Here is a 72,089-nt window from a genome sequence, read left to right as displayed (position 1 = left end):
GAAATACACTAACATAGTCCCAATGCAAAACATAAGAATATTCTCAATAAGAGTAACGTCCCATTTCTCCCAGTTTTTCCCTCTCCTCTCCTCCTGTGCCTCATTGCTTTATACTCATGTCTTCATATGTTATATATATATAATATATATCTGTATTCATATATGATGTATTCATATATACATTTCTTTAACTGCTGCAGTCTATTCAATATTACTCATATGTTATACTTTATTAGTTATTTCCTATATAGATGAACACTTAACATGTTTCTAAATTTTTACTATTAAACAGTGCCACCATGAACACTTTATATATTCATGCCTATATATTTTTGTAAATGTTTCTTCAGGCTAGATAACAAAAATAATCTTTTGTGATAAATATTTAGCATAAGAGATTTAAGAAAACATTTTAATTTTCTCTCCGGTGTTTTCATTAATGTCAATTACTTTCCTGCCCAACTTATAATCTTTTATTAGCTAATATTTTAGTTCCATTTTTATAATCCAGAATTTAGATATTATTTTTGTTATTTTATGACATCTTTTAATTTACATACATTTCTCATTTTTCTGTTTTGCATCTCTGACTATCCTTTCAGGACTATTTTTCTTCATCACAGAGTATAATTCTTAGAAGTTTCCTTAGTGCCCATATGTTGATAGTGTGCTTTTTTGGTTTTGTTTGGTTTTATATGACTTTCATTCATGAAAGTTAGATTTACTGGTAAAACAAAACTAGACAGATCATTATTTTCTCTCAGCATTTTGAAGAAATAATGTTTTCTGAGTGTTGTTGCTGTTATGAAGATTAGGTCATCCTAATTTTTATAATTTTTACATGAATCAATATAATTTTATTTTGTTGAGTTAAAATGTTTATTAAGCCATTATATACCTAACATACAGTATATACTATATGCCTATAGATACATTAGCTATGGTTATTTATTCAGACTTCTTATAAATAATACGTAAGGTTTAGATACATAAATTGATATGCTTACTGTAATAAAACTGTAAGGTGCAATATTTATAATGAAGTAAATAAAGGGGTATAAATCTAAGCATATAACACCAGGACTTTTAGGAAATAAATCTTCAATAGACCAATAATTCCTCTAAATTTTAAATATTCCAGGTGGAGGTAAAGTGAAGGCAAAATATTCAAGAATAAAATAGCTTGATCTATTCAGACACTTGGGAAAGTTTTCCATGACTAAAAACATGGACTGAGACATAGTCAGAATACACAAAGAGGAAAGTTCAAAAAATGCTCATATGATGTGTTTAAAATCTTGGATATTTTTGTATACCAACATTTTGGTACATTTTCAAACAAGATATTTTCTGCTTATAAGTATTCAGAATTAAATTTCTATATATAGACTGAGGCCAGAAAACTGGTTCACATTTCTAAGATCACAAGCTCATTCAATAGAAAAATTCAAATTCAATGTCTTATTTTGGGAAAAGTGAGGTAATGATCTCTGAAATGTAGAAGAAATAACTGGGAATATTTTGAGTAGCTTTGTACACTTAAAATAGAAAAAACAAGAATCAGAGTATCTTAGTTTGAGTAAATACTTTCTGGTAAGATATGTATGGAAAATTATATGCATGAGTGTGATAAACTTACCAATTTATAACAACATTGACATCATAACTGTTTATTGCTAGTGTCTAATAGAACAGATGGAATGGTAAAATAAAAGATATATTATGACTTTGAATTTAGGTCAACATTGGTCTAAATTTTACCTTTACTATGTTCCAGATAGGAGCTAAACATTCATTTAAACTCTCTCATTGCTCTTTCCCAATTTATTCATTCATTCAATTATGTATGACTGTCTATGTGCATGCTTTCATCAACATATGTTCATTGATTGACTTTCTGTTCAATAAACTTTGCCAGAAGTTCTGTTAGTCAGTGTTCTCCAGAGAAACAGAGCCAAAAGATGTTGCTGGTATATACCTAGAAATGTATTTAAGTAGAGACATGTATGTAAATATATTCTAGACATAATTATTCTCATCATAATTAAATTGATATAATTATTCTCAAAATAATTCCTAAATATAATGTCTATTTAGAGAGATAAATAGATCTATATAGATATACAGATAGAAACATATTTAGATCTATCTATATAGATTTATATAGATAGATGGTAGAGAGAGAGAGAGACAGAAAGAGACATTTATTTGTAAAAACTGTCTTACATTATTATATATTACAGCATTATTATCATTGGCAATGCTGAATTCTGTGGGATGAGCCAGCAGTGTAGAAATTTTTTTTTGGGGGGGGGGTACCAGGAATCGAACTCAGGTCCTTGCACTTGCACAGCAGGAGGCAAAACCACCGAGCTAAATCCCCGGCCCTGATCTAAATGTTAATCTCACCTAAAAACTACCTTTAGCAACACCATACAACAATGCAGTGAAATCAGGATGGGTGTTTGGCCAAGAAAGGAGAGATATGGCCAACCCAATTATTCACATAAAATTAACCATCACACAGCTAGTTGCAAGATAGTCAGGAGCCAGTATTATGGAATTTATAGTCTAGTGGGAATAATTAGACTTTTCCACATGATTTGTTAAAACAGTGAATCAAACTGTTTCATATAAAATTAATAGCACAGTAATTGTCATAGAGAACACCACCAGCAAATGTCAGTTCCCACCCTCCTGTCTTCCTATCTAACTTGTGCATATCATTAATTTAGGCTGAGTGTCCAGATCAGTGACGCTATTTAGAGGTGTTTCTAAAATGGTAAGAATAATGATGATAATAGTAGCTATTATTCAAAGAACTCACAGTGTAACAATTACTGCTCCAATTGCTTTATATGAACACATTTAATCCTCATAACTACCTGTTATAATAATTTCCATGATAGATTTAGAAACTGAGGCACTGTGAAATTAAGTTACTAGACCAATTCAAAACAGTTAATAAGGAAGAAAGCTGAAAATCCAGGATTCCAGCTACTCTAGTTTATGTAAATAATTCAGAGATATGGAAGTACCCTGCGTGATACTTCTTTAATTTGCTTTCTTCAATGTCTTAGTCATTTCCAGTGTTAAAGTTTCTATAATTTTCAACTGTATTTATTTATTTAATATTCCTACTATTAATTTTTAATTTTTGTTCATTTTTATTTATCAATTTCCTGATCTCTGATGTAAATTTCACAAATGCAAGAAAATATTCAGCTAGTTCATCATTTTATACCCAGTCCCTAATACACTGCCTGGCATGTAGTTGGTACTCATTAAATATTTAAGAATGATTAAATTAAATAAAATTATTAAGGAAAAATAAACCTTATATAATGAATAAAGAAATAAGGCATACTGAAAATTTGAGTTCTACTTTACAAATTTTAATGAACATCACAAATTTGTGGGCATTACAATGAAATTATGCCACCTAGCAACTTTCCTGTTAAGTTTAGTTCTTATAAGTGTAATTAAAGATCAATGAACCAAGCGCTTTGAAGGCAGCCAACTTAATTGCCACAATTGTATGATTTAGATGAATAATGAACATGCTTATGATATTATAATACTAAATATTCATTGTAGTTATCCAAAGTCAATTAGGAGGTAATTGTAAATCAGTAAGCCACAGTAATGAGATGAATCCTCCCTTCTTGAAAGACTGCTAACAGGAAAAAGGCACTTTAATTGTCTTTCTTTCTGACTTTTAATTTAATAATATAAAGACATGCAGAAAATAATTTAATTAGCTTGTATAGTGTATTCAGGTTGCTATAACAAAATACCTTAGACTGGGTGAGTTTCAACAAGAGAAACTCATTTCTCACTTTTCTGGAAGCTGGGAATTCCAAGATCAAGGCACCAGCAGATTTGGTGTCTGGTAGAGGCCTGCCTCCTGGTTCTCAGAAAGCATCATCCACTAATTCTTACATGGAAGACCCAAGGAAACTCTCTGGGTTCTCTTATAAGCCGTCCTGTTCATGAGATCTGAATCCTCATGACCTAATCACACCTCAAAGGTCCCATCTCCTCATTCCATCATGTTAGTGATTAGGTTTCAATATATGATATTTGAGGAGAATCAGGCATTCAGATCATAAGTTCTGTAGCACATTGCCACAATCTGAAAATTGATAATTCCTTGTAGTTACAAAATTTTCTTCCCATGTTTTCTTTTTTACTATCTCTTACTTACTTCTGTATTTGTATTTAATAATTTCTGGTGGTTGGGAAATATTCTTCTAACTTACGTGAATTAAAGAATTACAATAATTGTTAAAATTCTACAAAGCAAAATCTCTGCCCTTTAACAATTCAACAGTGCCTTGCCATAATAGTTCTCAAAAAATTAAATATTAATATTGTCTTAATGAAGTACCATAAGAGTGTTTAACAGGAAATTTTAAATTAGGTAAAAGTACCAAAGGGAAGAATTATTTTATTAGTATAATCTCTGTGAATAAAAATAAGAATATGTGAATTTGATTTCTATTAGATATTTGGCTTCTGAAAAAACACTGATTTAGACTAAAATTTGCTCATTAGCGTTTAGAAGTTCTGAACAAGTTTTTCCTTCAGATAAAATAAAGAAACAGAAAAATGCTCTATTACAGAAACATACTAGCTTCATACTTAGCTAAGCAACTACACTTAGATCACTAGAGTCTCCCATACAATTACAGTTAAGAAAAGCAAATTGCTTTACAAAGAATTTGAAATCTGGCTGAGAGGTGAATTTGCAAAAGCTTCTTTTCTTTGGTGTGGCAAAAATGCATTATTTTTCCCCAGATACACTTCCTAGTTTACTCTCATTAGAATCTATAAAAGACCCTTGGAGACCAGTTCTTAGCCATCTTTGAGATTGTTAGTTTTCAATTAGTTAAAATATCAAACTAACAAGATTTTATTGCAACAAATGTTTGCAAAATTTCAATGGTGAATATCTAGATCCCTTTGCTTTAATAGCATTGAAATCTGTGAGATGGGTGACAAAGGAATCAGAGTCAGAGAGGTGGATGACACGAACCAGTGTTCCAGACAATACAATTAGGATGAAGAAATTTTATTGTCACAATATGCCATTTATGAAAAAGAATAAATGCAAAACATTTTTACATAGAAAAGGTGATTGTACAGATATTACCAGACTTGTTCAAAGTGAATGTGGCTTAGCTACCTTAGCAAAAGATTTAGAATGACGTTATCAACTCTTATGTGTCCAAAGTAAAGCCCTTGATTGACAGGGTCAGATTGTCCTCATCTGTATGCAGTGGCCATTATCATAGGTTACTTGGGTAGCTGGCTATATTCAATGTAATGTAAAATAATGAATGTAAAGTACAAAATACTCTATCTCATACAAAAATAGATGTTTAAGGAAAGAATCATGAATTTGCTTTGTTTTTTGTTAATTAAAACATTTTGGAAAAATTGAGACATAACACATTTTAATAAGAGAATAAAAAATTCAAAAAGCATAAATAAATCTTCAAAAATAAAAGATATCGAATAAAAAAGACAAATAAAAAAATAAAAGAAATAAAAAAATAAAGAAAGAGCACACGTATAAGTCCTCATTTTTTTATGAATTCACTGTGGTCTAAGTTCCCCTTAGCCAGGCCCAGCAGCAGCTGTTGGAGACCTATGCCGACCTCCAGGGCTGGACTAGGCTTGCCACTCTCATCACAGAGCCCTGTCAGATAAGGTCTCTAACTACACTCAAGAACTTCATTTTTTTCCAGGCAGGTTCATACTAAGGGTGAATTTTGTGTTTGTTGCCCCTGACTGTTTTTTGTTTTTTTTTTTTTAACGTGTTTTTTGATTCTCCTTTAGTCGTCAGTTCCCTGGCTCTCATCTTTCTTGATCAACATCTTTCCCTTTTGGTTCCCTTCTTTTCCAGATCTTTTAGCTACCCCGAGGACAAGGCTGTGAGGAGAAAACCCTCTGGCTTGAGATCTGCTCTCCTGCCTGAGCCCAGGGTTGGGGCGCCGGTAAGGAGAAAGGGATGAAGTCTCCAGCTCCTCAGCACTGAGGAAGAATGAGTGTTCCCCATTCCCTCATTTCTCCCCTGCCTCCAGGTTGGGCCATTTCAGATTGGGGCAGTGAATTCCAGCTAGGCTCACACTGAGAGTGTAAAAGTTACAAACAAAATTTCTATTAAATTAAGTTTTGTGTTTCAAAATTAATTAGTTAATTAATTTTCCCCCTCCTTGCAGATTCTGAAATTCGATTCTCAGTATATGTGAGGCAGCTCTATTTCAGAGAGGCTGACACATTTTGCAGTCTCCAAAGGAAATACGTATAAAGCAAAAATAGAATTGCATTTATCTATGATATAACTTATTGGTCTTCAAGTTAAGCATCTGAAGTCTCCTTCACCCATATAAATTTCTTATCAAATTCAGATGTAGTCTCAAATTCAGAATTCAGTTGCAATATCTGTGGACAACTGCTTTTACTGGGATTATGTTGGCTTTGGTTTCCCTGGATGAATGAAGATTTCTGATTATCACTATGTTTAATCTTGTTGGAATCTTGTTGGGATTTGTCTTGGTGCAATTTGTGGGTGGTACTAAGTACAACACCTTAGTCATCTTGGGGCTAAATAACATCTTTATGGCATAATAGTAATTTTTTGGCAAAAAATAAAATTTCTAACCCTCAGCTTTAGAATATTTAAATACAGCATTATAATGATACCAGTCTTTAAGAATTTTTTGTGAATAAAATGATAATTTTCTAAAAAGCGATTTGCAATGGTTGGAATTTAGCATTTAATATTGTTTGAATATCTTTGCCAAATAAATTGTGCTCACATAGGATAATGTTATTTAATTTTTTCCTAAGTCTTTGTAGGATACTATGTTGCAGAACCCACCAAAGTGTTGACATCACTACTTCATGACCTTGAAAATGATTAATGATTTATTTACATTTTAGGGTAATTATGTACTGCCTTGCAGTAGATATGTCTTTCAGCTCTCCTCACATTTTTCAGTCAGGCTTTCCTTCCAGACCTTTGGCCATTTTCCACCTGCCAATGCCTACTGAATCGGAACAGCCCACATGTGCTGTCTCTCACAGCTCATCATGGCTATCCTCAGAATCTCTGAGGTTTACTTGCATTGATAGATATCTGAATGTGATAAAGGAGTCCATATGGGATATGACTTCCTTAACGCTCCCAGAAATGTTATGCAATCTGCAATTATGTGTGCTACACTATACAGTAATACCTCAGTTCACAAAAATGTCTGTTCACCAACAATTCACTTTCCAGAGAGAAGCATTCAGCAACATTTTCTTTCCATTCACTAACTCCACTTCGAGTGAGGAACACGACAAGGGCCACCTCACCCGGAATCGTGGAATGAGTTAAACTCACGAACCAAGGTAACGCTGTAATTATTTATTAAATATCATGACATCTATTGTTGCAATGATGAAACACTAAATCAATTTTAATAGAACAGTAAGAACTTCAAGAGAGGCATGCTGTCACAGCTATCGTTTAGTGTCCTTGTGACTGAAATGAGCTAAAAATGTAACAGCTCCTGAAAACATTGGAAAAAGCTCTAACATTTACTATGGTAACATGATTGTATGTCTGCCACACCCAGGCAATTTTAATAAGGTACTGATAATATATATTTTTTTAAATTGTGGGATGCTAGATGAAAGGTAATATATTGACAGATGTTCTGCTAAAATGAGTTAATAAAATTATAAAACTTTTAGAAAATATTGTTTTGAAAGTTTATGAAACAATTATAACTTTATTGAGGAAATAAAGCAGTATACAAGTAAACAAAGTAACATACCATCTTTTCATCTTTTAGATAGTAATATTTCACTTGATAAATAAATCAGTTTTATACAAGAAGTATAAATCTACTGCAACTGCAATATTAACTGAAATTGAAAGATTGACTTATAATTTCAATTTTCATTTCCATTTTGAGTTTGTCCATTTTTAAAATAATTGTAGTTATTTGAACTTCCTCATCTGTGAATTTTCTCTCTAACATTAGGTTTTAGTTATATTCTTGTTGATATTCAAGAGCTTTTATATTTTAATTTTAATTGTTTTCCTTTAGGCTTTATTACAAATATTTTATCCAATCTATAATTAAGTCATAAAAATAAAGTAATGTTTTATTTTATGCACTGACAAAAATTGAAAAGAATTTCAATACTTTCTGTTGGCAGAATGTAGTGTAATGGTACTCATACATTGTTTGTAGAAATATGAATATCTTCAGTTTATTAGAAAGTAAACTGGAACTATATAATAAAATTATAAATAAATATGTCCTTTAGGTATAAATTCTCTTATAGATTTATTTCATAGAATAAACAGTGGTAGGGTCATAAATACAGTTATGTGTGATGTAGAATGTCAAAGGATGCAGAGACATAAATAGAGGGACATAGCAACTGTCTCAACATGTGAAGTTTAACTATGTTCAGGAGCACATTGTGGTAGACTGCACAATCACAAAAACAATGAATTAGAATTCTGCCAGTCCAGTTGGAATAATGCTCATTTTGAATTAAGTAAAATGATGAATGAATAAAAATATGGATGCCTGTATTATTTTATTTTCACCAAACACAAATAATGATAAGTAAAAATCTTAGAGATGCAAACATAGGTATTCTTGTACAACAGTGTGAGCCTAAAAGAATACATGAAAACCTATAAGCTATTTTGTTGTAATGATTTGTGGAGAACAGAAATACATGAAAAACAAATGAAGTATAAAATAGACACACAAAATAATACAAGCATGTATATATAATTCTATATGTATGATTTTATGAAAATATACTTGATTGTATGTCTAAAAAATGAAAACAAAAAGATTTAAAGGTATCTATTAAAGTGTCTAAGCCCCTTTCAAAAAGGCTGAGGTCTTTATACTAACTCAATAAATACTGAGGTTCTCATACTACTTCTGCTCTATTCTATTTACTTTCCCATATTAAATAATTCAATAAACTAATGTGAATAGTGAAAATAGGGATTGACAAATTATGATCTGCTGACAAAATTCAGACCATCAAATATTTTGTTTATTTATCCTTTCTATCTCATCTTCTTCCTTTCCTTTTTTTTCTTCCTATTTTTCTTCCTTCCTACTTTTCTTTTTACCTTTCTTCCTTTTCCTTCTTTCCTTCATTGATTTTTGGGGAAGTTCACCAGCACACTGCATTTTATATTTTTAACTAGTTATATTTATGATTTATGTATGTATTTACATGGAATTTACATTTTATTTCTTGACTCAAAAGGCCTAATTTAATTGCTATCCATCTCTTTCAGAAAAATATTTCCTAATCCTTGATATAAAGATAAAAATATGTGGTTAGGTATTCCCTAGTAAATGAGCTTTAAGCTAAAATGGTGCAAAAATATATATCATAAATTGTGGTAATCTAAAAATAAATTATGAGTTCTTGTGAGAAAATTGACCTATGAAATTTGGGACATTAATTGATTAGTAGCCATGAAAGAAATGAGTACTGTTTACTATAGTGATCTAAAATGTCCCCCAGTGGTTGTGTCAAAGTGTTGCTTGCCTGCTGATGAGCTTTTAAATTGATTAAATCATGAAGGTTCCAATTTTCTCAGTGGATTTCTCCATTGGTAAGATCACAATTTGAGGGCATTTTTGGCAGGTGATAGAAACCAGGTGAAGACTATGGCAAAGGAATGGATAATGGGGGTATGATTGGTGACTATATATAGTCCCTCTTCTTTTCCTCTCTGCATCTTTCTAGCTCTTTTTGCTTCCTTCCTTCTACAAGGTAACTGCTCTTCTCTCCCATGTCTTTCTGCCATGATGCTGCTGCCTTGAAGCCAGCTGACTGTGGCCTAAAACTAGGAAACTGTGAGCCAAATAAATCTGGGAATTACACTCCATGTCCTGTGCTGAGATTACAGGTGTTTGCTACCATGCCTGGCTGTTAGTCAAGATTTAAAGTCAGTGGATCATGAGATAGGGAATAATGTCTATATGAGTCAATATTAGCAAAGTAAAGTCTACAATAAAAATAACATGTACTTTCCATATTATTCTCAATTAAAAGGTAGCATAAATAGCCATGAAGATTGATAAAACAGCACCAAACTTTTGCTGAAGAGTTTAAAGATGTGTATTTCATTTTTAGCTCCACCATCTCTGAGCCTAATGACATCAGCCAACACATCTGTGGTCTTCAAGCATCTATTTCTTAATGTGCAAAATATCAAAATCAAGTAAGCCATGAGAGATGAATATGATGAACACTTAGCATACTGTCCTGTACATCAAAGTAAACTAAAATAACTTGCTTCTATTCAAGCAACTTGAACTCTATAAGATGTAGTGAAACAAAGGAATGATTAAAATTTATACTGAAGATATGAATGGGCTATCTATGGAAAAAACATAGAGAAGGTTCACCTGACTCAGTCAAGGTAGGTCCAGTGAGGTTTCCATAAAAGGGTATTGTGATCTGAGTATATTAACATAAGTAAGAGGAATAAAGAAGGGGAGAAGAAAGGGAATAAAAGCAAATGTGGGGACTTGAGAGAAGGGATACAGTGCTCAGGGAAAGAAAACATAGTTTTGCCTATAATATATTCACATTGTCATAGTGCTTTTGGAGTTGAAACTGGTAAATAAACACTTTCTACAACTTGAAGTTTTATATTATAACAAACATTTAGATTAATCTTCAAAATAAAAGTAAACCATTGAGTATTTTAGGTAAGAAAGTGTCATAATCAATTATGCAAGTTGAATCTCGTGTGAGAGGGAGCCAATGCCAGAGCACTATGAAGCCAGTGAACAAGTCATAAAAGCAGTTTTTAGGACTGGAGTAGGTAAGAGTAGTAGGTAAGTAGTAGTATTTAAGATATGGTGGAAGCCTAGGGAAAATAGCAGGGTTCTGCAACCAATACCTGTTAGCTCACTTTCAAGAGTTTTTGCAAAATGGTTGTTAAAGACCACTGTTAATAAAAGCTTACAATGTATAAACTTTCAATATATCACATTAAAACAAAGGTAATAAATGCTGAATATCAATTTCTTCTTCATTTTTTTTTATATTTTATTCTTTCCTTTGCTCTTTAAACCATCAGTCCGTAATCCTCAGGTTATACTATGGTATCAGTCCATTGCCTGTTGGGAACCTTAGTGGCAGAAGAGGAGATGAGGAGCAAGTGAGAAAACAAAGTCTCAGCTATAACAGCTACTAACCACTGCTAGCATTACCACTTGAGCTCTGCCTGCTATCACAGGAGGGGCACCATTAGATTCTCAGAATGTTACCAGCCCTAATGTGAACTGCCCATGAAAGGGATTTGGGTTGTGTGTTCCTTATGAGATCTAATGCCTGATGCTCTGAGGTACAGCTGAAGTAGTGATGCTAGTTCTGAAGAACAGCTGAAAATACCGATTGATATCAGCTGAGAGGTTTGACTGCACATGACCAAATAAAGTAGTTAGTTGCGGACTTATATCAAGAACTTATCAATGAGTGGCAAGTAAAAATTATGCTGCATCTGGTACCAGACTTTAAGTCAGAATCCAACACTTATTACTTTAGTCTGAGTATGCCCCATGAATTATTTTATGTACAACTTCAGTGTGTGCTTCTTTCTCACATTGAAAAATGATATCAGTCACAATTTTGGTAAACCCATGTGCTAACCTTAACCAAAATGAATAAAAATCAAGTAACTGGAAAGCTTCTTTGTAAAGGAGGAAAGAACCAATGATAAGGGAGCATAAGACCCTAAAACTTCCAGACATTGTGGCACAGGCCTGTAATATCAGTATTTGTGAAGCTGAGGCAGGAGGACTGTCATGAGCTCAAGGCCAGCTTGACCTATATAGCAAGACTCAAAAAAAGTCTCAAAAAAGCCAGTCTCAAAAAAAAATGTCATGGAAAGAAAATACCAGGAGAACTACAACTAAATGAGTTTCATTGCAACAAGTGACTCATATTGTTCAAGCCTGCTTTGTATAGCATGTGATAACAGACTAATGAAGTAAAAACACTCCAAAACTGCTTCACATATGACAACCAAGCAATTTTCATTAAAAGACAAGTTTGTAGTTTTTCAAAAGAAAAAAATGTGAACACAAAAATGAAGTAATTGTTGAAGTTCACCATTTCAACGAATGTGTCTACACTGAGAGTATTATTCTTTATGGCTGAGTTGCTAGAGCTGAGAAGCCTTTAACAAGTGATGAGGAGTTGATCCTGACGTTTGGTAAAAACATTTTTCCTAACTTTTACGAAAAGCTGCAGTTCAAAGGTGGTACAAGTTCCTTTTTTTGCTACCACCATAACTGCATTAATCAATTAAATAACAGAGTATATATCCAGTTAATATTTAGCAAGGATTCATAAATCATCTTGGTACGTGATCCAGGCTGACAAATCTACCATCATTAACAACAAGGCAATGATCTTTGTTTTTGTGATATATTTTTCAGGAAGGTGTGCACTTTTGTTGCCAGCCAATACCACAGTTATCATGCTTAAATCTTTCAATAATTGCATATTAAGGAAACTAAAGTAGTTATTTTGTGTCCATATATGCACAGATCAAATGGCTGCCATTACTGGACAGCTTTACTATCGGATCAAAGAGGTCATTTCTGAATGTGAGTCTTCCATAGAGAAATGCTGGCTAGCAAAACCTGTCACCTGAATTTTACAACATTTTTCAGGATGTGATAAAAATTATCAAACACATTATAGTACCTGCATGTTCTTAACTTATCCCCCTTTACACAGCTCTGTGTGGAGATGGACACATGTCTTCTCTTATACATAGATAGCTTTCTAAATGAAAATCATTGTCCAAGAATTTAAAGTTGTGAAAGCTACTCTAGAGATTTCTTTTAGAGAAAGTCACCACTGACAGGATATTTCAGTGACACACATTGGGTCCCCAATCTTTCTTATTTGTGTGACATAGTCAACCTGATCAATTGATCCAATCTGTCACTTTAGAGAAGAATAATATCTGTGGTCAAGTTGGCAGATAAGTGGCTGCATTCAGAGCCAAACTTGAATTATGGGAGTAATGAGTGAATATTGGGATTTCTGATGCATTTTAAATATTACCATAGTTTTGAAAGATACTGAGCCAGGGGCTTTTTTTCCTCCAAACTGGTGTATAATCATCTATCCCAGGTTTCAAAAGAGCATGAGAATTACTTCTTAACCAAAAAAGATACTGAAACTTGGAAGGCGTAGATCTATAAGCCCTTTATGAATAAACCAGGTCAATCAATTTTGTTTGTGCTAGAAAAGGATCAACTATTTGAGATTCCTAATAATGGTGACTTTGTTCATATATTTGAGACAACTTCAAATCTCTTTATTTTCTGGATTAAAGTCAATGTGAAATAACCTAAGATTGCCACAAAAACACTAAAATACCTGCTTCCATTTCCAACATCTTATCTTTGTGAAAAGTATGGTTCTCTGCAGTGACAGCAACTGAAATAAAATTATGGAGTAGGCTGGACATAAGCCACATACCTTTATGTGTCACTGTCTCCTATCAACCCCAGATGAGATATCAAGTTGCAGGAAAACAAGCTCGTGGCTCCTAATGATTCTGCATTATGGACAGTTGTATAATTATTTTATTATATATTATAATTTAATAATAATTGAAATTAAGTGGACAATAAACACACTTCACTTCAATAATTCTGAAGCCATCCCATTCCCACTTTTGGAAAATTGTCTTCCATGAAACTTGTTCCTCATGTCAAAAAGGTTGGAAACTATTGCTTTAGACTGCCAGTGTCTATTACGCCTGGCAAGTACCCTCCACCAGCGTGTGGCATCATACATCACTTTTCGATACTTTGGCCAATGATGTCACACTGGCAACCAGTGATTAGCCGTGGAGGCAGTGTTTACACACAGAAATCAGAAAATACTATGAAGTAGAGATTGTTGCATTGCTTTATTATTTTTAATATGTGAGAAAGTGATGAAAAAAGCCAGTGATACAGTTTAACTATAAGTGTGTCATGTCTATATCATTACACTCTAAATAATGCAAATAAATCAGAAATATTTGCCAGTATTAAAAAACAGTTATCCAATTCAGCAAAGCCAAGTTATGTACTAAAGAGTTAAGCTCCTATATATATATATATATATATATATATATATATATATCTCAGTTGCTTCCTTTTTGTCTTACTTATTAATATGAATGAATATATGAGCATCACTTTCAGTAGGAATTACAAATGTTCATGTTTTCTTCAAGTACAATCATAGACTGGCTCTGCATACAAAACCAGAAAAACCATCTAAAGCATCTGTGAGCCTCAGTTGTTTATATAAAAGTTTAAAAAGAGTATTAAATATTTTATGATTTTTTAATAGTATGTGGCATATTCTTTATAAATATTGAAACTCTAATATATTTATGTACATTATATACCAAATTTTCATCAATCTCACTGTTATATATTTATATGCACATTCATAAAAGAAGAATGTTGGCAACAACAGATGGGGAAAAAAGAAAGTACAGCCCCTGTACAGAATAAGATGGCAATGTCATGAACTGAGAGCACAAGCACATTGAGGGGACTAACTACCAAAGGATATTGATTAAGGGACACATTCATTTTAAGATACTCAAAATTAAAACTTTGTCTGAAAAGCTCCATTGATTTTATGATGGGCAAGTCAGAGCTACCTATAGCTCAGTGATTCTTAATTTTAGAATCTGAGTTTCTTGGGGTTGGACAGAGTTGGAAGCTCTAGATATGAATCATGGCAGTGAATGGAACAGTTATATGAGGGCATGGTGTTTTATGACACTTTAACTTCATGTCCTGATAAGCATAATCTTATCTCCTCTCTATTTTGTGGTATATATTCTGACAGAGAATCAGGAAATAATTATAGGTAGGAAGCAAGTGTGAGCCTCTTAAGTTCTTTGTAGTCTTTAGAAAATTAGACTAGATAGCTACAATAAGAATTTAAAAATAGCTCTTTTCATAAATATAGATTTATTGGGAAACAAGGTCTTATTAATGCAGAATGAGAATAATGCTAGACTTCAGGAGTAGAGAGACAATTAAAATGAAAATTTGAATACATTTTCTTGATAGGAAACATCATTATTCTACCTCTGGATGTACTTTGTCAAATTGTTCTGTTCCTTTCATTATAGCACATATATTCTTCTGGGTTCTTTGTCTCTTTTTATCTGGACATGCTTTTACTGCAGTTTTATTTGCATTGTGGATATTACATATCTTAATAAAATGTCCTTGGCTAAACTATTATGAAAGACTATAAGGTGTTTTTGTAAATGATTTGTTTGAAAACCTACATCTGGATTGGTGGAAGCTATATACTTGTAAAGTGTCTTGGATTTCATAATTGTACTTTCTGCATTTTGAATGGAAAATGCAAACTCTAAATGTTGCCTCCTTCCCCCTTAGATGTGTGTGAAAAATATTTGGTGACAATTTTATTTAATTATGTAGGCAGTTTATGAATTTTGCCATTTCTGGCATAGAAGTAGGTTTTAAGAAGAATAAGGAATTCCCTCCTTATGAAGATTCTGGGAAAACAGGTGCATGGCGTGTGAAGCAATAGCCTTGGAAAATAAAATTCAAGTATACTGACTGGTTGAAACTCAAAGATTTGTTCTCTAAGATCAAAGCTTTTTTGCCTCTTACAAGGCATTTCTGTTGTCAGCTGGTTTTAATTTTTATGCACAAAGATTGTAAAGGACGTTATTTCTTGAATGCAGTACAGTTTCTTTACAGATAAATTTCCTAGAACTTTGTCTCCAGGTCATTTCCATTTTACAGTAAATGTTTAGTTTGTGTCGCTTTAGCCTTTTGGCCAAACTTCACAGGAGTTGGCACAGGGAATCACATTAATTGTGCATTTAATCTAATTGTCCTCTCTGGAAGAAGCCCATGTTGGCTATTTCAGGAGCAGACAAAACATAAACCATAATGCACCCATGCAATTGGAGATTACAAGATTAAATTTGCTGAGAAATGAAGAGAGGATTGAGAACTTTGATTAGCCATTAAAAAGGATTGATTCATTTTACTGGCATTTAAAAACCTGCATACACCTACCAGAGCAACTTTGAGTGCCTGCATATAGCTACATTGAAAGCAGAATAAATATGTCATTTTCTCCAGGAATTAAACCTGTAAAAATCAACTATTATTTTTGATATATTTAAATCAATTATTTCAGTCATGAAAGTCTAATACAGTATTTATCTAATCATATTATGATCCTACCCTGCCCATGCCTTGTGTTAGTTAAGAACCTTATGATTCAATGTATGGTTTGTGGACTACATCAGCGTTTCCTGGCAGTTCATTCCAAATTCAAAACTCTGGGTTGCTCCTCAGATGTACAAAATTAGAACTGACATTTAAATGAGATTCCTGCATGATTTGTATACCCAGTGATGTTTGAAAGAGCATATTACACAGGACATACCAAAAATAAGACATAAAAATAATAATTACTGGTTCTCTATATTTTCAAAGCACTGAATAGATGAATATTGCCAAATTCCTCCCGATGTATTCATAGACACTATATACTACTATAGTTTCTATCGTACCTTAGTTAAGTCCCTTTATTTTTAGGATCACCAGGTGTCTCATTATCTAATGAAAATATATATATATTCAACTTGTATTGTCAAAGTCACTGTGTCAGAGAAATGATTATTCTATTTCCTTAGGGTTCTACAACCTGTAATAGTTCCTTTGTCATTCCTTCACTTTTATCATTTTTTTTTTATGGTACCAGGGATTGGACTTGGGACCTTGCACTTGTGAGGCAGGCGCTGGAACCACTGAACTAAATCCCCAGCCCGACTTTTATCATTTTAACACTTTGGGAGATGGTAAGCAAATGTTTTGTGAACTGTTGTTAAGTTTATGTTTGTCTAAACTGTCTTTATGATTAAATTCAAGCTATTCATCTTCAGCCGTAATATTAAGAAAAAGTGATGGTGTACTTACTGCATTCCCTCAGGTGTTTCATGATTTAACTTGTTCCATTATTGGTGATGTTAACTTTGATTACTTAATTAAGATATTATCTGTCAGGCTTCTCCACTATAAAATTAATGTTTCTCTTCCTAATTAATAAGTATTTTCAGTAGATATTCTTGACACCATGAGAGAACTCTCTCTCAGCTTTCAATTTATTTATTTATATTAGAAGAGGCTCATTCATTTGATGAACATTAATATAAGATAGTGTTATTGTTTAATTTCAGTGCTAAGCATTTTCAACGTTTATGCACTGGGACCCCTACAGAAGCTGGATTCTGTATTCTTTTAGAATTTCCCTATCATTCTTTGAGTATGTCCTTACTTTTTGACATAATTTATTACATGCTCATGTTATAAGTGATCTACCCCAATCCTAGATGTAGCTGTTTTTCCAAGAAGTTGTGCTTTTAGGGGTGGAGAATGATATTTATAGCCGCAATATGAGCTTTGAGAATTCTCATCGCTACTGATTATTGCTGCTCCCAGACCAATCATGTTGACGAAAGTAAACAGGACCATTGCTGTATTTACTCTCCCTTTCAGATACCCTCTTCACCCTTCACAGTACTCTTCTTAGATTCCAGGACAACTCCTGTATAAATCCCTCTTCTCTTTCCTTAGATACTCCACTCCACTCCAAATACCTGCCCCTGCCATCTCCTTACAGAGATGCCCCTCTTTTCTCTATTGGGCTGTGTTACCTCATGCTAGACATCTATATCTGCCCAAACCTGCTTCCCTGTTTGAACAACTATTTTATTCATATCTAATGTATACACCATGGGCCTAATACTTTACTCTGTGAGTGGATAGAATGGAAGTATAGGAACAATGTAATTACTAATTTACTTCAACTAAAAGACATTATACTAGGCAATCTGGATAAGTTTGATTTAACAAATTGAAAGGTATTAAAAGAAAACCTGAGGATTTATTGAGAAGAAGAGATTTTGCTTGTACTAGCAGTTTCAGCTCACAACCTAATCCAGTCTCCACTTCTTGACTGTCTGTTCCACATATTTGGACTTTAGAAAACAAGTCACCACAATCACTTACACCTACTGCTTGCAGAAAATCTCTTAGAGTGAAGATGATAGTCAGCATCTACAGAGAATTGCTTCCAAGACTCGATTCAAGTACCAAAATCCACAACTCAAATCTCATTGTATAAGATGGTATAATTCTTGCATATAACCTGCACATATCCTCCTGTATACTTTAAATCATTTCCAAATTAATAATATATAACAAAAGGCAAATGTTAATAGTGGTTATACTATGTAGTTTAGAAAGTGATGATAAAAAAATTATATGTAAATTATCAGTGCAGATACAAGCATCATAGGTCTAAACATACTTTCAGTCTGTGGTTTCTTGATTTTATCAATGCTGACACAGAGAGTAAATGTGTATATGGTCTAGTCATTCTGCTTCTCTATTTCAGCCTGACTCAAACAAGAAAGAAAGGGGAGAGGAAACTCAGAGTAAATATATAATTTTTTTTTAATGGAACTTCATTGATAAATATTTTCTCTTTCTGTAAGTGTCTTAGTCACTTTCCTTATCAATGGGAAAAAATAACCTGAAATCCACAACGTAAAAGAGGAGAAGTTTATTTTGGCTCACATCTTGGAAATTTCTGTTTTTGTATGGTCAGCTGGCTCCAGGCAGAAACAGCATGGCAGAAGGGTACAGTGGAGGCAAGCTGCTTACCTCAGTGTAGCATGGAAGTGGAGAGGAAACAGTAGACCCAGGGAGAGACTTACATCCTTCCAAGTCATGACCCCAGTGACTCACAGTTCAGACCAGGCCCTACTTTCTGACTGGAAGTCAACTCTACTGCCCCCATAATTCAGTCACTTGTCAAAACCGCACCTTTGAGTGCTCTAGGCATGAAGTTGTTTATGGAGGAGACTGGCATTTGAGCTGGTAGACTGAATGCAGAAGTTCTCCTCTCAACATGGGCAGGCAGCATCCAATCAGCTGGGACTCCTCATCAAACAGGTGGATGAAGGGTGGATGATGGGTGGATTCTTGCTGTATCTTCTGGTGCTAGGATATCTTTTTTTGTGTCCTTGGATGTCACAACCCCATTCTCTGGCTTTTAGAGTCAGGAACTTGTACCATCACTGCCCCCCGCAACTTTTTGTGACCTTCTTGACTTATAGTTACACCATTGGCTTCCCTGGTTTTAAGTAAATCTTTTTTACTTGGACTGAGACACAGCATCTCCCTGGGTCTTCAGCTTGCAGACAGGCATCATAGAACTGTCATACTTTATAATTAAATAAGCCAGTTATCCTAATGTATATTTTCTCTTCCCTCCCTCTCTTTCTCCCTCCTTCTTACCCCTCCTCTCTTTTCCCTCTCTCTAGTTAGTTGGATATATATATATTTTTTTCTTCTATTGGTTCTTCTCCTATAGAAGCCTAAATAAAACAGATTACTCAGAGAAAATATGGACTTTTTTCTCTGTTCTTACTCTTGTGAAATGCATTATTTATTCTTATTTTCTATACTGAAGATTTAACCCTAACCTACATTAGGAGACCTTTCTTTACTTTGAGGCAGTGCTATGATTATAGGCATGCACCACCAGGCTAGGGTTTCTTTCATACTCTTCTGTCCACATATTTATTTACAACTCATCCTCAAGAATTTCATACCATAGTGAATACACTGACCTTTACTTCTTGGTTCCAAAATAGTAAGTGAAGACACCATTTAAAAGACACAGAAAATTGAATAATTTAAGAGATAATGCTACAGTCAGTAGGCATTTTTATGTGTAGCAGTAGTCAATGGCATGTGATATTTTATGACTTTCCCATCTATCATTAAGCTCATGCTGTTTTATTTTACTGAAGAATGTGTTTCCCACCCCTCATATCATGGACTTGTTCTCAATCTTCATGTCTCCACTTAAATATTTTTTGTTGGATGCTTTCTGTAAGCAATTCTCTCATTTCCCTTGTGCATGCCTATTTCAACATTCATTTATTTTCCATTTTGTAATATATCAGAAATTTTTCCTCTAAAAATTAAACCTTTTAACATATTTTCACACCTTTTTGTAACAAATTTTAAAAGACATTCTGCTTGCTTTCACAGTTCAAGAACTTAAGGCAGAACGAGTGCACAAGAGGTATTTGCTAACTAAGTAAATATCACCATGTCACTGTTGTATGTGTGCCCATGATCATGACACCACCTCCAAATTCATGAAATCCCCAGTCTGATACATTGTCAGAGATTGACTGTTTGCTGATTACTTTACATTGTAAAGTTTACACTTTCAAGTTAATAGATCCAAAGATAATTTATTCATATCCAATTTTATCATTTCAATTTGAGTGAGCACTATCATTCAAAGTAAAAACAGTTGCTACACCTCAGTTTACCTAAGTAGGAGTTGTGGTGAATCATCTGACAGCAAATATATAGATATAGTGCAGTTTACTCAACCAAATACAGCATCATAAGTGAAAAAATCTGAGACTTGTTGCCCTCTTGGTTACAAAAGTGATAGAGAACAATTGCAAACATACAATGAAAAAGAGAAGGTGGGGAAGTCCTTCTCAATCAATATACTTGTTTCTATCACAAGCAGATGAAAGATCATCACCTGTGTGGAGGACGTGCTGGGAAACCAAGTATCACACCTTACTGAGTGACTGACAAAGTAAGTCTCATTTATAATCTTGTGTTAAAGAAATGGGTTTTCTTGTTACTGGAGATATGTGGAAAATGTATGTCTGCTAGGAAATCTATTAAAATTATATATATATGAAATATAATATAAATAGATGCTAATATATTTATATGATAGCAACAATATTGAAAGTTAAGATTTAGAGTTTAGCATATTTAGAGAGACAAGTGAAGAATATTATAGGTTTATCCCATTTGACTTAATAAAGGTAGTAAAGCAAAGTTATTAGTATTATTTTCTGCCAGATTTAGTACTTTCTAATAACAGTTTATTTCTTTATTATCTCATAATAAAGAGCCAAATTTTTCACTGATATCTGATCATATATTTGTATAATATCATATAATATGATATAATATAATATAATATTTGTATATTATTATTTCTTTGGCAAATTGTTTATATACTTTGTTAGTGATTGTCAGTATGGTATGATTCATCAATAGCTATATAAATTAACCAAATCTTCCACCTACTGTTATTTAATGATCATTTAGTTTTTGCCTACATATTAAACAAAACTGTTCTCCTTTCAACAAAAGTCATAACCATTGTATAAACCATACTGATTGCTCGGCATCTAATATGGATTGTGTGTAGATGCCCCCCCTTGTGCACTCACAGGTGGGACTTTGGGGAGGTGGCTGGATCATAGGTGTGTGATACTGGGAGTGAGAGTGTGATAACTAAATTGGTTTAGCATAGATCTGTGTGTGGATAATGGGAAGGCCCACCCTGGGTGTGGGTGGCATCACCCAAAAGACTTGTAGCCTGGATGGGATAAAAGAGAGAAGGAGGCTTGCTGCTGCCTGCTCTGACATGGACTGTTTCTCCTCTGTGATGCCCTCTGCCATGCCACCCTGCTTTGAAGCCAGTTAACTATGGACTGAAACCTCTACAAACTGTGAGCTGAAATAAACATTTCCTCTTGTAAATTATGAGTGCTGGATGTTTTGTCTAAGCAATGAGAAAAGTATAATTAAAATCACAATGGATTGCTTTGTTGATGAGGACAAAAAATACTCAAATATCTTCTTAGATGGTGAGATATGAGTTTACAAATATCTAGACAATTATGTACCACAGAGACAATCAATTGATCAAGTGAATTTCTATTTTTCCATGGAAATGTTCTCACTTTCTGGTGGAAAGAAGTTTGCTTTTCTTTGCTTTTTCTCCCCAAATGATCTTATAGGTTACTTATGATGAAATAAAAAAGTGATTTTTTTTTAGTAATAATTACAGTATTTAGTTAACTTATTTTGTCATTAAAAAATGATGAGTAGGTACATCTTACCTTGGCTTTCATCTTAACAGAAAAATTTAATATCAATTTTGTTATTGATTACAAGCATGTGTTTAACATGACAATAATAGATCAGCCAAATATCTTGACTTTTTTGTTACTAAATGTGTTCAAACATGTTGATTATTGTTTAGATTATTCTGTCTGAATTTAAGCATTGAATATTATGTGCACATAGTTAAAAGCACTGAGAAAGAGTACTTTTATAACTTAGCCTCCTGGTTTTTATTAATTATTACATTACTAAGTAGATGTTTTAAAACATATGGAATTTTAAAAAAGGTTTTGTTGCTATTCCAGGATGTTTCATTTTTGTGTATGAGTCACATATTAAACCACAGAAATGTTGAGCATCTACCCAAACTACTTTGGAAAAGTAGACAGAGGGTTTTGATTTTTGTAGGGAATTTCAATGGGCAGATATCCAAAGAGGGAAAATATTTTTTTTTTGTCTGAACAGTCCTATATCTTCTTATAACCTGGCTTATGTTTTTATTGTTTCCTCTTTTGATATGTAACTCCAAAATTCCAGCTCTTAACATTATGTACATAAATCATCACTGGAAAGATGCATCATAGCTTACATTTCATGGTGTTAGCTCTCAAAAGATTCAGCTGTGTGGAAATCAGCTTTGATATTGAGCATTTCTCACATTTCATTAGAGTGGAGAATCTACATAGAGTTAATTATAACATAAAAACACTGAAGTATATAAATTAAAAAATGAGGGCAAGATACGGAGGGGCTTAGGATTTGAAAGCATGGTCAGCTTTCTTGAATGATGAAGTGTCCTAAAAATGTCAGAAAACAGATGTGAGACATGGGTTCTGGTTCAGGGCTCAAATGGAAAGGTGGCCATAAGAACGAACATGGATGTCTGTATGCAACTGAGTGGGGGGAACCTTTCAAGATACTTCCCCAAAGTCCTGTATTATCACCATAGGGTAGAAGTCTTTTGCAGTAAGTGCTATTTATACTCTTCGTTTTGGTTGACCTGTGAATTAATGAACATGCCTTGAATGTACACATGATGACAAGGGAATCATATATTTTGTAAGTGGCACTGAAAGTTTGCTGAAGCGTGCACAATTAAACTATTCAGCCAGTCATTCTCTCCTGCTGATTCAGTGAAATCAAGGACACAAAGTCTCACCCTCACATTTTGCTTGGCTGCAACCTTCTTTGTGCACAAGGTCCATGAAGCATGGATCTTGGTCTAATGAAACAAATCTTTCCTCTTTAAATGTCAGTGTCTCATTAGACCTTTGCCTTGGTTTATTTTAGTGGTGTTTTCCCCTAGTGAAATGAAGTGAAGTGGTTAATGGCCTCTGCAGTTTTAAAAGTACCCGGCTGTAATTTGACTCTAGGTGGACTGTGATTCTCTGGAACAAAGACTTTTTGAACAAGCATTTATGTCATAGGGGGACTTAAAGATCACAATAAAACTTAATAAAGGTATAGCTTATTAGAGAGTAAGGTAATTTTCATGTTCCATAATGCTCAATTAGGAGATTCCATCTGACCTCTAAAGGCCCCTGGCTGAATTACAATGATGTTCAATTGTTAAAAGTCTAAACTTTATACTTCTTGAGTGTTGCTACATTGTGGGAATATATATTTTATGGGGAAATTATTCATATTGTGACCAAAAAGTTTCTATTGGTCAATTTTCCATGTTATGGGAAAAGCATAATTCAGATTTCACAAGTTAATTTGTAATCCAAATCCAAGCATGGGAAAGATTTTCAGGTTCTATGTCATCCTCTACAAATCCTGTCATTTTTGTCATGTAAGAGAGATAATTCTTTAAAATTTGTGTGCTGCAGATGGGTTTACACATCCTTTTGACAAAATTAAATAGTTCAACATTAAAGTCAAAGGAAATTTTCTTTTGACTTAACACTGATTATTGTTACTTTTGCATGATATTAACATTTCAGACAATCATGTGAAATGACAGAGGATGATATACCACAATGAGAATAAGAACAAATGCAGTCCAACATTTATAAACATTATTTAAGTGTTACATGCACTGAAGTTTAAATACTATCAGAGGTTTTCTAATGCTAATTAGTATTAATACTATTATTAATATAGTGAAGACTAATGAGAACAATAAAAATTATTTTCTTTTCTTATCATTAGTATTTGGTTTTAAGGCCATAACAGTTCCTAAATGAAAAGACTGGCTGGGTCTTGTAATTTCCAGAGGCACTTCAGGGAAAATCAGTTGAAAACCCCTTCCACTGAACATGTGTCATATCTTCTTTGCTGTAAAATCAGTAACTTCTCTGCTATCTTTCTTATTTTTGCCATTATTCATTATATTATGCTCCACCTCCTGTTGGTTTACACCACTTTTATTCTTTTATTATTGTTTTGTAATGAACTGTGGAGAAGATAAATGACCAACTGTCTCTTTGGTAATTCAGTATATTAGTTACATCTCCCTTCATTTTTACATATCCATTTATACATACAATATCTTTGAACATTTCACAAGTTACCCCTACCCCTTTTATTTCTACTCTCACATATCACCTTTTTCTTCTCTAATAGACTACCTTCTACTTTCATTTCATCTCACTTTTGTTTGAATTTTTTAAATTTTTCAAGTTTTCACGTATGAGAGGAAACATTCAATATTTGACTTTGAGTCTGACTTATCTCACTTAACATGATAATCTTCAATTCCATTCATTTTCCTACAAATGACATAATTTTACTTTTTGTGGCTAAATAATACGCCATTGTGTATATTCACCTGATCTAGTCAGAATGGTATCATCAAAAGTACAAAAATAAGACAAGCTGACAATGATTCAGGAAAAAGGAGCTGTTGTACACTTTTGTTGAGAATGTACATTAATACAGCCATTATGGAAATAAGTATGAAGATTCCTCAGAAAAAACAAAAACAAAAAATCTACCACCATGTTTCCTTGAAAATAAGACCTAGCATCCTTGAAAACTAAAGATAAAAAACACCAACCGAAATCAGCCTGTCTTTCCCTTACCTGCCATTACAGAGTAGCTACCAAGCAAGAGGGTAGTGAGGTAGAATCTTCTGCTTGACACTGGCCATCAGCATGGTAATTATTGGCTAGGGCTTGTTTTCCAGTTACATCTTATTTTCTGGAAACTATGGTATTTCATCTAGATATATTAGTCTTTGTAAAATCCCCAAAGAATTACTATCACCATAATATAGAGATACCTGCATAAACATGTTTATTGCAACACAAGTCACAATGTCTAACTAAACTAAGGAAACAGCCTAGGCACCTGTCAAGAGATGAATTGATAAAATAATTGACCATCAGTTGACAAAGGTGAAGATCCCATTCATTAAAAAACAGTCTTGATATTGGCAGCAGTAACAGAAATAACAGTAGTTGTTTTAAAGGAAAAGGTTGTAGTGATTGCAGCAGCAACACTACTATTTCCTATTATACACGGTTCCTACCAGTGCTATGATGCCAGTTTACAATATCTTCTACCCTATAGGCCCTTTTAGAGACATTTTCTTTCTACTTAATTCATACAATTCTATGAAAAATATAGAGCCATATTATTAAAACTATACACCTATTGCACTTTGTGAATGTAAAATCTATGAAACAGGAAGATAATTTACTTAAATGTATTCAAATAACAGTTGGTGTAGAAAAGTCTATTTAGTCATTCTATCTTTTATAATGTCTACTACTCCTAATGATAAGTTAGCAGAAGGCATTTGAATCACTTGGTGTGAATGTGGAATTATCATTTACCGGGATCTTTCCAGTCTTGAGATTCTTGCAACAAAAATAAAAGAAGGGTATTCCTTTCAAGAATTAATTGCTTAGAAAATAACAGTAGCTCAGAAATTTTGTTATTATAAATTCTGAAATAGAGGCAAGATTTGGTTGTTTTGCCATTATTTGGCTATCTCTTACAGTCCTTTTAATACAAACTAAAATAAAGCCAAAGAGTCTTTTTATGTTATAGGGTTTTAATTTTTACAGGAATACAGTTTAAGAACCACACAATATTCTTTGACTTTTTATTTCTCACACAACCTAAACTCCCAGAGTCTATGGATTTCAACATTCTTACTTTTCATTCCATGGATTTGAACACTCTTGCTGTTCGCTTAAGTTCTTAACTGTTGCTCACCAAGACTTCTGATCATTGATTCTAAGTCCTTCGTAAGGTTCCCTTTAGTAAAGTACAGCTCTGACTACTATCTCCTTTCAAACCTTCAGCTTGTCAATTACAGTGCAATATTTTGTAATACTCAATTGTTTGATCTTCTGTTATCACATTTCTTGGAAAATTTCCAAATATGTTTCTACATTTCCCTGCTTTGTGCCTTTCCTACTGTAGTCTGCCTTACTGTCCATCTTTATTCCCTATTCCCTCAAATACATTCTAATATATCTTCATGGTAAATTTGGATCGTTATTATGGAACCATCTCAAATGTACTCTCTCTCAAAAAGTCTATTCTTACTAAATCCCTCCATTTGCATATGATATTTCCTTTATCTGCAATTCCTTTGAAGTACGGTTTCTTCTATACTTAAAAATATAATATATTTTCCACTGTGAAATGATTGCTTTTGAAAGATGTTGTAGTGACTTGAAATCATTTCTACTAGGTGTAGAAAAGGTGTTTTATTGAGTTTTATTAGTAAAATGTATTTTTTAAGCAGTGAAATTGGAATAGTATCAGCAACTGATCTTTTGTTAGTGATATCAGTGCCTCAAGTGGATTATTGCATTGGACCAAATATCAAAAGAATATTGTGATGAAAAGAAAAGAGACATGGAGAGGGAATGTTAGAGTACATAAGAAAACTATGAGTAAAAGTGAAATTTAATGCATTCAGATGAAATATAAAAGTTATAAGGCAAAAAACTTAAATGATATTTGCCAACAACTTTCTGGACTGTAAAAAGCTTCAAAGTCATTATATGTGTGTGTTGCTTAAATTTAAGGCAGTAATAAGTTTGCTTTACTCTGTTAGGTTAGAAACAATGCTTATTTTTTGAATACTCTGATCACAAATCTTAATTGCTCTTTGTCCTTACTTTGTTATCCTTCAAAATAGAAATGTTGATTTTACTTTGGATTTTTGTGAATTTAAGCAAGGACTAGATGACCTCAAACTATGAAGTATAAACTATAAACTGCTTTCAGAATAGTAAGTGAAAGCATGGCTATGTAACATGAATAATAAATATTTTCATAGTACATTGAAAGAGTAAGTTTATAAATCGTCTTCAATATAAAACTGGTTAGTCAATGTGTTTAAGAGAATTTTCTGTTTATATCTGGTCATTATTCTTTTCCCTTAGTTTTTGCTGAATCTCTTTCACATTTCTAAGCTTTATTTCCCTCATGAAATTCAATTCTGCATTGTCACTCTTCTGTCAGAAGCCTTATGATAATTCCTTTTTGACTTTCTCAGACTTGTATAGCTTGGTGAAAATAAATCTGTTTTTTTTTTCTAGTGGGCTTTGCAATATACCTCTTATATATTGTTTTTCATATCCAGAAATATTTTTCTCTTCCCTCTTATGACATGCTATAGCTTATTGTACTTCTCCACTCTGAAATCTTTTATATGTATTTATATTCTGCCTAGTGGTGATTAAGAATAGGAGAATATTTATTATTCTCCCATTACGGAAATGATAGAATTTCTGATTTGGAAATAGCTTTCATAGAAAATGACATGACAACATCAGTGTGACGTCATTAAAAAAAATCCTTTGATCAATAGTCCTAGAGTTTATTTGTATCCACTCTCACTCAACCTAGATACAAATAATAAATGTTTGGCTAAGTTATATTTAAAAAATTATAGCACACCCTACTGAGATCCTGAGTCATGCGGAAGACGCCAAATCACCCCGCTGCAGACAGGCAGATCCCTGCACGCCCTACCGAGGTCCTGAGTCATGCGGAAGACACCGAATCACCCCAATGCAGACAGGCAGCCACCTGGTTCCACACTACAAAGATGCAGAGGACACCAGACCACCAGACCAAGGTACTGAGTCCTGCTGTTCCCGGCCCAGAGGTAGGGGCTTCTGAGCCATCGTCCCACTGCTCCTGGTTCAGAGGAAGGGACTTTCCAGTCACCATCCCTCCTGCTACTCCCAGCCCAAAGGAAAGGGCTTTTGGGGCACCATGACTACCGCTGTTCCTGGCCCCTGTCCCACCTCACCCAGCTCAGAGGAGGTAATCCGTGCAGATGCTAACAGCCCCTGCCCCAGTTGAAATGAGAAAAACATTTAAATAAGTCTCAAAACCAGACTTCCAGATCACCTACAGCAACCCCAAAGGGAAATGAGATGGAACACTCTGATACTCAACCACCTGGACCCACTGAACTGGCAACAAAAGGAGATCTGGAAAAAATGAAATCAGAAATAATTTCTCAGATAGCAGGAGAAATTGTGCCCCTAGTGCAAGACATGATTAATAAATCTAGAGAGGAGCTCAGGAACATGATGGAATCCCAACATAAGAAACAAATAGAATCCATAAAACAGATGCAAATAGATTTCCAGGAGATGAAAAACTCCATTGAAAGTCTACACAGCAGAATGAGACAACATGAGGACAGAATTTCAGACACAGAAGATAAGATTGCAATTAGTGACCAGGAAAAGAAAAATTGCTTCAAAATTATAAGGGAACATGAGAAATCAACCCAACAGCTGCTAGATGATGCAAAAAAGAATAACATAAGACTGATTGGGCTCAATGAAGAAACAGGGGAGAGTGCAGATGACAAAAAAAATCTCTTCACAGAAATTATGCCAGAAAACTTCCCAAGTAGGGGAAAAGAGCTTGACATAGAGATAAGTGAGGCATATAGGACTCCAAATAGCCTTGATCAAAAAAAAAATCTACACATAGGCATATAATTGTTAAGATTTCAGAAACACAACAAAAGAACAGAGTTCTCCAAGCAGTCAGAGAAAAGAAACAAATCATATACAAAGGAAAGCCCATCAGAATCACAACAGACTTCTCAACACAAACCATCAAGACAAGAAGAGCTTGGAGTGACATATTCCAAGCCCTAAAAGAAAACAGCCTCCAACCCAGAATAATGTACCCTGCAAAACTATCTTTCAAAATGGATGGAGAAATAAGATACTTTGATGACAAAGAGCACCTTAGGAACTTTGTGAATACCAAACCAGCACTCCAAAGAATTGTACACAATATCCTAGGAATAGACATCGAGGATGACAACCCCAGGAAGCAAAGCAGAATGAACCTATCTGGCATGACAAGAAATTAAATGTAAAGGGGGAGAACCCAGCAAAAAGGAAAAGTCATGGCAATGACAAGTCAATATGTTTCAGTTATAACCATCAATGGTCATGGTGTCAATTCATCAATCAAAAGAAATAGCCTGGCAGAATGGGTCAAGAAGCAAAATCCAACAATATGCTGCATACAAGAAACACACTTAATTCAAAAGGAAACTCATAGACTGAAAGTTAAAGGGTGGAAAACAATACTGCATGCGACAGGAACCCCCAAAAAAGCAGGAGTAGCTATCCACTTTGGAGATCAAGTGGATTTCAAACCAACACTGATTAAGAGAGATGAAGAAGGACACTACATCCTTGTAAAGGGAAGAATCCAAGAGGAAGAGATGACAATCATAAATATCTATGCACCAAACACTAGTGCACCCAACTATATAAAACTAATACTAATGGACATGAAAAATCATATATGCACTAATACAATTGTAGTGGGGGACTTCAACACCCCACTGTTACAAATAGATAGATCAACTAGACTAAAAGTAGGTAATGAAACACAAGAACTCAATCGAACTCTTGAACAAATGAACTTAACAGATGTGTACAGAGTCTTCTATCCCACAAAATCAGAATACACATTCTTCTCAGCTGCACATGGGTCATTCTCAAAAATAGACCACATACTCACACATAGAACATGTTTAAGTAAGTGCAAAGGAATTGAAGTTATCTCCTGTATATTATCAGACCATAGTGTGATGAAATTGGAGATCCATAGCAAAAGAAACCACAAAAATTACATAAACAAGTGGAAATTGAAGAACACATTTCTGAATAACCAATGGGTCACAGAGGAAATTAAAGAAGAAATCAGACAGTTCTTTCAATTAAATGACAATGACAATACATCATATCGGAATCTATGGGACACAACAAAAGCAGTCTTACGAGGGAAATTCATAGCAGTGAATACACATATTAGGAAAACAGAATGAGCCCAATTAAACAGCCTGATGCTGAACCTCAAGCTTCTAGAAAAAGAAGAACAGGACAATCCCAGAGCTCATACAAGGGAGGAAATTATAAAGATCAGAGGAGAAATCAATGCAATGGAGACTAAGAGAATGATACAAAAAATCAATGAAGCCAAGAGTTGGTTCTTCAAAAGATTCAACAAAATTGACAAACCTTTAGCCAACCTTGTCAAGAAAGGAAAGAAAAGGCCTAAATCCATGAAATTAGGAATGGAAAGGGTGAAATTACAACAGACCCAGCAGAAATCCAGAGGATCATCAGTACCTACTTTCAGAACCTATATGCCAATAAGATGGAGAACACAGAAGAAATGGACAGATTCCTAGATACATATGAATTAGCAAAGTTGAACGAAGAAGACCTAAAAATTCTGAACAACCCAGTAACAACCAATGAAATTGAAAATGTAATTAAAATCTTATCAACTAAGAAAATCCCGGGCCCTGATGGCTTCACTGCTGAATTCTACAAGACATTTAGAGAGGAACTACAGCCACTACTGTTTAAACTCTTCAATGAAATTGAAAGGGAAGCAATACCCCCAAATTCATTCCTGGAAGCAAGGATCACCTTGATCTCCAAAGCAGAGAAAGACCCAACTGAAAAAGAGAACTATAGGCCAATCTCATTAATGAACACAGATGCAAAAATCCTTAATAAGTTAATGACAAATAGAATGCAGAAGATCATCAAGAAGATCATACACCCTGATCAAGTGGGATTCATCCCAGGGATGCACAGATGGTTCAATATATGCAAATCAATTAATGTAATACACTATATCAATAGAGCCAAGGACAAAAATCATATGATTATCTCCATAGATGCAGAAAAAGCATTTGACAAAATCCAACATGAATTTAAGGTAAAAACCCTACAAAAAATTGGAATAGATGGTCTCTACCTCAAACTGATAGAAGCCATCTATGAAATACCAACAGCCAATATCATACTAAATGGTCAAAAACTGAAATCCTTCACACTCAAATCAGGAACAAGACAAGGGTGCCCACTATCACCACTCTTGTTCAATATAGTTTTGGAAACATTAGCCATGGCAATAAGACAAGAGAAAGAAATAAATGGAATAAAGATAGGTAATGAAGAAGTCAAATTGTCATTATTTGCAGATGACATGATACTCTATATAGAAGACCCCAAGAACTCCACCAAAAGTCTTCTACACTTAATAACCAAATTCAGTCAAGTAGCTGGTTACAAGGTCAATGCACAAAAATCAATAGCTTTCCTCTACACAAATGACAGACTCACTGAGAGAGAAATAGGGCAAATAATTCCTTTCACAAGAGCATCCAGAAAAAAAAATATCTACGATTTATCCTAACAAAAGAAATGAAAGACCTCTTCTCTGAAAACTATGGCACTCTGAAAAGAGAGATTGAAGATGATATCAGAAAATGGACAGACATCCCCTGCTCCTGGGTAGGAAGGATTAATAGAGTGAAAATGGCCATACTTCCAAAACTGCTATGTAGATTTAATGCAATTCCAATTGAGATCCCAACAGCATACTTCATAGACCTCGAGAAAAGAATCCAAAACTTCATTTGAAACAGGAAGATACCCAGAATAGCAAAAGCAATTCTAGGTAACAGAGACAAGGCAGGGGGTATCACAATCCCCAATCTGCAACTCTACTACAAAGCTACTGTGATAAAAACAGCATGGTACTGGCAAAGAAACAGACCTGAGGACAAGTGGAACAGATTAGAAGATGCAGAAACAACACCAGACACACTCAGCCATCTCATCTTCGACAAAGGAGCCAAACACCCTCACTGGAGGAAAGATAGCCTCTTTAATAAATGGTGCTGGAACAATTGGGCTTCAACTTGCCAAAGATTAAAACTAGACCTGTATCTCTCACCATGCACTAAACTAAAATCAAAATGGATTAAAGATCTAAATACTAAAATAGAAACTCTGAACCAGTTGGAACAGAGGTTAGGTAGAACCCTTGAAGACATCGGTGTAGGAAAAGATTTTATGAAGAAAACCTCAGTTGCCCATGAACTAGCACAAACAACCAAAAAATGGGATCTCTTCTCATTAAAAGGCATCTACACAGTAAGAGAAACCACCAGCAGTGTGAAGAGACAACCCACAATGTGGGAAAAAATCTTCACCTGCTCTTCCTCAGACAAAGGTCTACTATCTTGAATCTATAAAGAACATAAAAAGATCAGACCTCCCAAATTTAAAGACCCAATCGAAAAATGGGCATCTGAAATGAACAGACATTTCTCAGACAAGGAAGTAGAAATAGCAAATAAATACATGAAAAAATGTTCAACATCACTGGTCATTCGAGAGATGCAAATGAAAACAATGCTGAGATTCCACTTCACTCCAGAAAGAATGGCTACTATCATGAAATCAACCAATAACAAATGCTGGTGGGGCTGTGGGGAAAGAGGACCCCTGCTCCACTGCTGGTGGGAGTGTAGACTGGTGCAAGCACTGTGGAAATCAGTTTGGAGATACCTCAAAAAACTAGGACTGGAAGTCCCATTTGACCCCGCTATTCCACTGCTGGGGACCTTCCCCAAAGAATTAAAAGAATCATACCACAGTGATATATGTGAGCCCATGTTCATAGCAGCACAGTTTGTAATACCTAAAACTTGGAAACAGCCCAAATGCCCATGAGCTGGAGACTGGATAAAGAAAATGTGGGGTTTTTTTATAAAATGGTGTACTTACTCAGCCATAAAAAATGAGAAATTAGAGACATTTATAGCTAAGTGGATGCACATTGAGATGATACTCTTAAGTGAAATAAATAGGACACACATGAGTAAATACTGAATAGTTTCTCTGGTGTGAGAAACTGAAAGTGTAAATAAGGACTAAATGTATAATAGGTAATGTGAAATAGGAAGAAAAGGGGCAAAGGGGAAGAAAGTGGGAGGGGTAGGGGAAAGGATAGAAGGGTATGGGATTAATATGAGAAAATGGAAAAATAGGAACAAAATCTTTGTAAATAGGGAGGACTGGAGGGGCTGAAGGGAGGGCTGGGCAAGGGTGAAAAATAAGAACCAAGAGAGACTATGTAAAGGTGCAAATTTCCAAGGATGAATGTCATTATATTGTATACCTAAAATGTACCAATGATTAGAATGAATAATTGATAATGTATAATAGGAAGAAAAGGTCCAAAGGGGTAGGGGCAGGGGAAAGGAAAGAAGGGAAAGGAAAAATGATGAGAAATGGAAAAAATAGAAATAAAGTCTTTGTAAATAGGGAAAGGTGGAGGGCGTGAAGGGAGGGCTAGGAATGGGGAAAAAATAAGAACCAAGACGCATTATGCAAAGGTACAGTTCCCAATGAGAAATGTAATTGTGTTGTATACTTACAATGTACCAATAAAAGAATTTAATACAAAAAATAAAAAAATAAAAATAAAGAATTATAGTGTCTAATTCCTGTTTTTTTTTGTTACAGCCTTTACCAGCATGTATATACTGCATACTAAATAGATATTTAAAAAAATATATGTAGAGTTGAAATCAGGCATTGTTTATGCTTAGCTCAGCATTCATCCTACAATAATGTACTTTATCTTTTTTATAGAATAGGGATTCATCTTTAAATTCTCTGCCACTAGTAGATCTTTATCTTAAATATAATTTTACTTCCCCCAAAAAATAAATTGAAAAGCAACTTACAAAGTATTGAAACCAGACTATCTGATTTCTTTCCCGCATTTTCTTCCTTAAAAAGAATACATTTGGTCTGACTTAATGTCTCAGAGATGTGTCTCACTCCAAAATCTTGGATGAAATCCAGACAAGTTTCTTGCAATACTGTGTGCTTTGAGAGTTTAAATGTTCTCTTTGTCTGGTAGGAAATTTCATGGTCAAAAATCAAATAGTTCTTAATTTTTTCTGGGAAGACAGTCTTCTCTCCATGTCTGCTTCAATTCATACCTTCACTCTCTACCACAAACATACATCTCCATATATCTTCCAGAACATTATCATTTTCCCCAGAGTGTTGACAAGAGAGTTGGATTGCATCACATAGTAAAGAGTAAACAGACCAAGTGCTAAGGTAATGCATAGCACAAAAGGCATTCAGTGATATATTTTTGTGTCAAATAGGATATTCTAGTTTCCAAGAATTGAGCCTTCAATAGTAAAATTTTCATCAAATATGCTGAAAAAGCCAGCACAGTTATGCATACTTTTTTCTTTTAAAAGCAGAAAAGGCTTGCATTAATGGCATGTTAATCATCATAAATTTTGCCAAATCAGAAGCATAGAGCATATTTGAAGGAGTGATCTCATTTTACCCCTAATTCTGGCAATGAACAGCATGCCCTTCATATTTTAGTTGGTACCATGCTATGCAGCAGTGATGTGATCCTCCCTTGGGTGTAGATAAATGCTGGAAGACACCCTCCAGACATTCTTCTCTGTATCTCATAGCAAATGGAAGAAGTGTTGGGATTGGTTTGGCCCCAACTCTCATATACACATAGCCTTAGAAAAATTGAAGGTCTGTGTGTGGAGTTTTAACAAATCTATTAAGTTGAAATGAAACATTTCATTTATCAACCTATTCCATGTAATAAATATTTACATCTTTTTCTTTTCTTTTCTTCTGGTTTGTTCCCTTCCCCTTCCCTTCTGATTTATTTTTAGAGAACAGTTTCTGAGCTAGTGTGGTTTTCAAACAATTTCTGCTCTGAAAATTTCTTTTCACAACATAATTACATTAAATGTACATATTGCATATAAAATATGCCTCTTTTTTATAAGGTATTGCCATCTGGTCTCCCATAGGCCATTTTGCAAGGGTAGGGAGATGTTTGGAGCTACTTATGGTCAGAAAATGATGCAAACAACACATATGGTTGTATAGTATGCTTTTGCTGTTCCTTTGAGTAATTGTGTCAAGCCAAGATGGCAAGAAATAAACTAATCATGCTTCTTTTCTCTGTACAATAAATTTTAAGGAAGTGTATGCTCTTCTGCTGATCTTGCTTCCTGCATTTAATGTTGAATGAGAGCTTATACTTGGCCTTAGGAGAAAATAAGTCCTCCTACCTATGATTCTAATGTGTTTTTTCTGTCTATTTGCATCTTGAGGGTGAAACTTTAAGGTTACTGACATGTGAGGTTATTGCTTAATGGACGTAGAGTTCCAGTTTTATAGAATATCAAAAGTTCTGGAGATGGATGGTGGTGATGTTTCCACAGCAATATGAATATGTGACACTGTTGAATTGTTCAATTAAATGGTGAAATGGTGCATTTTACATTATGTGTAACCTACCACAGTTAATCTTTTTAAAAAGTTATTTATGAGTAGAACCTAAAGGAAAATGTGTCCATTCTAAGAAGCGTACTCCAATCTTGACTGAACTCCTATTCCTCCTTTGCATCTAAGTGGAAACTGTCCAAGAATAAACTTTTTGCACCTCTTTATTGAGAAGAAATTTTATTTTGCTGCATAATCCATAAATCTACTACTAAACAGAGAATAATTTGAGTCTTTTTCTTTTATTTTCCAAGTCAGACATCAGAAAACATAATAATTTCACTGCAGCGAAAATATAGATGGATAGATAGATAATTAGATAAATGGATAATAGATAGTTAGATTTTCCACACATATTTGGTCTGTTTCTCATTTTTGTCATAATGTTTAAAACCCTGCTAATTTGCTGAGTGAGAGTGATGAAAAATGTATCTTTTGTTCTAATGTTTGGCGTGTAATGCTGGTTTTTAATACAAACCTCTTGGAATAACCTGGGTGATAGGAATGTTTTTTGTTCTCATGAGAGGACCTGTGGGTTCCTTGGATGGGTGCTGGTCGCCACAAATACCATGCCATGATGATAATCCAGAACCACCAGCTCCATCTCACATTTATTTTCAGGGAAAGAAGAAGGATAGCAGATTGAGTTAACTACATATTGTGCCTATGTGATGAAGCCTTCATTAATATCACTGAACTACGGGGTCCCTGTGGCTTCCAGGTCACTAACCATGTGGAGATGCTGAAACAATTCTGTGTTCAGAGAAGGCAGGGTGGTGCATATCTTTCTCCTTATTTTGCCTGATAAATATCTCATCCATGAGACTCCTCCTTTTATAGTAAATAGAATATAGAAAGGAAAGTGCTTTCCTGACTTCTATGAGCTGCTACAAAAAATAAGCCAATGTGAAAAAGGGATGAAGAATTTCTGAACTGAACTTAAGTTAGGGTAATATTGTGATTATCCTGTGATTCATGATTGGTATTTGTAGTGAGCTACAGTTTTATGGGTTTTAGCATATATCACCTGTGGAATCCGTACTGTTTTTGGTTACTGTCAGAATTGAACTGAATTTTAGGAAACTCATTGGTGTCACTCAAAAAACTGCTGTGTAGGGATAAAGTCCACCATAAGGTGGACATCAGAATAAAGCACGGAGAGCAAAATCTAAGAAAACGTCCATCTTACTTGTTCCCTATTAACAATTGCCTACTTTTAAAAATTGTTACAAGTGACTCTCTTTTCTTCTCTAATTCAGAATGAGTGAAATCATTGACAACAATGGCTCTAAGTAAGCCGTATAAATAGACAGAAGTTTTAAATTGATTAGAGGGATGGATGGATAGATTGACAGGTAATAGGAAAGATATTTGTGTGTATGTGTGTATTTATCTGTGCGTGTATTGAAGTGGTATGAGAGAGTTATATTACGAAAAAGAGTAAAAATTACTATGCTACTTTTTGGTTGACAAAATCAACTTTTTAAATGTTTATAGCTAAGTTGACTTACAAATTCAATAGTGAGAATAAAAAATGAGGCATACAAGAGAGAAGGGACATATCTGAGAAGGAAAGTAAAATGATACGGATTCCTGACAATGAAGTTTAAGAAGCTCTGATGATTTGTTATTACAGTAGGAAATAAAGTGTGATGAGAAACAATATTATGAAAAGAATGTAAAATATGTAGTAGGTAGGGGAGCATATGTTGATAAAGTTACAAATTGCACTAAGACTGGAAAAGTGCCCTAGAATCTTCACATTTTAAAATGCTGCTTTAAGAATATACATAGTCTCACTATATGAGATTTAATAAATATATATATGGAACATTCTTGCAATAATAAATGTTTCTAAGAGGAAGCATGTCCAGAGAGTCTCTTAGAATAGAATAGCATGGACATATAATAATCATAGAATGTTAGAAGTCTGCAGAAAATTATAAAGAGTACATGTAATGGAATCTCATTGTATTTATTGATACAGCATGCTTGGAGACAGTCAATGACTTCTCCAAGTTCTTATGCTTTGTTTGTAAAAGTCAGGGCTAGTATTCAAAAATGAATTCTCATTGCGATGAGAAATACGATCTTCCTAAGATAGACCACAACTTCTATAGGAAAAAATGATAGAATCTCATTCTATATCTGACTTACAAAAATGAGAAAAAAATTCTCTTGAAAAACTCAATATTCAGATTCCAAGCAGTTTGATTAATTTTAAAATTAGAAGTACATTAATTGTGTTTGAATCCATAATAGTTCAAAATGTTTTTCAGAATTTCATTGATGTTTACTTAACTGTCTAGAAATTGACTAAAAACACCTCTAAAACTCGAGTGTGTCAAAACAAAGTGAATTTCTACATAGAATGAAATATTTTAAATTAAAGTAATTAATTTAATCTTAAAATCAAAGAGCCCATGTTGGATTATATATATTCTCATGTGATTTTACCCTACTTCAGTTTGGGTGTTTTGATTTGTTCACTTTTTCCCATCTTAATTCCCAGCTAATCTACTTTACAACCTAAGATGCTGCTTTGCTTTTCACACTCAGTGTGAGTGGTCACTGCTTCCAAACCTCTTGCTCTTTTTTGGTTCACCTTCTTTGCTTTACTTTCATGTTTGGCCTCAGGAACTCTGTAGTTGCTTTTTCTCCTGCCTAGAATTCTCCCCCTAGTCCCTGCAAAGCTGTTTCCCTCTCGTTATGTAGCCTTCATCACAACCATTATTTTCTCAAAAAAAAATAAGCCATCCTTTTCCCTTCTTATCTCAGATACTTTCAGAATTCTGAATCTTCTGTACTGCACAATGTAAGTACTTTAAATTATCTTAAAAATTTAATCTGCTTTATGTGAGACTACCCTCTAAGCCTAGGTTAACCCCAAGTTCTGTCTTTTTATTTCATTCCCCTACCTTCTCTTAAATAGTCTGTCTCCCACCTGAGACACTGAGGTTGCTCCTTCATGAACACTGTACTGTCACCAATACCAGGTTTTATTTTGAGACACTTCTGGTGAATATAAGGGACCATGCATCGCTTCATCATTTTCATAATCCTAAAAGCCCAAAGCTTTTCATAAGTATGCCCTAGAACTGACTCATGTGAAACTATACTTTGCTAAGGATTACATGAGATTTTCAACAGAGTCTCATCTCCCAAATTCTTTACACTTTTAATTAATATCTAAATGAATTTAAATGAAAGAACTTAAGTGTCTGAAAATTTATTTAAAAGTCAGATCCTTCAACCATCCTTTTAGAGGGCCTCTGGAGGACTTCTCATCTTTTGAGGAAGCAAACAAGAAACCTAGCACTTGGCTCTGTTCAGTCTCCAGTCTTTCTTACTTGCTGAAGATACCTCATCCATTTTAATTCCCCCGAGACATTATGTTTCATGAATTTAGAAAATCTGTGTAATACCAACAACTGGGAATGCATTTTTGAGTGGCTTGGGGAAATACTTTTAGAATTTTATTTTTAAAGGCACAAAATGAAGTAGTGTGACCCCATGTGGAGTGGCAAATTACTTGTATTATGTGCAAGGAAAGAAACTGGTGTGAACTTGGTGGAATGTTCTTTAGCTATTTGTGAATAAGAGATGCTTTTAATATATTAAATATGGTTTGTCTTCCATCCCAACCACGTGCCTAATTATGCTGTGTAAGAAGTAAGTATTGAACTAAGATTTGAAATCAGAGGCAGAATAACCTCATTAAAATTTTCTACAAGCAGTACAAATTTGGTTTTATTTTTTTTCTTCTGAGATTATGGAGAACTTCATAATTACACATTTTGTGCCACAGAGAGATACAGTGTGTAATTACATAGTTCAAATACAATTGTGCTGGTTACTGTTCAAATTCATGTAGCTACATGGGATTAAAATGTATTTAACACTAATTACATAGAAACGTGATGGGACCTATTACGTCTTTTACTGTGAATATGAAATGTACAGGTATAATCTAACTCAATTTTATGCAAGGATGGTAAATATCTCTGTAGGCTGCATTATATGGCCATTCAGTTATTGTAATGCTTTTGATATTTTAAAACATACTTTATAAACATTATACAAATAAATGAATGAAATCCTTAGTGGGGATATGATATCTTGGGAAAATAATGTAGTTTTATTACTTGTGTATTTTGAAGTTCTCAGGTAATATCATCATTGAACACCAGAGGGCGATGCATTGAACAGTGTTGAGTTTTCGATTATCCACGAAACATCTTTTGAAGATGGAGTTAGTGCGTGTAAGAAATAATATTTTTCAACGCTAACTTTCAAATGCAAGTAGTCATACTCAAAAGGTTATATCAAGTTCATAAAATTATATTAAAGGTAAATGTCTGACCCAGGATTCAAAGCTCCGTGGATTTCCAACACACCAATCCTAATTTTCCCTAGGACTGTGATTTGATTAAATGAAAGAGGAACACAAAAATGATGGTCAAATTTAAATCCTTATTATGCAACTTACTGTGTGATACTGACAAAGTCATTTAGCCACTTTCACATTTAGTTCCCTCATTTGTGCAAAAAAAGGTTTGAAAACACATTTAACCTTGAAGTTTTTATTTTGAGGTACCCCTGGTGAATATAAGGGACCATGAATTGCTTCATCATTTTCATAATCCTAAATAATTTATTGCATACCTAATTTTATTTTATTGTGTATTTAAGAGGAACATTCTTTTGCCCTTTAGGAATTTATGCTCCAAGATGGATATTCCAATTTAGGTCTGTAGACAAACCGGAGAGTGAAAATTCTCCAAGTAAAAAAATACAAGGATATTAACTGTCTGATGCTGGGGAGATTTATGGTGTTTGGGTGTGCTCAGGGTGTGGGAGACTGCAATATTGATTATACCCCAAAGCAGACTGTGAAGAGTTAATCTCACAATTGGTTTGTTTTGAGAAGCAAGTCCAGTCGAACCCTATGTAGAGAGGTCGGAGTAACCTGCACCCAAATTCCATTCCCACAATTAAAACCTTTTCACAAGATGAACAATGTTCTAATTACAACCATATATTTTGTCTATTATGTTCCTGATTTGATAATGCTTTGTCTTGTCCTTTATGAATCTTGCTTATATTAGTTTCCATAGAAACCACATGATTGCATATCTTCTCACGTCGTCCTACCTTTTCACATAGATTACTTTTACCCCAGTTGATTACTAATAAAAATCAAGGCCTTGGGCTGACCAGTGCCTTTGTCCCTTGCACCAGCATCGGTCATCCTGGCACCAGGCTTTCTCTTAGTTCTGTCTTTTAGTTTTCTTTACTCAGGCCCATGTCGAATACTGGACAGGAGACAGGAACCTAACTGCAGAGGTCTTCAGTGGGGAAAGCAGCTGGACATTGCAGGTGGATTCTCAAGTAATTAAGAGAAACTTCACAGTGATGTACTTTAGACTCTTCATTGATTGCCTCTGTATTATGGTTGAGATCTGAAATGTCTTCCAAAGACCTCATATACTCTGAGTTGGGGCTTTTGGAATGGAATTGGGTCCTGGGGCCTATATACTCATTAGTCCTTTCACCACCTATGAGTTTAGCAATTGAATGTGATGTTGGGAGACTAGACCTGGTCAGGTCATGGGGGATGTGACTTGAAACAGTATATCTCTTTCACCAGCTCCTTGATTATCTCTGCTTTGTGGTTGCCATGGCATGGCAGCTTTCCTCCACCACATTCTTATTCTTCTACCACCACATTTTTCCAAAACACTGTGGTGTTTTGCCTTGGAGTCAGCCCATGGTGAATTGTAACTATGAGTCAAAACAAGCCTTTCCTCCTTTAAGTTGTGGGAGTCAGGTATTGTGTGTCAGCAATAAAGACTATGACTAAAGTCATAGTTTTCCTGATCTCCCTGGTCTCATTCATTCCATCCATTGTCTTCATATTCTCCAATAGTGCTACATGCTGAAAGTTCTGTATTTAAGCTTCTGCAATAAATTCTAATGTGCTCTGTGCTCTGTCTCTACTCTTTGTCAATAATTAGATTTGTGTGTTTAGCTTGTTCCTTTCCTACTGTGACCCCAGCTTATTTATATGTGAAGTGATATGCTGGACTTCATGTGAATTCTCCTTGAAATCCCATAATTCTACAATTTTTTTCCCTCTAGTCTTCTGGGACAAGCCCTTTCTCTCACAAATCTAAACAAATCTAAAATAAATGTCCTTCTTGTTGGGTCTCATTGCTCCCTAAAACACTTGCATCAAATCACTTATTTCCTATATATTTTTGGCCTTCTCCCAAAGTGACTGCTTTTTTACCGTGACATGTTAACAAACATTATGCAAATGGAGGCTTAATAAATAATTCTGTTTTGAAGTGTGTATTAAGCACTCTTTTTTGGCATTATCAGAACACCATATAGATAAGCTTATGCTTCCTTTGTGGAGAAATAGCAGAAAACTAGACAGTAATCATAGCTGAGACATTCCAGGTATCCCATCAAATGACAGGTATTCCATTTAAGCCCTCAACTAAGGGCTTATATATTGTGATGATGTTTCCTACCGCATAAGGTCCAGTGTAATCTATAATAGAATTCACAGATACTATCTAATCTCTAACTTATAAAATTGTGATCAAACAAAATGGTTAATGTTTTAAGCCATTAAATTTCTGAGTGGTTTGTAACTTATGAAAAAATAACTAAAAAAATGTGTCATGTCAATTAGCTTTGGTTTAGCCCCTCTAAACTTTTTTCTCATATGAACAGGAGATAATAATGGTACCAATGTCAGAGGATAAGTGTTATTAAATAAGAATTAACTCATGTTACTAATAATAATGAATAATGATTAAGGCAGTGATAGAAAGAGACAATGATCTCAGTATATGATAGTGATTATCAAAGGAAAACACTGTCATAACTTGATAGATTTGACTAAAAATTCTCATTCAGGTAAAATGAAAGATTGACTATTAGAAAGAAGATTAATGAGATAATTGGAGTTAATCTGCACAGCTGGCAATTAGAAATTTCAGAAAAGATGTAGTGATTCAAATGTATTACAGTTCCAGCCACTATTTAGTGCACCTAATTTCATTTTAAAATTGCAGCTTACATATTGATGGGAATGATTTTGAATTGTGGAACTTCATGATTTATTACCACTTATTTCTCTGGGTTTTTTTGAGGACAGTAAGTCAGGAGAATACTGGTGTCACAGACCCTGCCGTTTCTGTCTTGCTTTTTGTAAAGGTTTTCCTGATATTGTTTCACCACTTGGTATTTCTCTCCATATTTTTTATTACTCTATCATTTCTAATTCCTTCCTTTCATCTTTTTGTTACCCATCAATTATAAGAAATTTTGCCTCCTTTATTTGAGAATTCAGTTTGTGTGAAAAACAATAGATGCACTATAGAAAATCATGTATTATTTACCTTTTTACAGATATGCTTTCATGATGCTCTTTTGCATAGTAATTATTTCAGATAATTACCATAATGCTATTATTTTAATTATTTTATATATTATAAACATATGTAATGGAATGTATGCATTGCAATTAGACACACCATTTATATTAAAAGTTAGACCTCAATTAAGTTCTCTGCTCAAAATAGCAACATCATTAAGAGTTGAACTGGAACAAATCACTATCTATCACTGAAGAAAGTTTTCTCTTATGCATAATAGGAGGACTTGTAACCAGTACTGTAGACATTATCGGGATTTTTAGTAATAATACATGCAAATGACCTATGATACTGCCAGACATAGAACTGTTATGGCTTTACTTTCTACTTTCAACAAATATCTAGATGACTATTAGTATTATCTTGGCTACATGGGATTATGTTATCATCAAATACCATGAAGAGACCTCAAATGGGTCCTTAGGGTAACTTAGTGCCCTAAAATTAATATCTTTTCCACCTAATCATAGATGGTAAAAGGAATATGCACATTTTTTATTTTCTGATTCAGATGTCAAATTACTGATGTGGTTATCTCTTCTTCTGCTAACACCATTCTTGGGAGCTCCCTAAATCTTTGTGCATTGACACTGCTTCTCTAGATCACTCCTGAGTCATTTTTTATCCCTCTAGTACATTAAATTGAAAGATGACAGCAAATTTCTCACATGCATGAGAAAGATGTAACTTGATCAGGGTCTGCAGCTAAACAGTAATGAAGCAAACCAGGGTTAGGAGATCTCAATGCAACATATTCCTAGGCCAATAATAAGCTGCTATTTGGTTTTCAGAGGAAGTAGGATGTCAGGCTGGCATTGAGGTGAGTATGCCATGTTGCTCTTGCCTAGATAACTAAGCATCTCTGGAGAAACTAAACATCATGAAAAATAGTGTTTTGCAATTCTGAAATTGAATCTGCATTCTTGAAGCCAATCGAGGTTTTTTTTAAATTTCTTTGCTTGTCTCATTTATTTCTTGATTTATTAATTGGGTTAGAGAAGGAGCTAGGAAAAAGCCCTGTAAAGTTATCCTCATATTTTACATATACTTCCACTGCATTATAGAACAATAAACACTCTACGGCAGGGTTATGTAATTGCATATTATTTACATCACCTTTAATAATTTGGTCAGAAAATATTTAGTCTTTCCTTATGCAACATTTCTAGTCAGGAAATTCATTATTAATTTCCTATTTATTTCTTTATTTTTTTTCTAATTTAATGAATATCATGATTTCCATATATTCAATTCACTTGCACATCCATTTATTTTTGTATCAATAATGCTTCATCAAGTTTTTGAAACTTACTGTCATGACTTTTCCTGTCTCCACCAAATTTCATGCACTTAATGCCTGAAAGAAACATGTATAATTTTTCCAAGCACTTCTGTTGCATGTGTTATGGCTTTGATTTTCCTCATACCTGTGCTTTTAGAAAATAGAAAGTTTTCAAAGGCTCTAGAGTCAGATCTAGTTCCATTTCCAATTGTATCAATAGATTTGAGATTTCAGACAAGTTAATTAAATATCATGCCTACATTTCCTCTGTCAAATGAGATAAAAATGTCATCAATTAGTACTTCAGGCAACTATCCAATAAGCTTCTTTAATCAAAATTAGGTCAGCCATATCACATTGATTTACTAAGAGCTAATTATGACTGTTAATCCCAGTAAATCAATTTCATTCTATTAGAGAACAGCTAGAAGATTAGGAAAACACACTCCTGAATGTGTCTAGATGGACCATTGCTGAAAATTTTGCAAATATAGAGATTGAAATGGATGCCCAGAATTGCTTTTGCTATTCTAGGTCTCTTCTGGATCTAAATGAATTTTTGGATTTTTTTCTCTAATTCTGTGAAATATATTGTTGGAATTTCAATGGGAATTGCATTAAATCTATATAGCAGTTTTGGAAGTATGGCCATTTTCACTATATTAGTTCTTCCTACCCAGGAGCAAGGGATGTCTTTCCATTTTCTTATACCCTCTTCGATCTCTTTTTTCAGAGTGCTGTAGTTTTCTTTATAGTTCTCTTTTGCTTCCTTTGTTAGATTGATTCCTATGTATTTCATTTTTTTGGATGCTATTGAAAAAGGAATTGTTTCCCTAATTTCTCTCTCAGTGAGTCTGTTATTTGCGTATAAGAAGACTATTGTGTTTTGAGTATTGACCTTGTATCCAGCTACTCTACTGAATCTGTCAATTAAATAAGAATTCTTTTGGCAGAGTTTTTTAGGTCTTGTATGTAAAGTATCATATCGTCAGCAAGTAATGACAGTTTAACTTCTTCTTTTCGTATCTTTATTCCTTTTATTTTTTTCTCTTGTCTAATTGCCATCGGTAATGTTTCCAGAACTATACTGAACAGGAATGGTGATAGGGAGCGTCCTTGACTTGTTCCTGATTTTAGCGTGAAAGTTTTCAATTTTTGACCATTTAGCCGAATAGTTTCTCTGGTGTGACAAACTGAAAGTGTAAATAAGGATTAAAATGATTAAAATGAATAATTGATAATCTGAAATAGGAAGAAAAGTTCAAAAGGGGTAGGGGAAGTTGGAGGTGAAGGGGAAAAGTAAGAAGGGAAAGAAAAAATTATGAAAAAAGGAAAAAATGGAAGACAAGTGTTTGTAAATAGGGAAGGGTGGAGGGGGTGAAGGAAGGACAGGGAATGGGGAAATAATAAGAACCAAGATACATCATGTACAGGTACATGTACCCAAAGATAAATGTAAACATATCGCATACCTAAAATGTACCAATATAAGAATTTAAGAGAAAAAAAAGAAATGGATGTCCATTAAGTGAAACATTTAGAATTTCAAATAGACATGATCATAAAAGAACCTCTAAACCCCACATAATAATCAAAATCCTAGAAATCAAGAGCAAAGAAAGAATATTAAAAGCTCGTAGAAGAAATTTCCATGTAACATAAGTGCATTTACCCAAATAACCACAGATTTCTTAAAACAAATGTTATATGTGAAGAGAACTTTTCATGAAGTTTTTCAAGCTCTAAAACAAAATATCTGCCAATCACCAATCCAGATTGCTGTATTATGAAAAATTGTCCATCACAATTTATGGAGAAATAAACATTTCAGTTACAAGGAGAATCTTGACAACTCTTCAATAACAAGACTTCATGATGATGAAAACAGCAGTGTAGAACACATTCAAGGGAATGAAGCAGAGACAATGAAGCCAAAAGATCCAATGGTAAAAATATATCTAATTGGGTAAGTAGTTAAACAAAAAGAAATCAAGACTAAAATAAAAATTCATTGATGTGAATAATTACATGTTTGTGAGTATAATGCTCATTGTAATTAGTCTTAAGATACAGTGTGGCAGATTGGATCATAAAATACAAACCAAATACATATTGTTTTCAAGAAACACATTTCATCCGCAAAGAAATACATTGAATGAAAGGAAAAGGATAGAAAATAATACTCAAACCCATAAAACAGTAGGAGTAACTATCCAAATCTCAAATAAAGTGGACTTCAAGAAAAAAATCATCAGAAAAAACAAATAATAAAGGAATAATTCAATTAAAAGAAGTAATTTTAAATATATATGGACAATATGTAGTCAGATCCAATTTCATAAAATGAAAACTTCTTGATATAAAAGGACAAATAAATATCAATATAATCATAATGCATGACATTAGCACTGCAATCTCACTAATAAACAGTTACAGCAATCAAAAACTCAACAACAAAATACCAGAGTTAAACCATAACATCACATAAATTAACTGATATTTATATGATTTTTTTCCAACAACAACAGAAAACACATTCTTCTCAGCAGCACATGGAATTTTCTCCAAAATAGATTATAACTTAGGCCATACAGCATGTTTAAATAAATACTAACGAAATGAAATAATCTCTAGTCTCCTATCAGAACACAATGGAATGAACCTAAAAAGCAAAAACAAAAGAAATTGCAGAAATTTTGCAAACATATGGAGATTGAATAAAACAAGAGTAATGCAAACCTCAAATTTGCACAAGGAAAAAAAATCTACAAAATTAATCAGAGCAGAAATCAAAGAAGTTGAGAATAAGAAAGTAATACAAAGTTAGTGAATGGAGAAAGATATAGGTCTAGTTTTAATCTTTGGCAAGTTGAAACCAATTTTTCCAGCACCATTTATTAAAGAGGCTATGTTTCCTCCAGTGAGGGTGTTTGGCTCCTTTGTCAAGGATGAGGTGGCTGAGTATGTCTTGAGTTGTTTCTGCATTTTCTAATCTGTTCCACTGACTCTTGGGTCTGTTTCTTTTCCAGTACCTACTGTTTTTATCACAGGAGCTTCATAATATAGTTTCAAGTTGGGGATTCTGATATCCCCTACCTTATCTTTGTTGCCTAGAATTGCTTTTGCTATTCTAGGTCTCTTGTTCCAAATGAAGTTTTCATTTTTTTCTCAAAGTCTGTGAAGTATGCTGCTGGAATTTCAATTGGGATTGCATTGAATCTATACAGCAATTTTGGAAGTATGGCCATTTTTACTATGTTGATCCTTCCTACCCAGGAACAAGGGATGTCTTTCCATTTTCTTATATCCTCCTCAATCTTTTTTTCCAGAGTGCTGTAGTTTTCAAAGTAGAGGTCTTCGATGTCTTTCATTAGGTCAATTCTTTCATTAGTTTGGATCCTATTGTGAAACAAGTTGTTTCTCCAGTTCCTCTCTCAGTGAGTCTGTTGTTCGTGTAAAGCAAGGCTATTGATTTCTATGTCTTGACCTTATATCCAGCTACTCTACTGAATTTTATCATTAAGTGTAGAAGACTTTTAGTGGAGTTCTTGGGGTCTTCTATATAGATGACATGGTCTTCCATGTCATCTGCAGAAAATGATAATTCAACTTCTTTGTTTTCTACCTTTATTACTTTTATTTCTTTCTCTTATTTAATTGCTCTGGCTAAAGTTTCCAGGTGATAGTGGACATCCTTTCTTGTTCCTGATTTTAGTGTGAAGGATTTCAGTTTTTGACCACTTGGTATGTATGATATTGGCTGTTGGTTTTTCAGGTTTGTGAGGTTCAGGTAACAACCATCTATTCCAATTTTCTGTAGGGTTTTTATCATGAATGTGTGTTGGATTTTGCCAAAAGCTTTTCCTGCACCTATTGAGATGATTGCTTTTATTGATTTGAATATATTGAACAATCCCTGCATCCTTGAGATGAATCCAAAAGATCAGTAAGTCAAAGAGTTGGATATTTGAAAGAATAGATAAAATATATAAACCCTTAACTGAACTGACCAAAACAAAAACAAAAAGGATTCATATCCATGCAATTAGAAATGAGAGAGGTGAAATCGCAATGGATACCAAAGAAATACAGTGGCTTTTAAGAGACTATAATGGTTCCTTGGCTCACACACTTAATTTGTTACATGATTCTGGGGAATCATGAAGAGTTCACAAACAGAAGCAAAATTTTGCTGAATGCTTCTGTTGGTGAACCAAATTGTTTGCCAACAGAAGCATTCATAAACCAAGGTATTAAAGCATTTTAAAATTTATATTCCAATAAATTGGAGAATCAAGAATAAACAGATCCATTCCTAAACACATATAACTTAGTAAAATTGAATCAAGAGGATAAAGAGTCCTGAATAGAATGATAACAAGCAATGCAATTTTAACAGTAATAAAGACTGTATGAATGAGAAACCCAGGACTAAATGAGTTTTAAAATAACTTGAGAGAAAAATTAACAACAATACTTTGTAAACACTCCAATAAAATTGAAAAAGAAGGAACATTACCAAATTTATTCCTGGAAGTTAATATCAGTAGTATCAAAACAAAATAAAGACTCAACAAAAAATAAAAATGCAGGCAAATATCCTTAATGGACATATAAATATAACCACAAAATTCCTCCACAAGATATTTATAAACAGATTGCAACAAATAAATCATTAAAAAGATCATACATCATAACAAACTCACCTTCATCCCAGGGTATCAAGGAAAGTAAAACATATATGAACCACTAAATAAAATACACTGTGTAGAAGTAGGGATAAAAAATCACATGATCATTTCAATAAAGGCTAATGAGCAAAACCTTTAACAAAATTCAACATATATTTGTGATTAAAATCCTTGATAAAAATAAGTGTAGGAGGACTGTAACTCAAATTGATAGCTATTCTTAATAAAGCCAGAGTCAACATCGTAATTAATGAGAAAAAACAGAAAGTAGTCCCTCCAAAATTAGGAATAAATACAGTTTGACTTCCACATTCACCATTCTTGTTCAATATAGTTCTAAAAACTTTAATCAGAGAAATCAGGCAAGAAAAAGAAATGAAAGGAATACAAACATCCGGGGGATTTAGCTCAGTTGTTTCTCCGCCTGCTGCACAAGCGTAAGGACCCAAGTTCTATCCCCAGTACCTAAAAAGAAAAGGAATACAAACAAAAAAGGAAGAATTCAAACTGTGTTGATTTGAAAATAACATGATTCTTTACATAGAAGACCTGAAGATCTCTATCAGAAGAATCAGAGACCTAATAAAATAAATTCAGCAATTTAGCAGGATACAAAATCAACACACAAAAATCAGTAACATTCCTATATACCAACAAAGAACATACCAAGGAATAAGTCAGGAAAACAGCCCCATTTATGGTAGTTCCAAAACAATTAAATACCTATAATCCAGCATAAGCATGGAGGTTAAAGATGTCTGTAATGAAAAGTATAGTATTCTGATGACACAGATTGAAGAGTATATTTTAAACAAATAGAAGGAAACACATGCCCTGTTCCTGAATAGGCATAGGGATAATCAGTATTGTCAAATGGGCCATATTTTTTATAAATGGATTAATTCTGATGCAAATACCAACAGTCTTCAGAAAACTAGAAAAAAATAATCCTGAAATTTATATGGAACCAAAAGAAATCCAGAATAGTCAAAGTAATTCTGAGCAAAAAAGCAAAACTGGAGGTTTTACAATCATGGAATTCAAGTTATACTACAAAGTTACAAAGATTTAAATAGCATAGTGCTGGCAGAAAAACAGAAATATAGACCAGTAGAATTGAGTAGAAGACACAGAAACAACCTCCATGCACCTTCAGCCATGGGAAGAATGAAAAGGGGCTAAAAAAAATAAAAATAAAATAAAATTTAAAACCCTGAAGGCAAGTTAGCCTTTTAAGCAAATTGTTGTGGAAATACTGGCTATCTAAATGCAAAAGAATGAACTTAGACCCACATATTTCACCCTGCACAGAAATTGAATCAAAGTGGATCAAAGACCTAGATTTTAAAACAGAAGCATTGACTCTGCTGAAAGATAAAATAGGTAGAACACTTGAACATATAAGCGTAGGCAAGAACTTCTTAAACAACCTCAATTGCACCAGAAATAATTCCAAGAATCTTAATGAGATTATATTAAGTTGAAATCTGCTGCACAGAAAGTTGTGTCAATAGACAAACTACAGAATGGGGAAAATAATATTTTTTGCCAGCTACTCCTATGAGAAAGGACTAATATCTAGAATATTTTTAAAAATTCAAAATACTAGACCCCAAACAACAAAAGACTCAATTAAAAATTTGGGCAGTTGAAGTGAAAAGACACTTCTCAGAAATAAAAATGTAATTTTTATTACATTTTTACATAAAAATGTACATTATCTTGGCCACTAGAGAAAAGCAAAGTCAAACATCATTGAGATTCCATCTTCCTCCAGTAAGAATGCCTGTCATCAAGGACTTAAACACAGCTGCTTGCAAGGTTATTGAATAAAAGGTAAACTTCTACATTGTTGGAGAGAATGTAAGCTAGTACAACTACTATGGAAACTAGTATGGAGATTCCTCAAAAAATTAAAAATAGAAATTCCATTTGACCTCTCTATACTTTCCCTCAGTTTCTCCTCAAGTGTTAAAATATCATATTACAGTGATAAATGCATACCTGTATTTATAATATCACAATTCATAATAGCTAAATTATGGAAACAGCTAAGATGCCTATCAACAGATAAAAGGATGAAAAAAATGTATTATACATAATGTATTATTACATACTTATAAAAAAGGATAAACCTGAAACATTTGTAGGAAAATGAATGGTCTTGAAATTTTAAAGTGAAATAAATCACTGAAGATTAAATAGTACATAATTTCTCTCATATGAGACCCCCAGAATATAAATAACCTAAAGAGCAAAATTAAGCAGAGATGATAACAAACAGGGAGGGATTTTAGCAAGAGAAAAGAGTTCACTATATATATATATATATATTCCCTAAAATGAATGTAATTATAGATCACAAGAACATACTAATGAAATGCAAAAAGCAAAAAAAAAGTACAGTATTATTAGGAAATCAGCTAAGAGATCAACAAATGAAAATATATTTTTTAGATCATGATACACAGTGTACTTACCATTATTATTCTCTAATCATTTTTGTTATGAACAATTACTTTTCATAGAATGGCTTTTATATTTTCTCTATTAATATCTACTTGTATTATATTAATATAAAAATTTTAAAACTTAAACAAAAATATTTTGAAATAATTACACATTAAAATAAGCACAGGTCATTGCTTAGTAAGTTTTGATGTACTTATATTATTTATTTAGACTCTTTGAGAAGAAGCCCAAAGACGTGTTTCAATTTTGTCTTCTTTAATTCCCTGGAAGGGTAACTATGATTACAAATTTTCTTCTTAATTCAATTAAATGAGTTTAGAAGAGTGCAGTTTTGACATAGTACATGGTACCACAATCTTCTAAAACTATTCAACATCTCTCTATAATGCTCAGCTTCTTCTCTGATTATATTTATAGTTTATTTTTATCATAATCACCACTGTCTTGTAAAAATGCTTTATATGTTATTTGGTCTTCAAAACCTTGCTTTTTTTCCATAAGGCTCAACATTTAATTCCAATATCTGAGAGACCAGCCACCCCATAAATCTTTTTAGATGAAATTTATGGCATCCAAAAATGAGTTGAGTGTTAAATTCTTTACTGACTTCCAATAACTTAGGAGTCAGTCCATGAAAAGATTTGATTATTAGTTTTTAAATTAACTTTGTGCCCTCCCTAAAAGCCCCTTTATTGTCTCTGTGTATCAGATTGGCCTCCAATTTTTACAAAATGGACTAAGTTGATCCCAATCTCATTTGTAGAGATAGTGTTGCTTTCTGATGTAGCCCAGGTCAAAGGAGAGAAGATATACTACACAAGGAACAGGAATGTTAAGCAGTATCAGTTTGATTGAAGCATAAAATTTTAGGTATTATCATTGCTACAAAACAAATAGTTCATGTTATCATATAAGATTCTGTGGTAGGAGCCTGCCACAAGAGCTGTTCCCAAGGAGGCCCTCCCTGGTAATTTATGTGCTGATGTACTAGGCATGTTTAACCTCTTATTCTATTCAATGCCAATATTAAATATATTAATAGTTAAAACTAATGAAAAACCCCTGGAAACTGGATGTATTTCCACTTAAAGGACATCTTTTAAGTATATCTTTTGTGGATGTGAAATAATGATTGGAATTGCAAAATCTTTATTTTGTTTCCAAGCTATGTTAGATTATATTAATAAAAATATCTTTAATATTCAGTGTATGAAAAAGCTTTTAATACTCGGTTATAGTCAAAATTTAGTATTTTTTATTTTTTGTTTAACTGTCAGTAAAATATTATTTCAATTCCATTAGATATATATTAATTGAAAGATGCTATTTTAGGTCCTTAAAAATTCAAAGAGAGAACAGAGTGGAGAAGAGACTATCTTTGTAAAAATGATTACCTAAATATCTGAGAAATAAAGTACTAGTAAGTAAACAGCAGAGATATGCAAAATGAACCATCAAGTTTATGCATTTTTGTCCTCCTAAAATAACAGTTATAGAATGAAATAAAATTTGTGTTGACATCTCTATATCTCCTGAAAGAGACAGCTCCTTTAGTTCACAAACCACATCTGATTTTCTCAGTTGTGCTCTCAGAGGTGAGTACTGTGCTTGGCACACAGCACATTGTGACAGCTGAACTCAACTGTCAACTTCATTGGCTTGAGAGCTGCCCATGGGATTAGGAAATCACAATTCTTGGTGTATCTATGTGGATCATGGAGGCATGACCTGGAGGTCTATCTCTGGCTTCTGGCCCCTTCCACTCCAGCCCAGCTCTCCAGCTTTGCCTTCCTGACTGGAAGAAAGGACACGTTTTTCTTTAATACTTCTTTCTCCCATCATATTTTTGCCTTTGACTGTAGACTGGACCACCTAAATATGAGAAGAAAAATAAACCTTTAAGTTGTGTGTGTCAGGGGCTACCCACTCAGGACCCCTCCTGCCCCCTCAGGAGCTTTCCTATCAATAAATATCTTTCTATTTAAAAAAAAAATACCTGTGATAAACTTTCACTTCTTCATTTACAGGAAGCTCTTTATGGCTTCTCCTTGGCATCACTACTCTTATACTTTAGGGCCATTATTAAGTGAAACAAAGGTTATTTGAATATAAGCACAATGATATCGCAAGAGTTGATCTGATAACCCAGAGAGCTAGGCCATGATTAGACTAAACAACAGTAGTATATGCAGGACTGATATGTTGGACAGAGGGGTGATTCATGTCCCAAGTAGAATGGAGTGGGATGGCACAAGATTTTATCACACTACTCAAAACAGCATGCAGTTTAAAACTTATGAGTTGTGTACTTCTGGAATTTTCCATTCAAGATTCATTTAAGATTTTTGGACTGCAGTTGACTGTAGGTAACTGACACCATGAAATGAAGCCATAAACATGGAGGGGCAACTGTAATGGACTGAAGGGTGGGATAAAGTAAGAACAAAGCCATGAGGAGAGAAAGGAGGTGCTTTTACCATCCAAATGACATGAATGAGTTCCATAGAGAAATGATTTATTAGATAAGTGCTTTTCAGTGATTCAGTTTATGAGCTTAAATTCTAACTGTTCTGCATCATCAGATTCTCTCTAATTTTCTTCCTTTAGGGTTTCTTGTATTTGAGGTACACAGGTTGGATCTGTGGGCTGTATTCCTTATAATTGTTTTTGTTCTCAAACCCACTTCTCATTTTGGCTCAGATGTGGAAAAATCATACTTTATTTGAGATCCATCTCAACTTAAAGGTGTCCTTGTTCGAGCCTCACTGAAAAAAAGCACAATGGGATTTGGTTTTACCATTATTAGTGGAGATCAGCCTGATGAGTTCCTACAGGTGAAAAATGTGCTGAAGGATGGCCCTGCAGCTCAGGATGGGAAAATTGCACCAGGTGATGTTATTGTAGACATCAATGGCAACTGTGTCCTTGGTCACACCCATGCAGATGTTGTCCAGATGTTTCAGTTGGTACCTGTCAACCAGTATGTAAACCTCACTTTGTGTTGTGGCTATCGACTTCCTGATGACAGTGAAGATCCTGTTGTGGACATTGTTGCTGCTACCCTTGTCATCAATGGACAGTCGTTAACTAAGGGAGAGACTATGACTACTTAGGATTGTAAGCCAGGAGCACTGGTTCTGGACCAGAATGGAAAATCAGGACACACCTTAATCAGTGATCACCTCAATGGTCCATCTGATCCAAGTGAGCAGAGAGCATCCATGACATCATCAGGCAACTCTCAGTCAAAACTAGTGACTATCCCTTTGATTAAGGGCCCTAAAGGCTTTGGCTTCACAATTGCTGACAGCCCTACTGGACAAAAGGTTAAAATGATATTGGATAGCCAGTGGTGCCAAGTCCTTCAGAAAGGGGATATAATTAAGGATGTTCACCATAAAAACATACAGAATTTAACGCATCTCCAAGTGGTATAAGTGCTGAAGCAGTTTCCAGTAGGTGCGGATGTGCCATTGCTTATCTTAAGAGGAGGTCCTCCTTCACCAACTAAAACTGCCAAAATGAAAACAGACAAAAAGGAGAATTCAGGTAGTTTGGAGATCATAAATGAGCCCATTCCCCAGCCTATGCCTTTTCCACCCAGCATTATCAGGTTAGGATCCCCCAAATTGGATCCTTCTGAGGTCTGCCTGAAATCTAAGACTATATGAAGTTAAACCACCCACACCAAAGACTTGGATGTATTTCTTCGGAAACAAGAATCAGTATTTGGCTTCCAGGTGCTAGGAGGAGCCGGACTGGACCAGTCTCTCTACATTGGGGCCATTATTCCCCTGGGAGCCTCTGAGAAGAACGGTCTGCTCCTCGCAGCTGATGAGCGCATGTGCATTGATAGAATTCCTGTTAAAGGGAAATCACACAAACAAGTCCTGGAACTAATGACCACTGCTGCTCGAAATGGCCACGTGTTATTAACTGTTAGAAGGAAGATCTTCTATGGAGAAAAGCAACCTGAAGATGACAGCTCCCAAGCCTTCAATTCCACACAGAATGGATCTCCCCTCCTGAACTGAGCAGAGGTGCCCACCAGGCCTGCTCCCCAGGAGGCCTACGATGTTGTCTTGCAATGAAAAGAAAATGAAGGATTTGGTTTTGTCATCCTCACCTCCAAAAGCAAACCACCCCCAGGAGGTAGGGACTGCTGTCTCCTGTTGTCTCTCCCTTCCAGGCCCATGTTTTTAAACCTCTCGTTGAAGCTTAAGAAACTAACAGGAACTGTGTATAAATTGCCTTAGAGACTTACCTTTTAAAAAATATTTTCCTTTTTTTCAAAGTCAGGTATCTGACTCATACCTTCCACACTTCAGGTTTATTTGTTATCTCAGATTCTATAAAATATGTTGCAATACTTCAGTTTGCATCAAGATTATACTGAGACAGCATATCAGGGACCTAACTTGATGGATTTAGGGAAAAATAGAATACTGAATTTTTTTTAAATTTGGGGTCAGAGACTTTTAGGAGAAATTGTGGACATAGAAATAAATTAAACAATAGAAGTAACTACAAAGAAGCAAAACAGATTACCAAAATCCTTGACACAAATATATCTTAAATAGTTCTTTCATATTATTGAATAACAATTGCTATATTCTAACTATAATGTACCCTTGCTGAATGAGGCATCCTACCTTTCATATATGCTTTATTGAAAGGTAAAAATTTTGTCACAACCTTTAAAACTTAATGCAAATATCCTGAACCAAATTTAGCAGAGTATTTACTTCTGGGAGAGGTGAATGTACACAAACACCAGTTTCATCAGTGACAGAGGAGGTAGCATCTAGTAAGTTCAGGGCTATTATGATCCAGCAGATTCAGTGTCGGTCTTGATGTTGCTGAGAACTAATGTTTAAATATAATTATAATGTCCAATTGAATATAAGATGAAAACCAGGACATTGATATTTGTGTATCATCCTTGTATGATAACATTATTTTTGGTTATCAATGATAAAAATCTTTCACAACACGAAAACAAAAAAGTTGTGTGTGTCAGGTATTTTGTACCAGCAACAGGAATGGTGACAAATACTATGGGATCACTAAATTTGGTTCAATTAATGTCTGACATATGTTATAGAAAAGTCTACAGATTTTTTTCATTCTTGAATTTAGAAATGAGAAGAACCTCATCGTGGTAAACAAATATTAAATAAAAATGAAAAAAAACCTCAGGTGTCTTAGTTACTTTTGTCATTGCTGAGAAAAATACCTAACACTCAAAAGTAAAAGGAGGAAAGGTTTTGTTTTGGCTGACAATTTGTAGAGATTCCAGTCCATCATTGGCTGGCTCCAAGGCAGGGTGGCATGGCAGAGGAGCATCACAGAGGAGAAACAATTCATGGCCTGACAGGTAGAAATCAATAAAGCAAAAAGCAGCAGCATAAAGCCTGGTTTCTCTTTTTTCCTTGATACTCCATCAGGGCTACAAGCCTACTAATTGGTGCCACCCACATCAAGGATGGGACTTCCATTAACAATACACAGAATTATACTAATTCCAATCAGTGGACTAATTTAGTAACATAGACTCTTAGTCCCCATATCACATGACTCATATCCAGTCATCTCTTGAAAGGGCTATGAGCCTATGAGTTTTGGGGGGAACATTTAGATAGAAGCAGTAACACCAGGTTTCACATTCATCACCAGATATCAGTATTATTATTTCCTTCATTCTTTGTTGAACATGGGCAAAAACACTCTTTATGAGTCTCAGTTTCCATATCAATAAATTGGAAGCCAAACCTAACTCTGAAGACTTCACGATTAATGGGGATGATCATGTGAAAGATAAAGATTTAAGTATTCTATTATCTTTTGCAATACTCAATCTTTGTTCTTTCTTTTATCAGGTATTCATTTAGTCACAAAGAGTTTAGACATTTTAAAATATGGAATGCATAGAACACAAACCAGAAAATATTCAATTTGTAACCTTGAAATTATAGTTAAGGAAAATAATCCTGAAAATATCACACTGAGTAAATTGTCTTTTTTCATCCCCAGATTTTAAAAATGTACTTAAAATATCAAAGGCCAATATAAAGTGCTCAGATTTTGTGTTAGGCAGAAATTTGGTGCAGAGAAAGAATTGTGTAGAAAGAAAAATATTCTATCTGGCTAACAAGTTTATGGAAAGGAGGATAGAAAGAAGAAAGGAGATCTAGAGTGTTAAATGTATCTCTATCTTCTTTTATACATCAGTCTCAGAGAAGATTGAAATGTTATAAATAAATGAAGATAATACCATTAGCAGAAGGATTTTGGCTACTGCCACTGCATTAGGATTCGGATAATTATCTGTCTCTGAGTTCTAACACCAAACTGGGATGCAGCCATCTGAATTTGGCAACTCAGAGCTTTCCTCATTTCCCAAGACTTTAAAAACTATTCTGAAAGCCAAAGTGAATCCCATAGACACTAAACTGTTAGGGAGAGAACACCCTACCCCAGAAGTTTATGTGCCTGAAAGTTGGATAAAGGGGAAAAAAGAAACCTACTCAATGATCTACAGCCAGCATTGCCAGGGTAGGGAATTCAAATGAAGTACTATTCTCCCATGAGACAATTTAAATAAACTAATGACATGACTACCCCAGATTTCATCATGGAGAACATCAAAGCTCATGGTAACAAAAAAACTGAATACAACAAAACAATATTAAAAGCATCTGAAGGGCTCATCTCTGTCAGTCAAAAAATAAGTCATGACATTTCATAAATTGTGTCTTTTTCATTAAGAAGCTAGATCACCTTGGGAAAGGTTTCAGGGGCCCAGAGAAATAATGATTTTTAGCTATGTGATATTATCTGGAGGACTATTTAAATACTAAGTTTAACAAATGGAAATGTTTGCTAAGTGGAGTAAATGAAAAATTTTTTTTGCACTTTATTAAATTCTTTTATTGGTACATTGTAGGTATACAACACAATTACGTTTCTCAATGGGAATTGTACCTTTACATAATGCATCTTGGTTCTTATTTTCTCCCCATTCCTAGCCCTCCCTTCAACCCCTCCACCCTTCCCTATTTACAAAGACTTTATTTCCATTTTTTCCATTTCTCATCATTTTTCCTTTCCCTTCTTTCCTTTCCCTTGCCCCTCCCACTACCCCTACCCCTTTGGGCCTTTTCTTCCTATTTTACATTATTGATTATTCATTTTAGACATTGATACATTTTAGGTATACAATATAATGACATTCATTCTTGGAAAGTTGCACCATTACATAGTCTCTCTTGGTTCTTATTTTTCATCCTTGCCCAGCCCTTTCTTCAACCCCTCCATTCCTCCCTATTTACAAAGATTTTGTTCCTATTTTTCCATTTTCTCATATTAATCCCATTCCCTTCTATCCTTTCCCCTAGCCCTCCCACTTCCTTCCCCTTTGTCCATTTTCTTCCTATTTCACATTACCTATTATACATTTTAGTCCTTATTTACACTTTCAGTTTCTCACACCAGAGGAACTATTCGGTATTTATACATGTGTGTCCTATTTATTTGACTGAAGAGTATCGCCTCAATGTGCATCCACTTAGCTATCAATGTCTCTAATTTCTCATTTTTTATGGCTGAGTAGTACTCCATTTTATAAAAAAACCCCACATTTTCTTTATCCAGTCTCCAGTTGATGGACATTTGGGCTGTTTGCAAGTTTTAGCTATTACAAACTGTGCTGCTATGAACATGGGTGTACATATATCACTGTGGTATGATTCTTTTAATTCTTTGGGGAAGATCCCCAGCAGTGGAATAGCGGGGTCAAATGGGACTTGCAGTCCTAGTTCTTTGAGGTATCTCCATACTGATTTCCACAGTGCTTGCACCAGTCTACGCTCCCACCAGTAGTGGAGCAGGGTTCCTCTTCCCCCACAGCCCCACCAGCATATGTTATTGGTTGATTTCATGATAGCAGCCATTCTTTCTGGAGTGAGGTGGAATCTCAGTGTTGTTTTCATTTGCATCTCTCGAATGACCAGTGATGTTGAACATTTTTCATGTATTTATTTGCTATTTCTACTTCTTTGTCTGAGATATGTCTGTTCATTTCAGATGTCCATTTTTGGATTGGGTCTTTAAATTTGAAAGGTCTGATTTTTATATTCTTTAAAGATTCAAGATAGTAGACCTTTGTCTGAGGAAGAGCAGGTGAAGATTTTTTCCCACATTGTGGATTGTCTCTTCACACTGCTGGTGGTTTCTGCTGCTGTGAAGAAGCCTTTTAATAAGAAGATAGCCCACTTGTTGAATGTTTGTGCTAGTTCACAGGCATCAGAGGTTTTTCTCGTAAAATCTTTTCCTACACCAATGTCTTCAAGGGTTCTACCTAACCTCTGTTCCAACTGGTTCAGAGTTTCTATTTTAGTATTTAGATCTTTAATCTATTTTGATTTTAGTTTAGTGCATGATGAGAGATATAGGTCTAGTTTTAATCTTTGGCAAGCTGAAGCCCAATTTTTCCAGCACCATTTATTAAAGAGGTTATCTTTCCTCCAGTGAGGGTGTTTGGCCCCTTTATCGAAGATGAGATGGCTGAGTGTGTCTGGCGTTGATTCTGCATCTTCTAATCTTTTCCACTGGTCCTCAGGTCTGTTTCTTTGCCAGTACCATGCTGTTTTTATCACAGTAGCTTTGTAGTATAGTTGCAGGTTGGGGATTGTGATACCCCCTGCCATGTCTCTGTTACCTAGAATTGCTTTTGCTATTCTGGGTCTCTTCTTGTTCAAATGAATTTTTGGATTGTTTTCTCAAGGTCCATGAAGTATGCTGCTGGGATCTCAATTGGAATTGCATTAAATCTATATAGCAGTTTTGGAAGCATGGCCATTTTCACTCTATTAATCCTTCCTACTGAGGAGTAGGGAATGTCTGTGCATTTTCTGATATCATCTTCAATCTCTCTTTTCAGAGTGCCATAGTTTTCAGAGAAGAGCTCTTTGATTTCTTTCATTAGGTTGATTCCTAGGTATTTTTGTTTTTTGGATGTTACTGTGAAAGGAATTATTTGCCCTATTTCTCTCTCAGTGAGTCTGCCATTTGTGTAGAGGAAAGCTATTGATTTTTGTGTGTTGACTTGTAAGCAGCTACTTGACTGAATTTGGTTATTAAGTGTAGAAGACTTTTGGTGGAGTTCTTGGGGTCTTCTATATAGAGTATCATGTCATCTGCATATAATGGCAATTTGACTTCTTCATTACCTCTTTATTCCTCTATTGATATAGTGTATTACATTGATTGATTTGCATATGTTGAACCATCCCTGCATCCCTGGGATGAATCCCACTTGATCAGGGTATATGATCTTCTTGATGATCTTCTCCATTCTGTATGCTAGTATCTTATTAAGGATTTTTGCATCTATGTTCATTAGGGAGACTGGCCTATTGTTCTCCTTTTCGGTTGGGTCTTTCTCTGCTTTGGGGATCAAGGTGATGCTTGCTTCCAGGAATGAATTTGGGAGTATTGCTTCCCTTTCAAACTCATTGAAGAGTTTCAACAGTAGTGACAGTAGTCCCTCTGTAAATGTCTTGTAGAATTCAGCAGTGAAGCCATCAGGGCCCGGGCTTTTCTTAGTTGATAAGTTTTTTATTACATTTTCAATTTCCTTGGTTGATATTGGGTTGTTCAGAATTTTTAGGTCCTCTTCATTCATCTTTGATAATTCATATGTATCTAGGATTCTGTCCATTTCTTCTGTGTTGTCCATCTTATTGGCATATAGGTTCTGAAAGTAGGTATTGATGATCCTCTGGATTTCTGCTGGGTCTGTTGTAATTTCACCCTTTTTATTCCTAATTGCATGTATCTGCGCCTTTTCTTTCCTTTTTCTGATAAGGTTGGCTAAAGGTTTGTCAATTTTGTTGAATCTTTTGAAGAACCAACTCTTGGCTTCATTGATTTTTTGTATCATTCTCTTAGTCTCCATTGCATTGATTTCTCCTCTGATTTTTATAATTTCCTCCTTTGTATGAGCTCTGGGATTGTCTTGTTCTTCTTTTTTCTAGGAGCTTGAGGTGCAGCATCAGGTTGTTTAATTGGGTGCATTCTGTTTTCCTAATATGTGTATTCACTGCTATGAATTTCCCTCATAAGACTGCTTTCATTGTGTCCCATAAATTCTGATATGATGTATTGTCATTGTCATTTAATTGAAGGGACTGTCTGATTTCTTCTTTAATTTCCTCTGTGACCCATTGGTTATTCAGAAATGTGTTGTTCAATTTCCACATTTTTATGAAATTTTTCCTGTTTCTTTTGCTATGGATCTCCAATTTCATTGCACTATGGTCTGATAATATACAGGAGATAACTTCAAATCCTTTGCACTTACTTAAACATGTTCTATGTGTGAGTATGTGGTCTATTTTTGAGAATGACCCATGTGCAGCTGAGAAGAATGTGTATTCTGATTTTGTGGGATAGAAGACTCTGTAAACATCTGTTAAGTTCATTTGTTCAAGAGTTCGATTGAGTTCTAGTATTTCATTACTTATTTTTTGTCTAGTTAATCTTTCTATTAGTGACAGTGGGGTGTTGAGTTCCCCCACTACATTTGTATCAGTGCATATATGACTTTTCATGTCTGTTAGTATTTGTTTTATATAGTTGGGTGCACTAGTGTTTGGTGCATAGATATTTATGATTGTCATCTCTTCCTCTTGGATTCTTCCCTTTATAAGGGTATAGTGTCCTTCTTCATCTCTCTTAATCATTGTTGGTTTGAAATCTACTTGATCTGAAAAGAGGATAGCTACTCCTGCTTTTTTGGGGGGGTTCCTGTCGCATGGAGTATTGTTTTCCACCCTTTCACTTTCCGTCTGTGAGTTTCCTTTTGAATTAAGTGTGTTTCTTGTAGGCAGCATATTGTTGGATTTTGCTTCTTCACCCATTCTGCCAGTCTATTTCTTTTGATTGATGAATTGACACCATGAACGTTGGTTATAACTGAAACATATTAACTTGTCTTTGCCATAACTTTTTCCTTTTGTTGGGTTCTCCCCCTTTACATTTAATTTCTTGTCATGCCAGATAGGTTCATTCTGCTTTGCTTCCTGGGGTTGTGATCCTCAATGTCTGTTCCTAGAATATTGTGTACAATTCTTTGGAGTGCTGGTTTGGTATTCACGAAGTTCCTAAGGTGCTCTTTGTCATGAAAGTATCTTATTTCTCCATCCATTTTGAAAGATAGTTTTGCAGGGTACATCAATCTGGGTTAGAGGCTGTTTTCTTTTAGGGTTTGGAATATGTCACTCCAAGCTCTTCTTGCCTTGATGGTTTGTGTTGAGAAGTCTGCTGTGATTCTGATGGGCTTTTCTTTGTATGTGATTAATTTCTTTTCTCTAACTGCTTCTAGAACTTTGTTCTTCTGTTGAGTTTCTGGAATCTTAACAATTATATGCCTATGTGTAGATTTTTTTTGATCAAGGCTATTTGGAGTCCTATATGCCTCACTTATATGTATGTCAAGCTCTTTTCCCCTGCTTGGGAAGTTTTCTGCCATTTTTTCTGTGAAGAAATTTTTTATGTCATCTTCACTCTCTCCTGTTTATTCTTTGACTCCAGTCAGTCTTATGTTATTCTTCTTTGCATCATCTAGCAGCTGCTGGATTGATTTCTCATGTTCCCTTATAATTTTGAAGCAATTTTTCTTTTCCTGGTCACTAATTGCAATCTTATCTTCTATATCTGAAGTTCTTTCCTCACATTGGCTCATTCTGCTGTGTAGACTTTCAATGGAGTTTTTCGTGTCCTGGAAATCTATTTGCATCTGTTTTATGGATTTCATTTGTTTCCTATTTTGGGATTCCATCATGTTCCTGAGCTCCTCTCTAGATTTATTAATCATGTCTTGCACTAGGAGCACAATTTCTCCTGCTATCTGAGAAATTATTTCTGATTTCATTTCCAGATCTCCTTTTGTTGCCAGTTCAGTGGGTCCAGGTGGTTGATTCTCAGAGTGTTCCACCTCATTTCCCTTTGGGGTTGCTGTGGGTGATCTGGAAGTCTGGTTTTGAGACTTCTTTACATGTTTTCTCATTTTGACTGTGGGGGGAGGCTGTTGGTGCCTGTAGGGATTACTTCCTCTGAACGGGGAGAGGTCGAAAAGGGGCCTGTAGCAGCGTAGGGATGGTGGCCCAAAAGCACATTCCTGTGGGTTGGGAGCAGCATGAGGAATGGTGGCCAGGAAGCCCCTTCCTCTGAACCAGGAGCTGTGGTATGGTGGCTCAGAAACCCCTACTTCTGGGCCAGCATCAGTGGGAGGGATGGTGGCCCAGAAGCCCCTTCTCTGGGCTAGGAGAGGTGGGACAGAAGGTAGCCCAAAAGCCCTTTCCTCTGAACTTGGAGCAGTGGGTGGGATGGTGGCCAAGAAGCCCCTTCCTCTGGACCAGGAGCAGTGAGATGGCAGCTCAGAAGCCCCTACCTCTGGGTCGGGAATGGCGGGACTCAGTACTGTTGTCTGGTGGTCCAATGTCCTCTGCATCTTTGTAGTGTGTACAGAGGAGCCGGGGCAGGGGTGTCCAGTGGATTGTTGCTGGGGCATAGGCTGATTCCAAAATTATTAATTTACTAATTAACTAATAAGTTCCATTTTAAGGAAGAAGAAGTTAATTTCAGATGGGATGAAGGAGCTATTTTTATTTTTTCTATATATCTCAAATGTAGTATAACTGAGTTTTAAGTCCTTGCTTCCTTAGCAGGATATGGATAAATTTTTCAACTTGCATCATCAATCCTGTGAATAGGATTGCTAAAGTTAGCCACTCTATATGTGGGCATTTTATTTTCATGAAGATGTTAAGTTATTCAGTTGTTCACATTCCTTTGCTATTTGATCTAAACAGCACCAATGCTAAAATTTATTCACAGCTTAGATAATAAAAGTAGTTCAATCAAAAATTACTAACTTAAGAGTTCTAATTTGAGATCAAACACATGAAAACCTAGTTATTGCTCACACTCTCTCAATAAAAAATAACCCAGGCAAACTAAAAACCAGTGACTTTTCTTGGACTCACAAGAGAACTGAAATTATAAAGCAAATGGCTTCTCCAAAATTAGAGAGAAGCACATCAAAATGATAAAGCTGTTATGTGTTCACTTGGAGCTAAAGCTGCTAGATGCTATATGCAGTTAGGAACAGTTCAGTGATAATTTTGGTGAAGTGCTAAAGATTGAGCACAGACTAGCACAAAAATGAGAAGCTCCTGAAAGCCAGTCATCAGGAGGCCCCCACATTTTCCCAGCCTTTCATTCCAGAAAACCCACCATGTTCCTACTCTGAGGAACTGACCAAGATCCCTTTTGGCCCTGGCATGACAAGAAAATGAATGCTATCACAAAACCTACTCAGAATCATCTCTGTATTACAGACCTAGCATCCAGATGAATGAATTTTCCAGAGTATAAATGAAGCTTTATTCCAGGTAGAGGAAAGGGATTACTGCACACTTCAGCCCTCTGATCTCACATAAGGCAGGAGGGCATAGGTAACAGAAGAAATGGATTCAAGAAAATACATTAATAATGATGAAGCTATAGAAAGGAATGGCCAAAAGAGAGAAAAACAAAACAGCCTTGGAAGTAAAATACTTTTAATGGCCATACCCCTAAGTTATCAGCCTACTGAAAGACTAAGATTTAAATACTCTTTCATGATATCAATAAGCTTCATATAATAATGATGGATTACAGCTGAAAGAATTGTGAGTCACATATCCTTGCTAAGTATCAATGTGAAAAGAAACATAAAACCAAGTAATATTCCATTATGTATGGATATCAAACAAGGACTAGTAAAAAATTTTAAAAAGAAATCCAAAGTAAAGACATAAAAGCACAAAGAGTAGATGAGTTTGAATCCCCTATAGATGTAAAAACACAAGCACATGACAGCTCTAGCTAAGTAAATATAAATCCTCATATTAAAGACAGTTTCCTACAGTACTATTAACTAATATAACATTCCTAGCACTTAACAAAAAAATTGCAAGCCAAAAGATAGGAATAGATATAACACAAATATCGCATAGGAGATTTAATTAATTGTGATTAATACTTTACAGATTCTAATGGGAAAAGAATAAAATACACAGGACCAGATAGTGGCAGTTATTAGAGAAATAAAAGTGACAAAAAAGAAGTGAAAGAAAATGCTATGAAATATAAACATATTGACAGAATATAAAAATATATTCCATAAAATAATCAATAGGTTTGACATATGCAAAGTAATAACTAAAGTGAACTTAAAGTTATGTTTATAGAAATTTAAAAAATTAAAACTGAGAAAATGAAACAACCCCCCCCCAAATAATAGTTCAAAATATCCATGAACTGCAGGTTGAAAGAGTTAACATATACAATCAGAATACCAGAAAAAGAAGACTGAGGCAGAAAAAATGTTTGAAGTAATAATGGCTGAATTCTTCCCCAAATTAATGGTGAGCACAAATCACAGATTCAAGCAATTCATGTAATCTCAAATAAGACTAATGTGCACTCTTCCTCCCTTCCAGCAAGAAAAGCCTCAGTTAATCATATTCAAGTTGAAGAAAACAAAGACAAAATAAATATTTAAATTAGCCAGAAAGAAAATAAAACGCTTTAATTATAAAGATCCAAGATTTACTGTCTTTAAGGACCATGGAAGAGAGAAGGTATATGTGTAAAAGAAAAAAAAACTCACCAAATTAAAATTCTGTATCAATGAAATTATCCTTCAATAGTGAGGAAGAAATAAAAAAAAAAAAACTCAGACAAGCTTAAATTCAAGGAATTCATCACCAACCAGTAGATTTCAGATCTAAGACAACAGAAATGGGTTTTCTCAGAGTTTTGGAGTATGGAGGTCAGGTATATGTGCAACATCACAGTGGAGTTCTAGTGAAATCTCTCTTCCTGGTTGTGCTCATGGCTCCCTTCCATTGGTGCACAAACATGAAAAATAGAGAAGACGCTGTCTGGTATCTCTTCTTATAAGGGAAATTTGCTTAGGAGGACTCCACCTCCATGACTTGATCTAATCCTAATTACCCTCTCCAGGGCTCAGTCTTCAAATACCATCATACTGGGGGTGCAGTCTTCAACACATCCATTTTGGGTGGATGAAATAATTCAGTTCATAATAGGTTGTTTGAAACAATGAGAGTAGAAATTTATGTTATAATTTATAGCATACAGAAAATTGAAATGATTGACAGGAATATTGCAGGGAAAGGAAAGACTAGGAATACATCATAAAACCATATAACATTATCAAAGTTTATTATTTATAATATTTTAAATTTTTGTTAGTACATGTTTGCAATATATAATGATTGTATTTATCATGGGGACTTGGTACATGTACATAACCCATCTTCATTCTTTTTACTTTCCCTTCCTCTTCCACCACCCGACTCTATTTTAGATTATTTTAAAAAGTATCTTTGGGCTGAGGATTTAGCTCAGTGGTTTTGCCACCTGCTGCGCAAGGACAAGGACCCGAGTTCGATCCCCAGTACCAAAAAAAAAAGTATCTTGTAGGAAGCCAACCACCAAGAATGTTATAAAGGTAAGTTTTAAAAACCTGCCAAAAAAGACATAAAAGGAATTATGAAATGATCAGTTAAGCTTAAAAGAGCTGAAAAAAGAAGAAAATTGAAAAATATCAATAGAATAAAGCTGCAAAAATAGTACATTTTAATCTACAAGTATTAGCAGTAATAGTATATAATTCACCAGTTAAAGTATGTAATACAAAATAAAAATTCATGGGGAAGATTATAGGCTGTCTACAAAAAACTCACTTCTAATGTAAAAACTCACCTAGGTTAAAAGTAAAACTGTGCAGAAATACATATTATGCTAATACTAATGATAACAAATTTTGAATATCTACTTCAAACAAAGTGGTATCCAGAATAAAGAACATTATCAGGTATAGAGAATATGTAACATAATGATAAATGTGTCAATCTTCCAGGAAGTTATAAATCTGTATGTATCTTTATCAGTTTCCTGTGGCATCTATACAATTTATCATAAAGCGGATGAAACGAGACAGTAGAAAAGTATTCTCTCATGTTAGAAGGGCCGCACTTCCTTAAGGTTCATGAGAAATTTACTCATCTCTTGCCTCTTCTGGGTTTTCTGCCTTTTCCATATTCTTATAGCTCCAGGTGATCCTTAGCTTGTAGGTACAGAACATCATGTCTTCCATGATCTTCATGTGGCCTTTGTTCTCTAATAGCTCTTCTCCTTGGGCTCCTCTACAGAGGCTTGCCACGTGGATACAGGGGCCACCTGGATAATCCAGGATGACCTCATCTAGAGCCTCAATTACACAAACAGAACCATTTTTTTCCACGTAAGGTCATATTCAAGATACCAGAATACATACATATATTCCTCAGGACCACTTTTCAAACTCTCTCCCAAATAATAACAGATTATCAAAATGTATGAGGCAAAAATTATGGTTCTATAGATTAGAAATAGGTTAATAGGTTCTTACATTTGCAAACTCCAAACCTCTTGTGTGAATAACTCATAGTTTAGCAGGCAGAAAATCAGTATTGATATAAATGATCTGAACAGCCTTATAAATCTACTGCTCTAACTTATATTTCTAAAATATTCCATCCAGCAATAACAGGATACACATTCTGTTCAAGAGCATAAGGGGCCTTTATCAAGATAGACAAATTCTGTGCCATAAAACATGGCCTCTTATAAATTATAAAATCACCATAATAATAGATTGAATATATTTTCTTTGCAAAAAAAAAAAAGTTTAAAGAAGTTAAAGGCCAAATAGCAGACTGGAAAAAATATTTGCAAATCACTTATCTGATAAAGGACTTTGATCAGAATATAAAATGTGCTTTGAAAATTCAGAAGACATGCATATGGCAAATAAGTTTATGAAAAGCAAACTTAATATGTCATTAGGGGAATGCAAATTAAAACAATTGAATAACAATTTATGCATTATAAGATGGCTAAAATTAAATAAATAAAAGAGTTATAAAAGCAGCTGTTGAAAAAGGTATGAGCTTCGATAATTCTCACTTCTGATAAGGATGCAAAATGATATTCTCATTAGAAGGCAGTTTGGGAGACTATTACAAAACTAAACATGTTGTTACTATATGTATTATAAAGCATCTTGTTTCTATGTATTTGTCCACCCAGTTTTAGAACTTAAATTTACATAAAAACTTGACTATAGATGTTTATTAAAATCCATTCATAATTACCAAAAATTGGAAACAATTTGCCTTGCAATTAACAAAAGGGTAGATAGACTTTGAAATACCATTCAAAAGAATGTTATTCAGTTATTAAAAATGAACTATCCATGAAAAAAATATGAATGGATATCAAATGCATATGACTAAGAGAAAACCCCTGCTATGAAATGGCTATAGTCTACACGTTTCTATTTATATAGCATTATGGTTAGTGCCAAACTATAGGGAAAAACAGAACTGTGATTGGCAGAGGCCTGGTTTTGAGAAGTGCTGAATAAATAATGAATAAAATATTTTAGAGCAGCGAAAGTATGGGCTGGAGATACGGCTCAGTAGTAGAACACCTGCCTGGCATGCATGGGGTCTTGGGTTCTACCCCATCCACCCCCAGCATCAAAATGAGAGAGAGGGTGATAGCAAGAGCAAAACGGTGAGAGTGCAAGTTGTGAATACATAACACTATGCATTTAAAGAATCAATAGCACCTTACCACCAGTGAACCTCCATGCAAATTTTAGAAATACGTAAGTTCAAGGGGTCTTAGCATGGAATACAAAGTCTGACAAAAGAATCAAACTGCATTACACATGGATGACAAAATTTTAATGCAGAAACAAGTCTAGAAATACTCAGCTACCTCATCTTTGACAAAAAAGCCAAACACCCTCACTCTTTAATAAATGGTGCTGGATAAACTGGGTTTTAACTTGCCAAAGATTTAAAGTAGACCTGTATCTCTCACCGTGCACTAAACTAAAATCAAAATGGATTAAAGATCTAAGCATTAAGACAGGAACACTAAACCTGATGGAAGATAGGTTATATAAAACTCTTGAAAACATCGGCATAGGAAAAGACTTTAGGAACAAAACCTCAGTTGCACAGGAATTAGCAAAAGAATCAGCAACTGGAATCTCATCTTTTTTTTTTGAGATTTTAAAAACACTTTATTTAATAAAAGTTAAACATACAAAACATCCTAAAAATCATCTTCCATTAATAGGAAGACCCTTTTCTATGCATGTATTTGATTTAAACTTAACTTTGGATAACTGTGATGCTCATACCAACAAATGCTGGCAACTTGATCTAGTTAATTAAAATTACTAACTCAGCTACATGAACATAATATACAGGGAAATTATCGTCAGATTAATGCACAAGAAAAACAAGAAATTTTTAATGATGAAAGCTTCAGTACTCTTGTTCATTAATTTAGCCTTGGTTTTTTAAAAAAATAGTATCTATACTGTATACAGGGCTATACATCACTTTTTGTTTTCCCATATAAACATTACACATCCGAAAAACAGTACCACTACCATAAGTGAAAAATTAAAAGAAAAAGCAAATATAACAAAAACAAATCCACAAAACACCAAATAAAAACACCTTAGAAAGGTAACTCGTCCTAAACATGTTTTTCTGCACAAAACTAAATGAATAAAAATAAAAGCTGGATCAATTTTAGAGATGGCCTAATTGGCTTAGGAAACAAGTTACTGAAGGAAAACCCTCAAAATAAACTTTGTCATTATAAAGTAACCTACCTTTAGGCTTATCTTGACAATAGCTAGGTTTTAAGAAGTTGAAAAAAAAAATGATCTCTAGCAGGTGATTGGTGTTTTGCCTTCACATTCCAATGAATTATTGTTTGTCAAATTCCAAGTTACAACTGCATATGGTACTTGGTATTAGTATATCAACAATTCATCAAAGTTCTGAGTGAAGCAGCTTCTATCTATAAAAGTTGCCTTACTCAATAAACTTTGAGGGAACTATGGTAGTAGTAATGAAAAGTTAAATGAATAACAGTTTAGCAAATGAAATTTCTTCAAGTTTCATTCTATTGAAGTCAAACAATGACACCAATGGTATCTTCCTTACTCACCTAACAAATAATTTACCTTTAGAAATATATAAGGATAAAAAGGTAAATGTAAAGCCCTACAGAGATGAAATCCAACAGTTTTTCTAATTACTGAAGCATCAAATGTCTGACATTAGAAGTATCTTGGTATCATGTCATAGGTTTATCAGCAATTCCAGAAGTTCCTACTCCAGCTTTGTCAGTTACACTCTCAGGTGAAGCAAAAATACTCCTCTTTACCTGGCCTTTTTTGTTTTTAGAATAGGCTCTACTGTTGAATTGCTACCGTTTCACCTTCTGGTCTTCTCTTTCTTGCTCAAGTTCTTTTATTCTTTGTGCTTTTTTCAAAGCTTTCTTCTTTTTATATTCACCCTGTTGGGCAATCATTTCTTTTTTTGACACTGGTTTGCTGCCACTGTCCTCCTTTTCCTGCCTTTCTTCTTCTACATGCTTGAGGTTCAACAGGGGAGTCACTTCAGCATTGCCATAACCAGCAAAGGTGATTGCAGCGGTGCCATTTTCTTCATCTATCTCCTCAATCTCTGCTTCATAACACTGTCCATCTTCACTCCAGATTGCCATACACTTGTCTCCTACTGTCCATGAATGAGTGGACTGAGTAGAAGCAAAGAGTTTCCAAAGGCTGAGTTGACAGAAGGTCTTTGGTTAGTTCTATAACTTCTTCTAAATATTTCTTCAATTTTAGCAAATCCTCATTTTCTCCATTTCCAGATAATGCAGCTTCTACTTGCTAGAGTTGAGCTTTGTAGCTCACCAGCTGCTTTGCTAGATCCTCTGACATCATCGCGAGATGTTTCTCGAGTCATATGATTCATGGCATCCTCTGCTTTATTTGCTGGGATCTCATCTTATTAAAAAGCTTTTGCACAGCAAGAGAAACCACCAACTGAGTGAAGAGACAATGCATAGTATGAGAAAAAGATTTTACCAGCTGTTTCTCTGACAAAGGACTACTATCTAGAATATATAATGAACTTTTAAAAAAATCAAACCCTCAAACTTAAGCACTCAATCCAAAAATGAGCATCTGAACTGGATAGACATTTCTCAGACAAAGAAGTAGAAGCAGAAATAAATATATGAAAAAATATCCAATATCACTGGTCATTGGAGAGATGCAAATGAAAACAACTCTGAGATTTCACCTCACCCCAGAAAGAATGGCTGCTATCAAGAAATCAACTAATAACAAATGCTGGCAGGGGTGTAGGGAGAAAGGAACCCTTCTCCACTGTTAGTGGGAGTGTAGACTTGTGGAAATCAGTATGGAAATACCTCAAAAAACTAGGATTAAAGGTCCCATTTGACCCAGC

General features: G+C 34.5%; 2 pseudogenes; one reads left to right on the top strand and one right to left on the bottom strand.

Moving 5' to 3' along the window:
• The first annotated feature begins 12,619 nt into the window (after positions 1–12,619).
• On the top strand, positions 12,620–55,874 carry LOC101702245 (membrane-associated guanylate kinase, WW and PDZ domain-containing protein 3 pseudogene; annotated as a pseudogene).
• Positions 55,875–70,863: 14,989 nt separating this feature from the next.
• On the bottom strand, positions 70,864–71,557 carry LOC101701898 (survival of motor neuron-related-splicing factor 30 pseudogene; annotated as a pseudogene).
• Positions 71,558–72,089: the final 532 nt, after the last annotated feature.

The sequence above is a fragment of the Heterocephalus glaber genome, unplaced genomic scaffold, assembly GCF_053883595.1.
Source record: "Heterocephalus glaber isolate CG9 unplaced genomic scaffold, H.glaber_assembly_v1.0 deba00001429, whole genome shotgun sequence".
NCBI lineage: Eukaryota > Metazoa > Chordata > Mammalia > Rodentia > Bathyergidae > Heterocephalus > Heterocephalus glaber.
The sequence above is the reverse complement of the archived record's forward strand: the minus strand, read 5'-3'. Positions and strand labels throughout refer to the sequence as shown.